This window comes from Vulpes vulpes, chromosome 7 (assembly GCF_048418805.1).
Source record: "Vulpes vulpes isolate BD-2025 chromosome 7, VulVul3, whole genome shotgun sequence".
Lineage (NCBI taxonomy): Eukaryota > Metazoa > Chordata > Mammalia > Carnivora > Canidae > Vulpes > Vulpes vulpes.
Genome location: NC_132786.1, coordinates 68,200,783 through 68,272,871, shown reverse-complemented (window position 1 = coordinate 68,272,871; position 72,089 = coordinate 68,200,783). Strand labels below are relative to the sequence as shown.

Here is a 72,089-nt window from a genome sequence, read left to right as displayed (position 1 = left end):
TTAAGGACATCAGCCTGGCCTGGCAGTGTGGAGCTGGATGACCAGTGGCACCACCAAACGCACATTTCTTCCGTTCTTTCTTCTTGGGGATGGAGGGGGGGATGCGAGTAATGTTCTCTGGGGTTCCTGGGTAGAGATGTGGGGTGCTAACCTGCATTCTCGGAGCTTCTGCAGAATGCCTTGCTCTCACAGTGATGGTGGGAAGTAACCAGAGGCTCTGTGGAGCCTATGAAAGGTGTGCCACTCACATCTCAGTGTGACTGGTAACCCCACATTCCTCCCAGGGTAAACATATAGTCATTCCCTCCATTCTCTGGAAAGACAAGTGCCCATTCTGCCTTGCAAAGCAGGGGAAAACCTTTGCCTTCCACCTTCTTCTATTTTCTCCTCCATCCTTTCAGATTCTCCTGGAGATTTTCTCTTTAAAATCCAGTTTTTGGGGTGCCTGGGTGGCTGAGTCGGTGAAGTGTCTGCCTTCGGCTCAGGCCATGATCCCAGGGTCTTGGGATTGGGTCCTACACTGGGCTGCCTGCTCCTTGGGGGAATTTGCTTCTCTGTCTCTCTCTGCCCTCCTCCCCTGCTCATGCTCTTTCTCTCTCCCAAATAAATGAATAATATCTTTTAAAAAATAAATAAAATCCAGTTTTGTTTAACACAAGTGGGAAAAATCACTTCCCTCAAGCTAACCTTCACAGTCCTTAGAGAGGCTGACAAATGCCTGGCATGGCTTGAAACCAACTCAGGATGCTCCAGGAGGAGGTTTCCTGGTGGCGGGAAAGTGGGACAGGGTGTACTGGGGGTAGTTTGGGAGTGGGAGAGAGAGCATGAGAGGGTGAAGAGGATTATGGAAAGTAGAGAAGCGGGGTTGTAATTGAGAGGGGTGCTTCTGGGGAAGGAGAGGTATAATGATCCTTGTTGGGGAGCCCCACTCTCCCTCAATTGTGTAACGCATTCTCTCTCTGCCTCTTTGAGACACTTTTTGGGAAGGTAAATACTAACTTTCAAAACCTTCCGTGGGAGAATTTGTATTTCTTTTGAATATAGCCCTGGGGCTGAGACATGCCTTCAATCAAACAGCCCAGCTAAAGTCAGGGGCTGGGAGTAGTTATTCCATGTTTGCTGGGCTCTGAACCCTGGTTACACTGGTTGAACATTTCACATTCATTTGCTCACCCAATCCTTACAGCAATCTAATGTTTAGCCCCATTTCACAGAATAAGAAACCAAGGCTTAGCAGGATCTAGAAAAAAAATTAAATGGCAGACATTTATTTCTCATTGTTCTGGAGGCTGGGAAGTCTAAGATCAAGGTGCTAACAGGTTCAGTAAAGTTGCACAGCTGTGGAGTGGTGTGACTGGGGTTGGTTAGAAGGGCAGAAGCATTTGGCTCTAGAATCCAGACTCTCACCCTCTTTCCTGCTCTCTCCTTTCTCTGTTGTAGGATGTGCTATGTTTTTGGAAGACAGTCATACTGTGCTGTGTCTTCAGAAGTCTCCCTAGCACTGGGCACAGCACATGGTGAGTGCTCAGTGATGTTTGTGGAGCAAGGAGATGGTTGGAGTCACAGCTACCCAGTTAATCCATACACCTGGGCTGAGCAAGAGGGGGAGAATCAATCCTCTTTGTCTTTTGAATGTAAAAGGCTTCACACCTGGTACACATCTGGGTTCATAGTTAACTTCTTAAGTGAAGAGTTCCACATTTTAAGCTATTTCTTGGGAGACTTTCAGTGGCTCAAATTCACTCAAAACTTGTAAGATAAACATTGGGCAAAGAAAATCATCAGGTTGGCAAATTCAAGACATGGCCAACTGTGGGAATAGATCCCTAATCGTTATTCAGGGACAAAAATGAAAGGATATCAGGTTTCTAGATTTAATATGTGCCCCAGAGCATGCTTCAGATATGTTTTTGATGGATTTACAAGAAGTTACCTCACTCCATCAATAAAACTGGGGCAACCGAAAACACAGGTGGAGAGGGTGGGTGCAGTTCATCCCAGTGTAACTTAACTCAGCCTTCTGAAATCAGAGGGCAGAGTCTGGGAGAGACAAATGGAAACTCAGCACTGAATGGAATTTTGAAGAGTCATCTGATCTGTGCCCCTAAATCATCTGAAGCAGGTTCATTTTATTTTGAAAGACCCCCAGGGAAAGACACTCAAAAACCTCTTTTTGGTGGAGCCATTACTGTGTTAACGGCTCTCACTCGCTGGAAATTTAATCCCCCCAATTCATCACCTGCCACAGCAAACACAAGCTGATTGAGTCTATCTATTTTTCTAAGGATTTACGTCCTTACCTGCTTTCCAAATGGGTGTGAGGCAACCTGCTGATGGAGTTGGTTCAGGGTTTAGGGAAAGGAGAATGTAAAAGAGCTGAGTGCTATGTGATATGAGCCCTAAAGAAAGACCAAGGCGGGCTTCAGCACATGAAAATCCAGGCTGGACTTGGCGTCATTGCAATGTGCCAAGCGGCAGTGAGTGGAGAGGCGGAGGGGCACAGTGAGAGAACCGCTTGCAAGTTGTTTTGAAACAGTCTAGAGAAAGAAAGAAGAAAGTGGCAAAAAAGCAAATGCTGACACTGTTGAAGATTTGAGGATAGGCTGGTAAGGCCTTTGTGTATAATCTGTGTCACGTAGGGTCCCTATGCCATATGTGAGCCTATGTGGGGAAGCTCAGTGAAATCCACCGCCATTCTAGAGTTGATGGAGATGTGACCTACAAAAAAGGCAAATTTCAGGGAGATCCTGTGTTTCTGGTGGTGGTGGAAGTTAGGGAGGACACTGGCCACGGGCAGAGGTGCTGGCTGAACCAGGATGGGCCCCTGCTATGGGGAGAGAATGAGGCAGCACAACAGAAGATAGTCTCACAGCCTTTGTGAAGCTCTCTAACACATCACCCTGTGATGTGGCCTTTAGCACAGCACCACATGAGGGGTTTTCATGCTGACAGGCTGAAAGAAAAAGCAAAAGTTGAAAGAAACTAAGTGAATGGAGGAAAGTGGGCTCAAATGCGTTAGAAGCAATCTAGACTGTATGAAAGCACAGTGAGGGAAACATGGACGCTGAAATATTCCTTGTCTTCATTAAAGGGAAGATTGTTCCAATCACGGTGTTACTATTAATGCTATTATTACTACTACTAACTCAATATAATTAAGCTGCGATCTGAGGCACTTTCCCAAGACCAACTACCAGAATGGATATCATTATATGTACGTGCAGCAAATTTTGTACAATTCCTTCAGAGACAGAAAACAAAAACCAGTAAAGAAAAAGGAACCTTGGAAAGGAAATAGGACTGAGGGCTCCTCCTAGTGGACCCTTGTGTGTCCTGCACCTTAGTGGGAAATTGGATTTGTTTGGATTTGAATGGATTGATGGATGGTTAGGTAAATGGGTGGGTGGACAGGTGGATAGATGGTTGGATGGATGGATGGATGGATGGATGGATGGATGGATGGATGGATAGGTCGATGGATGGTTAGGTAAATGGATAGATGGATAGGTCGATGGGCAGATGGATGGGTAGATGGATGGATGGATACATGAGTAGAAGGATGACTGGATGCTTAACAATTTAGAGTTTAGAATAAAAAGTTTCCTGAAATAGTTGTAAAACAGGAAGGGCCCGGAAGGAAAATAGGGATAGAGTCATCATCAGATAATGTATAATAGTTAATTAACACCTTCTGGGGCACTGACCAGAAGAGGGGTGGGACAACCCCCTCTCCTTCCTTGCTCTGTGACAGCCAGCTTGCCCAGTTTTCCTCATTCCTTTCCAGTTATTTCTTCTCAGACTTCCTAGTTGATTTTCCTCTCCCTGAGCTCCCAATGTTGGAGTCGTCCAGACTCAGCCTTAGACCCTGTTCTCACTTCATGCTCCACTCTCTCCTTGGGTGACCTCATCCATGCCCATGATTTAAAAACCCTCTTGATCTGAATGGCTCTCAAATGCAAATTTCTTGGCCAGATCTTCCTTCTGATTCATATATGTGATATACAGATACCCAATGACCCACCCTGCAACTCTACTTTGAAGTCTCAGAGGCAGCTGAAGTACAACACCAAAACAGAGCCGTTTCCCCTCCTACCCTATCTGCTCCTGCTCTATCCGGGGCTTCTGGTCTCAGTACTGGCACCTGCATTCACCCAGTTGCTCAGACCAGAAGTCTGGGGGAGCATTCTTAGTTCTACCCTTTATGTCACCTGCCTCCCCCCACCACACACACACACACACACACACACACACACACACACTATATATATATATATATATATACTCCCAACACCTGCCATTTCCATTTCCCAAATTTATCCCAGAACCTTCTCTTCTGTCTCCACTGTCATTACCTTGAACTAACAAGCCAGCATAGTTTCTCCTCTGGACCCTTCAAACGGGCTCCTAACTAGCCTCCCTGCTCCATTGTTGCTTTCTGGTTATCAGTTCATGCTGTTGTCAGAATGATCTTTTAAAACAAACAGAAAAGTGGTGCCTCTGCTGAAAATTTTTCATTGCTTCCCATAGTACTTCTTATAAAATCTAACATGGCTGTGAGCCCTAGTTCACTGTAGCTCCTGAGATCTCTGTAGCTTATCCCAATTTACACTTTACCTCCTTCACCTATGACTACACTGGCATTTAAGCTCAGCTCTTCCCTGCCCTGGGGCTTTGTTCATGTGGGTCTCTGGCCTGGAATATTCTTCTTCCCCTTCTCTTTGAATGGCTAATTCCTACTTCTCTTTCAGGGTTCGGCCTCAATGTTGGTCCCTCAGGATAGCACTTCTGGGCACCCCCAATTTATATAATCCTCCCTGTCATAGGCCATTCTGGCTGCTAAATCAATACCACAGACTGGGTGGCTGTTGTTTATAACAGAAGTTTATTTGTCACAGCTCTGGAGCCTGGGAGGTCTAGGTACAAGGTGCTGGCAGATTCTGTGTCTGGTGAGAGCTCATTTTCTTGTTCATAAATGGATGCCTTCTTGCTGTGGCCTCACCGGGTGGCAGGGGCAAGGGAGCTCTCTGGGGACTCTTTTACAAGAACACTCAATCCCATTCATGAGGACATCACCCTCATGACCCAAGCAGCTCCCAAAGGCCCCACCCCCAAATGCCATCACCTTGGGTATTTAAGTTACAACACAAGAATTCTGGAAAACACAAACATTCAGTGTCTAGAGCCCCCCAACCATTCTCTACCATAGCAGCCTACGACGTCTTCTCACATAGTGACTTAGAAATTTCCAGGCCTGGTTTTGACAGGGTCCTTTGTCTCTATTACATTACAGTTCCATAAAGACAAGAGGGTATGTTCCGTTTGCTCAGGGATTTTCTAGGAATCTGGAATGGAGAATCAGGACTGGTGTCTGCATTGCAGACAAGTCCTCCAGGTGCTGTGGGAAGGAACTTCCTACCAGCGAAGACAATGTGGAGGAAGCAAGAAGAAAAGTCTTCTCGAGGGGAGAGACACAGACACCATGATGGAGAGATAGAGAGACCTAGACACAGAGAAACCCAGAGAGAGAGGTGGAAAGGCCCCTGCCCACGCTGGGTTTGTTTTTGTTTTTCCTTAGGAGATAGATTTCTGAATCCTCACATCAATCCCCTCTGGGCTTCGGACTAGGCTGAGCGCATTCCCATAACCTGAAACCAGCATAAGCTGGTTGGATATGAAGCCAGAACAATTGGAAGAAGGTTCTCTTAGCCATTTAAGCAAAGAATATGAATCTCGGATCAATCGTTGTAAGTGACACATTTCAGGAACTGGGGTGCGAGCTCTCCACATACCTGTTCATTTGCCTGTCTCGTCTCTGGCTTTGGAAGGTGCTTCCCTGGTCTAAAATCTCTGGAACTGTCCTCACGCTGGAGTGTGTCCGTAGGCTAGAGCAGGGCCAAGGCTCTGACTGCCCCAGACACCTGTCACCTCAGAGTCAGATGGGAGCCCTGGGGTCCATTCTCTCTCTTTGTAGCATGGCAGATGTCCAGGATAATGATGGATTTTTCTTTTCTTTCTTTGAAGGCTGAGGCTGGGCTAATGCAATACATCCTTCCTGAAAATGATGCATTTCTAGGTCTCTGTGCTTAAGGGTATGTGATTTCTGAAGGGTAAACATGGCCTTAAAGGGGGAAAAATTGTTCTGCTTAACTATGCAGAGAATTCCCAGCAGCTCCTTTAATTTGGTTTTCTTGAATAGGGCACATTTGCATTCACTGACTTGGGGCTTTTTAGAATAGCAAATGCATCTCTCTCTTCCCTGTGTTTCATTAAATGACTAGGCGGTCTCCAAGCTGCACTAACATTAGCCAGTCCCCCTGAGATTTGGAGGCATGTCGATCTAGCTAGCTTGTTTCTTTTCCTCCATCCTCCACCCTCAGCTTTTCTCATTTTAAAATCCTTCTTGTCACGTGAGGACTGGACCTCTGAAATGAGTGCGCTCCCCATGATAACATACATACAGTGGGGTGGGGGTAGGAGAGGAGAGAGGGGAAGTGTGTGAAATCTTGATTAGGGTAGGAAAGATTGCCTTGGTCCACAACTGAAGTCAGTAAAGGGGGTGGGTTTTTGTTTTGTTTTGTTTTTACTGTTTTACAACTTAATTTTCATTATTAGCAAGTCATCGTGTGGCACTTCATATTTGGTGTTAGTGACACATGCTACCAGGTGGCTGCTTCCCTATCCATCAGTGAGGAAGAGAAATTCTGAGCAGAGGGTTTGTCACTCCAATGGTTGCATGGCTCCTGAAGTCCTGCCTGTGCCTGGGTGGGCAAGGGGAGGCTGAGACCAGAAGCTTCCAGAGTCTCACAGGTGACTGAACAGAAAAGAGAGAGAGGTTCCCCAAATTCCAGCAGAGAAGCCAACAGACTGAGGTTGATCTAATACATCCTCTGCGGTTGGACATTTTGGTTGTTCCAGTATCTTCCAACTACAAATGAGACCAATCAGAATCACTGGCCGGGGATGAATTCCAAGGAATAAAGGGATTTGATCTCTCCATCAAAGAACTCTGAAAATTTGACAAAACAACCCTACTATTAACCCCACTGAAATTACTAATATGCAAGATAATAACTTTTAGTCAACTTGGGTTTGTGTCCACATTGTCCTTTGGATCTGTTTAAGTATGTTCTTTAGGGTCAGATGATCTAAAGCAATGGCGGAGTGGGGGAGAGCTAGCTCTGAAGCTGAAGTCCCAGTTTTGAGACACAATTTTCCCACCCAGCTTGGGTAAGGGGTAACGTTTCTAAGCCGTTGTCTTCTGAAAATAGCATCTACTTTACCTGGTTGTTAGAAGGGATTTGATGAGATAATGGACACGAAAGTGTTTTGTAAACTGTGAACCATGAACGTATTATTATTTCTCCTATAGGCTCCTGGCAATAAGTTTCAGCAATGGCTAATCAAAATAACAAATTAATTAATGAATTAATTTAAAAAATTGGGGAGTGTGCACAGGAAATGATAATTTATGTGCTTTGGGCTATAGTTGTTCTGGATTCACCCTGAAACTTGTCCTAGGGTGTGCTAGGACTAGAACCTTCCAGGGCTACACATACTCTGGGAGTAACCTACATTTCTGGAACTGCCAAGTGGAACCCAAACGATTTCATTTCTTTCACCATTATGTATCTCCTTTGATCTCTTTCAAGATTCCTCTTAGATGGAGGGCTATTAGTTCAGGCGCACTGCATCAGTAATATTTCCTGTATATATCCAAACTGAACATCACAAGAAATTCTTGTACAGAGTCTGCCCCGTGGAGAAGTCTATAACATGCTGACTTAAAACCCTTCCATGATTTAATAAATCATTTATTAAATATGAACCTGTTTGGTGAAAGGCAAAGTTCTGGGTCCTATGGAAGGCTGAACGTGTGTAGTTACCCTCTTCCAATGAACACACATACCTTACATATGTGTGATATATGTAAATACTCACACAAAGTGAACTGAGGATTATTTATTTATTTATTTATTTATTTTTATAATAAATTTATTTTTTATTGGTATTCTATTTGCCAACATACAGAACATATTTATAAAAAGAATCTTGTACTTTTGCCAAAAACATGCCCAGTGTGGTTTGGAAAGTGGCACAGTGATGTTGCTAAATGCTACAGTGCCACATTATCACAGAAACACAAAAGCGGTGCAGGATCCAGAAAGATCCCTTTGGTGGACATCGTTTCTTGACCTGCCTTAGAGGAGTTTGGCCTGAGCATTTCTTTTCTTAACTGTGAGAAACTTAAGACAAGGTAAACGGCTGCTGGTGAATCCTTAGATTCAACCACACTCTTAGGACAAGTTGTCAGGAGGGTACTGTGGCCAACTTGCTGGGAAGAGGACCGAAGTGATGATTTGGCTCATGCCTTTTGTGGGGGTCCCCAAGCAGTTATTGACAAATTCTGCCTCATAGAAGGATGTTAATTTTTGTCAGTTTTTCTTGTCATTGGCTGCATGATATCTACTCTTGAAAGTGAGGTTACTACATCGATCTACTTTTCTCTTACATTAAAATGAGAGGACACTGATAGAATTGGTGAAGTTGATATAAACTTCCCCAAATGGCAGATGTGGTGGGGCAGGTTGAGGTCTTCCGATCCTAGCATGACAAAGCCTGTCCTGTGATGACACTTGCACACCATTTTCCACGGGCTGTTTTAGACTACGCAACCAATGGCTACCAATTAATTAAGCATCATACATGGCAGGGCATAGACACAATTGTTAAGCATGGATCCAATGGTAATTTAAAAACGCCTCCCATTGTCAGGTACATAGGGATACTTTCAGAGATTCATTAAAATATTGTTTTGATGGCTGAGAATTTTTTTTAAAAAGTTACTTTGTTCACAGAGTAAGGCTTCCTTGAGCTCACAGAGTTTTGAATACCTTTACTTGCCAAAGTGTTACACTTAAAAATAGACCTGGAAAGTCTTTTTGGCAGAAAGAATGCTGCTAATTTGATATACACCCGTACATTTTGGAAAGTGGGACATGTTTTTAATCCATTCAGGTGCTAGGGATACTTCAAAGTTCATCACATTTGGGGTAGGGAAGTTCTCTGTAGGTCCATATCCTCATTAGCCTTTCTACGTTCGTCAGAGGCCATCATTCCCACACTTCGCTGGGCAGACTCTTAAGGCACATGGCTTGACTCTTAGCCATAACATAAAATACCTGCTCTCCAATGGTTGTCAGGGAGTGTAAATTGACTCGCTAGCTCTCAAAAGCTTAGCTGAGAGAAATTCTATTTATGGAAGTTTTCCATTAGGGCGTAGGGCGTGCAGTGGAGATATCGTATTAAATACTCCAATTTACCCCTGAATTGAGGCAGATAAAAAGGGCCTCACACTTTGGCCACATTACTTCGGGATAAGCTCAGTGTTATGACTTTTCTGACCTGTGCTTAGTGTTGGGCCATTGGTCTATGAGACATTGAGGAATGTTAGAACAAACCACCCCAGGGGACTTTGTTTTGTCCTAGAGATGTGTGTAGTGGAGACCTCGCTGTACCCACACAGAGGTCTGGCCTTTGTCTGGCCTGCGAGGTAGCTGCTAAGCTACCCTGGAGTTTCTCTAGTGACAGGAATGTCTTGTTACTGGTGGTGGCCTCTTGGGTCACACTGATAGTTTACACTAACCAGGTGATTAGGGTGAGGCTAGCCGTGTCGGAGAGACCAGCCATGTGATGAGAGGATTGGAGCTCTGGGCAACCACGTGGCAAGAGATTCAATCAGTCATGCCTACAGAGTAGAAACTATGGACACCGAAGTCCCGGTAAGCTGCTGGCAACACTCTGTATTGTCATACGTTGATGACAACAGGATAACGTGTCCCTGAAGACACAAGAGCTTCACACTTGGGACTTGCCTAGACTTTGCGCTGTGTGTCCTTCTCTGTTTGGTTCTGGTTTGTTTCTCTGTGCTATGAAAAAAACCTGTAAGCATAAATACAACACTTCCCTGAGATCTGTGAGTCATTCTAGTGAAGGATCCAAACTGAGGATGGTTTTGGGAAAACCCCAGGCTTGCAGTTGGGGCCAGAAATCTTGGGCAGACTCACTTGGCCTTTAACCTTAACTTGAGTTTAGCTAATTCTGGGGGAAGGTGTTTTAGAGGACTTTGTTCTCCAGATTGCATCATGGGGAGTGGGTATCAGAAAGGTGCATCTGGACATACTTTTATTGATGAGACACCTCGGGTCAGCTGCTGGGTGTGGGATTGAGGAAGCCCATTCATTGCCAGTGGATTGAGCTGATTGCTTCCGCAGCTTTCTGTGAGAGGTCCTGGCTCATATTTTCTAGGGGAGTCGGTGAAAACATGGAATAGCCTTTTGAGGTCCTCAGAAGGACAGACAACAACCAAGTCAGGTCTAGTCCTGGGGGACGTAGCATTGGGAGGTCCATTCTCCCATCTGCCTGAGATAGGAAGAACAAGAAGATCTCCACTGGGGTTCCTCCACCCTCAAGTAAGACAGTGGTGGACCGGCTTCTGCAGGACAGCAGTACTGTCTCAAGCAGAGGTGGGATGGGATTCTGGAAGATCTGGGAAGTGTGCTCTGCTAGCAGTGGTACTGGTGGGGCCACTGCCCTGGCCCCAGGGGGCAGTGGGGTGGCAGTCACAGAAGGTTTATGTTGAAGAGCAGAGCTTGGTGGCTTTGATCGTCCAGCCAGGATGGCACTCTGGCTATGGGGGGCACCATACAGGTCCAGGGAGGCATCGCAGCTTGGGAGCAGCGGTTAGTGGTTCTAAAGGAGCCTTGTGTTCAATCACCAAGAGTCTAGAGAACAGACATCTCTCTCCATGCAGTCTTCCTGGGTTGGGGGCAGGGAGGGGAGGGTCTCTGCACAAAAGGACTTGTGGAGGTGAAGCCTTCAGACCGAGAGACCACTGAGGAGTTACAGCTCCTGTCTCCTTCTCAGTGTGAGGGACTTCAGCCAAGGGCTCCCAGTGTTCCCAACAAATCCCCAAGGTTAGATGAGCATGTGTCACCTGCTTAAGGGGCCAGAGTGGATTGCAGAGGAGTTCTGGAGCCCATACAACATCTGTCTTTTATATCGAACACAAGGCAGATCAAGTCCGATTCCATTTACCAACATCCTCTCTTACAACTCTATTCATAATGGTCCCTGGAAATGTTGACATCTGACTGGGGTAGTTTGGGGGAGCTTTAGTCCTTAAAAAATAAATGGAAAAAAAAAAGACAATTTGGGTAGCGAGCACCATGATAGGGAGATGCTAAGTGCATCGCACAGCATGCCTTCCTTAGGGGATAGTGGGGAATTGAGCCGCAACCCCATCCGTCCTCCACACACTCAGCATACAATTATGAGCTGATTGCTTCCACAGCTTCCTGTGAGAGGTCCTGGCTCATATTTTCTAGGGGAGTCAGTGAAAACATGGAATAGCCTTTTGAGGTCCTCAGAAGGACAGACAACAACCAAGTCAGGTCTAGTCCTGGGGGACGCCAGGGATGCCTGGCAGATTCAGTCCACAGAGCATGAGACTCTTGACCTTGGGGTTGTGAGTTTAAGGCGCACATTGGGTGTGGAGCTTACTTTAAGAAAAAAGTTTGGGGGCACCTGGGTGGCTCAATCAGTTAAGTATCTGACTCTTGATTTGGCTCAGGTCATGGAACTGAGGCCCATGCTGGGCTCCATGCTGGGTGTGCAGCTTGCTTAATATTCTCTCTCTCCCTCTCCCTCTCCCTCTGCCCTTGCCTATCTCTCTCCTTCCAATAAATAAATAAATAAATAAATAAATAAATAAATAAATAGTGAATTCAGGGGAGGGGCGGGACGGGGCACAATGTGGGGGTGTTAGGGAGTGAAATGGCTTCCATGAACACTGTGGCGTGGTGGGCCGCAAGGCTAGGGTTTCCTGGAAAGGGCGATGGGTCCGAAATGTGCATGAGCTTGACTCAAGTTAGGATTTTGCATTTTAATGTAGAAGAGGAATTAGAAGATTACAGCTCAAACTAGTACACAGCTGGGGTCTAGTGGTTCACAAACTTCTCTCGCAAAAGGTGCAGTACTGAATCCAGTTTGCACAACTGAATATTGTAGATAAGCAAAGTTGCTTGAGATGCATGGCAAGGTCTTTTCTGTCTCCCAGGATATATCAAGCAGCTGCAGCGCCTGGAGATCTTTACCACCTGTGTGACCTATATGGAGTCTCTCCTGTCCCCACCAATAACCACCAGGTGGTGATGGAGCATCTAAGATGGGCAGCAGCCAGGGACTGGAAGGGCTGTCACCAGCTTGGTGGAGAACCTGGGTCCCCTCCATGAACTCTAGCAGGGCCAGTCAGAAGACGTGGGCTTGCCAGGGTTCCCAGCTGTTCCAAGCATCTGGCAGGTGGACATGACTGTAATCCACGGGCTACGGTCCTCGGGCTTTCAGATGTCAAACGCCAGAGAAGTTTCCCAGCAGAAATCTTAGAGGCAAACACAGGGCTGTCATTTTTCTATCTCAATAAGTAGGGCTTAAATTGAAAAAGTGTTAGACCCACCAACCACAATCAGCATTGTTCTGTAAAGAAAGGACATTTCAGTGCCAACCCCCCCTCAAACTCCCCCCCCCAAAAAAACAGGCAGGAAGGAAATGATCACAGAATACAGGATGATCTTCTAAAATGAAAATTTTTGCTTTTTAAAAACTCCCCAGATCGATCTTATTTTGTATCACTTGTCTCTGACCTATTAAAAAAAAAAAGGAGAAAATGAGGTGGGGGTGATATTTGGAACGAAAAGCCGCAGTTCAGGTCCCGACTCGCCCATCGGCTCCGTGGCTTGGGGGGAGCCACATCCAGTCTCTCGGCCTTGGTTTCATCCACACTGTCCTGAGACTCCAATAAGCCTGGACGCTGAAAGGGCTTGGTGAGCTGGGAGGAGACAGGCAGAGGCCAGCCGCAGGCAGACTTGGGGCCTGTGGGCCCGACGTGACCACAGCAGCACAGGGCTCAGTTGGACGGTTGATTCTCTCTGCTTGCTAATAATATTGACGTGACGGAAGAAAGATGGTTTGGCTAAAGCTGCTCAAACAGTATGCGTCCTTCTCCGAGGTCCTTACAGGGGTTAAATACTGTCTCCCACCGGGGCTGTTGGCCAAAGGAGTTGCGAGAGCGGGATGCTCCCTTGCTGGTCGACGTTGGGAGTCACACAGGGATTTTTCTGTTGGGGACAGCAGTGATGGCACATGCTGGGAGCAGGTTGGGGCCTGTCTGTTCTGTTTGTGTTTGTGTTCTCCTTTCCAGTGCCTTCGCCTTGGCTCCCTGAGCACACGGGACTGTAAACGCCCTGTGCTACCCTGTGCTGGGCACTGCGCCTCCAGAGCGCTCCCGCACAAGTACCTGCAGGGGTTTCCCACAGCTCCAGACTCGCCTGAGTCCTCTCCCTCCAGCTTCTGGTTTCTTGAAATCGGTTACCTCAAAAGTGACATAAGAAGTTGTTTTGGGGGGCACTGGGGTAGCACAGTGGGTTGGGCCTCCCACTCCCGGTTTTGGCTCAGGTCATGATCCTAGGATCCTGGGATCGAGCCCTGCACTGGGCTCCCTGCCTGATGGTGGGGGAGGCATCTGCTTCTCCCTCTCCTTCTGCCCCTCCCCCTGCTCATGCTCTCTTTTTGTCTAAAACAACTAAATCTTAAAAAAAAAAAGTTCACACTGCCATCAAATTCTAGCTAAATTCCAGCCCAGCCCCTTCAGAGGCACCAGTAGCTTTTGCCGCCTTTTCCCAGCACAGCAGCTGGATGGGGTTGCTGCCCACATCACATCCGACTTTAGGAGAAGGCGCAGCGTGAGCTGTGGGTCGTCTCAGAGGGAATCTGGGGGCCCTGACATTTGGGGGGCTAGCTTTGGGAGTTTACTCCGAAGATTGGAGGTCGCTGGGAGTACGTGGGTGGCTCAGGGGTTGAGCGTCTGTGGGCTCAGGGCGTGATCCCGAGGTTTCGGGATCGAGTCCCACGCTGGGTCTCTGCGAGGAGCCTGCTCCTCCCTCTGCCTATGTCTCTGCCTCTCCCTCTCTCTCTGTCTATGAATGAGAGAGGAGGAGCCGGGGGAGGGGGAGGCGGATCCCGCCGAGCAGAGCCCCCCCCCCCCGCCCCGGGCCCCTCCCAGGGCCGCAGCCCCCCGCCCGCGAGCCGCCCAGGCGCCCCTGCCTTCCCTTCCTCCGCAGGCTCGGCCCCAAGCGCTGTGGGCGCCCAAGGGAAGCGGGGCCTGGGGGTCCTCGGGGCACAGCCTGGGCCTGAGCCGTGGCAGGGGCGCGCCGGGCCCGGAGCCCAGCGGGGGAGCAGCCCCGCCCCGCCCCGCCGCGCCCCCCCGCGCCCGCCCCGCCCCCCCGCGCCCCGCCCCGCCGCGCCCCCCCGCGCCCCGCCGCGCCCCGCCGCGCCCCGCCCCCCGCGCCCCGCCCCGCCCCGCCCCCCCCGCGCCCCGCCCCGCCCCGCCCCCCCGCGCCTCGCCCCGCCGCGCCCCCCCGCGCCCCGCCGCGCCCCGCCCCGCCCCGCCCCCCCCGCGCCCCGCCCGCCCCGCCCCGCCGCGCCCCCCCGCGCCCCGCCGCGCCCCGCCCCGCCCCGCGGACTCCCCCAGTCAAGCCCGTGACACGCGTCGACCCCTCTGCGAGCCCCACGGAGCCCAGGCTCGGAGCGGGGAGAGGGCCGGGCGGGGCCGGGCGGGCGCGGAAGGAGCTTCTTCAGGACGCTCTGCCCTCAGGGCACGACTCTTTTTCTTTTTTTAGGTCCGCGTTAATTTTTTTTTTTTTTTTACTTTTTAAAATTTAAATGCAATTCGGCAACACATAGTAGTCAGGCCGGGCTCAAAGCCCTAACCACCCCTCCCCCCCGACTCTCGTGAGCGGTGAGATCGTGGTTATGTGGCCTCTCCGAAGTTCAGTCTCCTCATCTGTAAAATGGGGACGGCAAGACTAGGGTCACGGCCGGGCGAGGTGAGTGGTGGACCCCAGGGGGGTCCCCGGGAAATGTTAGCGCCCCTCGCCCCGGGATCGCGGAGCGCAGCGTGCGGCCGCCACCTGCTGGCAGATTTCGGGGTTGCAAATAAAAGGCTTCCGGAGAAGACCTTTTTATGAGGTGGCTTGCTGGACCCGAAACACCAGGATGCGCAAAGATGGGTGGAAAACTCGGAGATATCCAAGAGATGGGTGGCAATGGGAAGGCATCTGGTTCTGGGAGACCAACATGAACAAAACCAGAGACGGGCATTAGTACACTGAATTTTGGGGGGAGACATATAGTAAAGAGATTCAAGAGATGCGTTTTCTCCTATTGCCCCAGACTTTGCACATGTAGGCAATGGACGGGGACATGCTTGGCTCCAGGGTGTGGGCTTACCCCTACCATCCAGGCTTTAGATACTCATGGAGTTTGTGACCCTACACTCGGTCCCTTGGTGAAGCACTTTTCTGTGGTTGTGAGGACAATCCTGTAGCAGCGCTAGCACCACTGGTCAAGGTCTCCGCCAGGAGAGTGGCGTGCTGGCCAGTGGATTCTGCAGGGGCTGGATATGTGGATGTCTCCAGTCCTGAGAGCTGAGGGCCCACATTCGCCCAGCTACCACCCTCACTGGCTAATGACACCTCTCGATGGGGATGCCAAAGGATTATTGGGGAAAAGGTTGGGGTGTGCACAGGGTATACCACCTGCAACTGCAAAAAGAGAATCACCAGGTTAATTCAGCTGATGGAAGTGATTACTGTAAGCAACAGGGTATTCCTGGGGTCTGTCTGCGGCATCCTTTCTGTGAAAACCAGCCAGTGCCGTATCCCAGTTACCACTATCCTACAGCACTACTCAGTGCTTTACAAAGGCTTCCATTGCCTGGGGGGCTTGGGCATGGCTGGGTGTGGACAGCTTGTCCAGAGTCATCCCTGTTCTTCTACTGATTCCCTGTAACAGCTGTCAGCCGAGACCAGGGTGCTCTCTCTGAGACCCAAAGCACTTTGCACCCTGTAATGCTGTTTGTAATTGGAGTCGAACCTACAACCTTGGACTCACCCTTCCTGTGTTCTAAAGACTGAGATCACTGACTTAAAGGAAAATGTTAAACACACCACCCATGTGGGCATGCACGCGCACACGCAAAGGGTGACATGCCACTGCGGAATGGACTAAGGGAAGTAAAGGAGCTTTGTCTTGAGCAGAACTGACCCCTCACAGGCGCAGCAGAGAATCCGGGACAGCCAAAAGGACTTGGCACTGCCCTCATTCCTTCTACAAGTTCCAGCCCCTGTCTCTTATCTTCTTTCCCACAGAAAGACAGTCCTGCTGAATCCGCAGCTAAGGCCAAAAGGCCTTCCAGGGAGCTCCCTCGTGCAGCACGTTTCAGACTTTTAAGCAATGCCCTCCTGGTAACTAAAGGGGCGGCCGCATTGCTGCCAGCTGTCCCCGGTCCCAGGAAATCCAATCTGAGCCCTGGGCAATCAAGCCATGTGCAGCAAATCCTTGGCTAATATGTCATGTCCTGGCACCAGTCCTGGCAAACACACGCTTGGGCCCTTGTCGGTCAGTCGGAGGGTCTTGGCAAGTTGGGGACCCTGTTGACCTTGGCTGTTGTGTGAGCTAAAAGAGCTGTGAACCCCAAGTTTTGAGGGGGTTTCTTGTAATAAAATATGCATGATATAAAAGTTACTCTTAGGGCAGCCCCGGTGGCTCAGCGGTTTAGCGCCGCCTGCAGCCCGGGGTGTGATCCTGGAGACCCTGGATCCAATCCCACGTCAGGCTCCCTGCGTGAAGCCTGCTTCTCCCTCTGCCTGTGTCTCGGCCTCTCTCTCTCTCTCTCCTCTCTGTGTATACTCATGAATAAATAAATAAAATCTTTAAAAAAAATAAATAAAGGTTACTCTTAAAAAAAAGTTACTCTTTTAGCCATTTTCTTTTTAAGATTTTATTTATTTATTCATGAGAGACACACAGAGGGTGGCAGAGACACAGGCAGAGGGAGAAGCAGGCTCCCTGCGATCCCAGGATCCTGGGATCGCGCCCTGAAACGAAGGCAGACGCTCAACCACTGAGTCACCCAGGCGCCTCTCTTTTAACCATTTTCAAGTGTGCAACTCAGCGATGTTAAGTACATTCACAATATTGGGTGAGCAATGCCACTGTCCATTTCCGGAATGGTTTCACCTTTCCAGACAGAAACTCTGTACCCATTAAACCGTAACTCCCTGTTCTATTTCTCAGCTCCTGGCAACCACCATTCTACTGTCTCTGTTTATGAAGTTGCCTGTTCCGGGTAGCCCATACGAAGGGGATCACAAGTGTCTGTCCTTTTGTGTCTGGCTTAGTTCACTTACTGTTTTCAGATTTCATCTCCTATAGCATATCGCAGAACGTTTTGACTCCCTAAAGCTGTATAATATTCCGTTGTATGCATGGATCACATTTTTTGTTTATCTGTCCCTCTGTTGATGGACATTTGGGTTGTAACCACCTTTGGATCACTGTGAGTAATGATTTCATAAACAAGTATTTGTTTGAATCCTGGCTTTTAGCTCTTTGGGGTGTGTGCGTAATGATTCCTGGGTCATATCCTGTGATTTCGCTTTTGGAGGAAACACCATATAGTTTTCCATAGCGGCTGTGCCATTTACATTCCCATCAGCATCCTGTTACTTTTTCTTTCTTTCTTTCTTTCTTTCTTTCTTTCTTTCTTTCTTTCTTTTTTCTTTCTTTCTTTCTTCTTTTTTCTTTCTTTCTTTCTTCTTTCTTTTTAAATAATAGCCATCCTACCATCCTAATGGCTGTGAAGTTTGTGGGCTTTAAGTCTTTTCTTTTTGCATCTCTCTTAGTGTCTCAGATTTGAGGAGAAATGTAAGCAATGCAGAGGGTTTGAACCTGGTGACATCCCAAGAAACATCCTGAGGGGAAAACTCCTCTTCCAAGGCAGAATTTCTACACTGAGGGACTATTGGCATTTTTTTTTTTTTTGGCATTTTGACTGGATCTTTGTTTTTTCTTTCTTTCTTTCTTTCTTTCTTTCTTTCTTTCTTCCTTTCTTCTTTCTTTCTTCTTTCTTTCTCTTCTTTCTTTCTTTCTTCTTTCTTTCTCTTCTTTCTTTCTCTCTTTCTTTTCTTTCTGTCTTTCTTTCTCCTTCCTTCCTTCCTTCCTTCCTTCCTTCCTTCCTTCCTTCTCTCGTTTTGCACACCGTGGAGTGTTTAAGCAGCATCCCTGGCCTCTCCTTGCTAGCTGTCAATAGCACCTCCTCCCGAGTAGTGACAATGAAGTGTCCCTGGGCATTACCAAATGTGCCTTTAGGGGTAGGGGTGGGGGTGGGGGTGGGGGGTGGGTGCAGAACAGCCCCAGTTGAGAACCACTGTCTAAATCATAACTAGCTGAAGTCAGCCTGGTACCTCTGGAGGAGAGGTGGAGGCTGCCCCAATTACTGTGGCCTAAGTGTTATGGGTTCCAGTTATAAGTTCCAACTTGCTCATTGTCTCATTGAGAGTTGTGGGTTTTTTCCACCTATACGTTGAGTTAAAACTGAGCTTTTTTGTTTCCTGCTCTGAGGTTTGGGGGCTGGGGAGATGGAGAGCGGAGAGTGGAGGTCGGTGAAATAAAGTGATGCAATTAGAAAAAAAATAAATAAATAAAAATAAAACTGAGCTTTTTAATTTGCTATGACGCTACAGAAAATACGGTGGTTTTGCTACACCACTAGGGGGCCCTGTTGATCAAGGAAGACTCAAGATGGTCACCTGACTCTGTGTGTGGCTGGTGAGGGAAACCGAGGGCTGGGGGGAGGCTTTTAATGAGCAGATGATGTTCAGGAGACTCAGGTTCATGTTGCTAAAAGCATCTGGTATGCCGACTCACCCCCTCTTCACCCCTGCTGGCTAGTTGCCTTGCCTCTCCACATACTCCTTCCTGGTACAGATTCTTTCTTTGATGACGCTTCCCTCCAAGACTGATCTTGAAGGTCCTATCAAATTTAGCAGATTGGAATGAAAGCACTCTTCAAAATAATCCAACTAACCAAGCCTACCCATGCCCCTAGTTATCGAGCCACAATGACATCTAGTTTCTGAATTGTGGCAGCACATGGGCGCCTTATGTCTGTCTGCACACTTATAGCCATGTGCTGCGTGTGCGCTGTTAGCACTTAGAATCCATTCCCACCTCCTTCAATATTGCAAAGGAGGAGAGGCCAAAAACTGCCTTCCCATTGTTTCTTAGAGCTAGGGTTCGAGGTGTAATTCAGGCTGAGCCAAGTGAAATGAATATGTGTGAATAATGGAGAAGCAAGCTGAGGTCATCTGCCTGCTTGGTAGCTGTTGTAAGAAGGTCACTTAGAGGTCAGTGTGTGTGGTGGTTTCACTCCACTCTCAGGAACTGGTTACTGCTTGAGAAGCGTGAGGCAGTTGCATGGTGTCATTAGCAGTAACAACTCTCTGACCTGTGAGTACAGCTAGAGTAATTTGATCTTGAAACCAATCACCTGAAGCTGGCCCCCTTATTACTACTCACCCAATTGTGAGAGTTCCTGATTCCCAGTATTGAATCCCTTTTGGCTAGAGTGGCTGTGTCCTGCATTGAACCCTGCCTGACACATGTATGTTCAGTCACATGCCCATTTTCCTGACTGCCTTCCCATGTTGCTTATTTACATTTAGGTAATACTTATTGATCATTGGCTGAGTGGTAGGATGTGCCAGGTGCTGTTGGAGGTTGCTATCCAAAGGAATCTTCTATTGATCTTAAGAAAACAGACCCTGGAACTCAGGGAACAACACCATAGAACAGTACAAACAAGTAGTTGCTATGTTCTGCGTTGTTGAACAACCCAGGGCTCTTGGCAATCAGAAGGAATGGGACCGATGGAGTTACTTCGTTCAAGTAGTTTTGAATTAAACCTGAAGCACAGGTCAACCCTGGGCAGGTGAAGAGAAGAGGGACAGTAGGATGAGAAAAGACAGGGAGGGAGTGACATCTCGAAGGGTCAAGAGCTGGTTTGATGTCCTCACTTTGCCACCTCTTCTAGTTGGGTCAATGATTTGATCCCTGAGAGCCACACTGACCTTGTTTGAAAAACAAGAAAACCCTATAGGATTGTTGTGAGGACCAAATGACATTACAAAATAGAATAGCTGTATGTCTGGATATCATAAATACTACACAGATGTGGGGTAGATGTTCTCTGTTTGCCCCTGTGGACCCAGTGCCTCACATCCCCACCCCGCTGTGATGCTGGGGAGCGGGCCTGAATGCACAGCATCCAGGGGTCTCTTGCCCTCTCCGTGAATCTCACTGTGTTCAGTCAATAGGAGACTTTCATGGGGGACTAGAAGGCAAGAAGAGAAGTCAGAGCTATTTCACCAGCTCCCTTCCTTTCAGCCACACTGTGATCCTCTCTACTGAAGGCTCCAGCTTCTGGCAGACAGCTGCCTGCCTCCCGAAGCAAGAGCGTGATCCAGTTGCAGTGGCACTTCCAGGTCTCCCGCATTCTCCTTTGTTGACTCCCCTACATCCACCCCCATCATTGAATATCCTCTCTTTGATGAGCTTTCTTCAAACACCCTTTGGAATGTGGCTTTTGTTTCCCCCCATGATTCTGACAGATACAAAATGTAAGCTGCTGTATTCAAGTATTCCCCTTGACTAAGAACCTGTGATAACTCCTTGTTGTTTAATAAAGTCAAGTCCAAACTCATTTTAATAGCATATGAAAAATACAATTCAGAAAGTGAATCCACATTGCATGGTTTACAGATCACCCAGCCACTTCTCCAGGGCACAATGGAGACTTGAAGCCTGAGGCTGGGCATGGGGCCAGTTTGAGTGGCACGAGATGGTCCTCCACTGATTTCATTTCAGTCTCCTACTTCCAAGCCAGATAAACAATTCCGGAGCACCCCTTCTGCCCTTCCCCCATGCCTTGTTTCCCTCTCCATTTCTGTGTGCCTCCCTTTTCTTTTCCCTTTTAAAATCCAAAGGTGAACACAGGAGGGGAAGCACAATCTTTTTTTTTTTTATTAATTTTTTTTACTGGAGCTCAATTTGCCAACATATAGCATAACACCCAGTGCTCATCCCGCCAAGTGCCCCTGTAAGTGCCCGTCACCCAGTCCCCCCACACCTGGCCCACCTCCGTTTCCACCACCCCTTGTTCGTTTCCCAGAGTTAGGAGTCTCTCATGTTCTGTCTCCCTTTCTGATATTTCCCACTCATTTTCTCTCCTTTCCCCTTAATTCTCTTTCACTATTTTTTATATTCCCCAAATGAATGAGACAATATAATGTTTGTCCTTCTCCGATTGACTCATTTCACTCAGCATAATACACTCCAGTTCCATCCACATAGAAGCAAATGGTGGGTATTTGTCGTTTCTAATGGCTGAGGAATATTCCATTGTATACATAGACCACAGCTTCTTTATCCATCATCTTTCGATGGACACCGAGGCTCCTTCCACATTTTGGCTATTGTGGGCATTGCTGCTAGAAACATCGGGGTGCAGGTGTCCCTGTGTTTCACTGGAAGCATAATCATATGTGGTAGGTGTACATAGTGAACCATTGGAAAATTTCTGAGCCTGTAAAGCCCCACGGTTCATTGGGTAGTTAACCTACCAGATGAGGCAAGCAGTAGATGACTCATTTGGATAACAGGAGGTCCAGATGGAGAGAGGGGTTGGGGAGGTAAGTCACGGAGGGGCCTTACCGTCTAATCCTGACTCAGTGCGTGCCCAGCTTTTGTTCTCAATCTCTCTTTCCTCCAAGGTGAAGGGTCAGAGATTAAGACTCCGACTTCAGGGACCGATGTAAGACCTTTTGGAAATATAGACATGCCATACAATGCTGAGCTAAAATAATTTTTAAAAGTATTAATAGTGTTGTCACAGAGACTTAGTCTCTGAATAAGGAATTACAGCTGAGTGTGGTGGTAAAGTGTAGATTGGGCACGAGTACACCAGTCTTATTGCATCCTATAAGCTTTACTGAGCACCTACTTCTTAGGGATCCTCTAGGACCCTGGTGGAGGGTAAATTTTATTACATTAGGGCTATCCTTTGGCTGTGGCTTATGGCAGGGGTTATTTCTTGCTAAGTGCCTTTGCAAAATGGCTTACTTCAAGGACAGGCTTAACGTTTGTCCATCCCTGAAGTCTTTCCTTTATCTCCAACAGTGTGATAATAACCTTTTATTTGGCATTGACACAAATGGAAGAATGTGTAAACCATTCCAGGTTGTCTTTTCTCCCGCACACATCTGCCTCGAGATGGAAATCATGTTGTATACTTAAGTGATTCCCAACAATGCCATGCACAGGGCTGTGTAGGAGTCAAATTAGGAAAATCTGAGTTAGAAGGTGATCTCAGGAGGGGCCTACCCCAGACACCTCTATCTCCAGGTGAGGAAACAAACATATAGAGAAATAGACACAATCAAGTTACTTACAAAACAGACCAGAATTCAGTTCGTTTGATGTCCAATTCTCTACTCTTCCATGCACTACATAGCTTTCTGACAGCTTGGACTGGCCAGCCCAGAAGCATTTGTACTGACACATAAGCTCAAGGGAGAGAGGAAGAGCACAGCAGATCACGGAGGGATGAGTCAACCACAAGCTCATCTCCTCTAAAGATTCTAGAAAGTGCTGGAATCTAGTAGCTCATTCTGGTAGCTGATCCCTAAGTGTTGGATACATATAAGAAGACATTTCCTTTTTGTGTCTGGAAAGCAGGTATGGCAGGCGTGAGAGGCTACCTCCTTGGACATGGTTTTGTTTTGTTTTGTTTTGTTTTGCTTTTTTTCTCCTCAGACCATGATGGGATGATGAGCTCCATATTGTGGGCTTTTGAAAGTGGTAATTATTCATCCGTTCCTGCCCTGCCAATTCATGAGAATGGGAATTTTCTACTAGAACTTAGCATGTAGATCTACCATCTAAACTCACCATGTGATGACAGATGGATGCGCTTCCCTCCTCTCTGTGCCTTTTCACTAACCAGAGCCTTACACATTTGGTTTGACTTTCTTGCCATTTCTGCTGAGGTGCATCATTTTCTAATCAGAAAAAAAAATCCTTCAAGAAATTGGCACCTCCACAAGGCCCATCACTGCCCAGCTCCTGAGTACTTTCTCAGATTCATTCAATCAGAGCAGCAAAGCAGTACTTTACACACAGACTGTGTCCTGTTCACTCAACAAATATCTCTTCCCTGCCTACCATAGGTCAGATCTGAAAAAAGCCCTGAGGATAGAATAGCCAGCACAACACAGTCCCTGTTCTCAAGGAGCTTAGTATTTGGTGGTGAAGATAGTCAGTTACGTTACAGCATGATGAACAATAGGGTGGACCCCACCCAGTGCAATGGGGGCATTACCAGGGGCACATAGCCCAGTCTTGGGATGGGGCACAGTGCATGGCTGGGCTTCCTTATTAAGGAAGATATCAAAGCATAAATTGGAGAGATTACAAGAGCTAAGGAGGTAAAGTTGGGGGTTGGTGGTGAAGTGGCCCAGGCAAGAAAGCTCCATATACAAACTCTTGGAGACCTTCCTGTATATTCAGGAAATGGGAAGTTGTATAATGTTGCTAGAACATGGAGTTCAAGGATAAAATAACAAGACATGAGACAGAGAGGGCAAGGCAAAATTAGCTCACACATAGCCTTGTGAACTACATAAAAGTTCATTGTGTTAGCCTAACACAATGGGGGAACCAGGAAAGGGGAGCTGGTGGGGATGTGATAGAATGTGATGGGGTCCCAGGTGATAGATCACATAAAGGTAATAACCATAATAATGATGATGATAATTACTGGTATTGGTGGTAGCTGTCATAAATGGAAGGGCAGTTTCCCCCACTGAAGAGGTAAATTGAGATAAATATCCAGCTTAGTAAGAGTCCAGGTTTATAATATTAAGTGGTTCTGTGATCATCTTTACCAATAATTGTTATAGGAATGTTTCTAAGGACATAAACTTAAGGCAAACAGAAATTCAGGCACAAAGATATTTATCAACACATTATTTATATAAATGAAAACTTTGAAATCCTCAAAATTTATGAGGATTAAATCAGTTACCTCTAAAGTTAAATAGTAAGCAGCTATCAGTATAAAGCTACCAGAGATTTTTTTAATGACATGGAAACAGGTTTATAAGTGAAAAAGTCAAGATCCTACCTACAACAGGAGTATGTGCATGAATTACATGAAAGTTTTTTCTTTTATAATTTAAATGTTTTGTAATTTTATGCAACCTATATCATCAAAAATATTATTTGAAATAAAATATTTTGATGACAGTGACCTTCTATGCTCTTTTCTGAGGCTCATTCATGCGCTGATTTGGAGGGGCAGATATTTAGCAGACATGTACCTATAAGGTTGTATACAGTAACTGCCGAGTCTTTTCCAATTTGGTCAATGCCCTGGCATATACTTGGTTCAATATTTCAACTATCACTCCTGGAAAAGAACTTGCATCACCAGAAGATTAATTTCTGAATAAGTGTCTTCCTCTGAATATGTATGTAGTTTCAGTGGAAAAGTCAGGTTTTAATGGCTCCAATTGCTACTGGATGGATGACCTTAGGCAGATTGCTTTAATCTGAGACTCATTTACAAAATGGAAATACGAAATACCTCCCCAGAACCTATGCAGCTTGTGAGATGTGGTTGGCCTCATCTTGGTCCACACAAACTATATTTGAGGTGCCATATTGTTTGCTGGCTAGCCTTGTAGTTGTGGGATCTCCAGGTAGACCTTGGCCTAACACTGAATTCCTAAAGTATCGGTTACACCTGCATACATAGTCTTTTTGACTACCAAAAAGCTGGTGAATCTTTTCCAGGAATTGCTGGTTTCACTGCTGTTTTCTAACAATGTTTGAACCATTATTGCCATGGAATATTCTTTAGCTGACTTGATTCAATTGCAGAAACTTTCCCCTGACACTACCAGCATGCTAGCAGCCACAGACTTCTCAGGTTATTTCTGACTGGGCAATAACTTACACAACACTTACAACAGCCATGAAAAATGGAACTTTCTGGGATTTTCCATCAAAGTGACCAAACTGCTTCTTGGTTTTCTTACTGCCAGAGCAAACTCTTCTGGTAAGGATTCGATACTACAGGAGGAGACGTGTGTGTACAGTCTTGTGATGACTAAGTCCATTAAAACTGAGAAGCCCCATGTCTACTAATGATCTAACTCAAATTTCCCAAGATCTCATATTACAAACACAACCAGTTGTTCAGTTAGACAGAGCTCTTTATTTGCATGCAACATGCAGTTGCCTATAGAACAAATAGCACTCATTTGTAGAAAAGACAGATAATGAACAATTTTTTTAAAAAGATTTATTTATTTGAGAGAGAGAGAGAGAGAGAGAGAGAGAAAGCACGAGTCGGAGGGGCTGAGGGAGAAGGAGAGAGAATCTCAAGACTCTGCACTGAGCAATACTTGATTCTACAACCCTGAGATCATAAGCTGAGCCAAAACCAAAAGTTGGACACTCAACCAACTGCTCCACCCAGGTGTTCCTAGTGAACATTTTTTTAAATGCATTTTATGTTGCTGTTATTGTTTCCCCCTGGAGTGTACATTTTAACACTACTCTATCATCTTGAGGAGGACATGGGTTGCGGTTAGTTTCCATGGTAGATCCAGGATAGCTGCCTGGGGTTGCCTTCAAGAGGTGAGGTTTTCAGGCCACAGGCCAAAGCAAAGTTAATAAACAGAAGGGAGCACTGAGGAATGTTGTCCTGTGTGGGCAATGCTGATTGATATTGATCACAAGTGTTTCTGAATTCTGAGGAAGTGAGATCTCTTCTATTTTTCTAGTTCTGGAAACCAAGTCTGGGGAGTTGAATTGTACACGAGTCATAGCTATGCACAGGAGATTTTCAAGCTGGCTTTTAGGGCATCAATGATTCTTTTGTCTGCATCATTTAACATTGACCAGACACTGCTCAGACTTGCCCAAGACCCTGCATACATAGGGATGTTGGCCTTCTGCAACAGACAGCCCCAGTCTGAAAATAGGAAGAGAATGATCTGTGAGCACTGGGTATGTCCATCCATATGGACAAACAGAGCTGCTGAACAAAGGGCAGATGTCTGGTAATTTGTGAACTGGGCAGTGACCTGTAGTGTGGAAAGGGTGGCATTTGAGGTGGGTACCATGGGATGGGAGAGCTGGCTAACAGCCCGATGCAAGAACAAAGACAGAAAATCAAAACTCCGGATAGAACTGTATTAGGGCATGGTGCAATTGCTGAGATCCAATTCTGTTGGTATCTCTCTTCAAGAAGTCAGACAATATTTAATACATTTCAGGAAAGTGTCAACATTCTCAATAATGAGAAAAATTTATTTTTCCATTTTTAGATGCCTGGCAATGATTAGATCCTAAGAGAAGTACAAGGCAAGATGCCTACCTTGGGAAGCTGGGCTTTTGTGGGCAGAAAAAGGAATTTAAAATGCAAGGTGGCTTCTGCTAAGTGCCAAGTAAATGATTTAGGCACTAATTGCCTTGCAATTGAAAGACAGGAAAATAATTAGGGCTCCCTGAACCACCCCCTCCTACTACCGTATGACCAGCTTCTTAGGGAAGAAAGGGGTATTTGTTGAAAGCATGAAAGAACTGTCAAAAAAAAAATCCAAGTAATCAATTACATAAATTTTGAAGCATAAGTCACAATTTTATTGGTTCTGCAAGAGTGTACAATTTACAATTTTTCGTTAAGACAGAAAATAAGAACCTACTACTACCTTCTCTAACAGAATCATGCACACCCATTGTGTGATTCCCCTCGTTTTTATCACGCTTATTTGTGCAGGTGTCTCTGTCACCAGCATTTGTCATTTGAGGTTACAGAGAGGCCATGGGTCATCAGGTTAACCCAAGGGTGCATTTCTTTCTTGAACCCTCTAATAGGATCATTGATATACACTTGGCTTTAATGAGGCAATTAAACAGAGAAATGGTCATGAGGAAAAGCAGACATGAACTTACAATGTTGGCAAATCACTTTGCTAGATACATCAAGGACCGGCGTCATGGGTCTTAAAGTCGTAGGCAGGCAGAAAGGCCAGGAAAGGTTCTTCTAGGAAGGCCAAGACTGGGACGAAAGATGTTGAAATGGGTCCAGACGGACATCAGGGGGCAGTGAGGGGAGGCAGGGGGCGAGCAAGAGCGTGTCTGACACAGATGTTTCTCTGCAGGGACTTGTGAGGATGTGACGTAGGGCAGTGGGTGGTATGGTGGGAATGAATGGGTTGCCATTGTTTGAGAAGACATGCTGTTGTGGTTTAAGTTCCTTCCAAAACACCTATTGAATGAGGAACTGTGTACAGGTAGTTGATTCAGGAAGCAATCTCAGGATGCGTGGTGACCAAATGGGCCAGTGGGATGGGTGGAGGGAAAGCCAATGCGGGTGTGTCAGTGAGGGTTGGCACCATGGGTGACTGGTGCTCCGGCCCACGGGGACCTCAGTCACCTGAGAAACACTCAGGTGTTTTTTTTTCTTGGAATTAACCATTTACCACAAAATGAACAATTTCAGTTTTCCAACATACACTTTTTCATCATGCTGAACTAAAAATGAGCGGCAGACTTTTACTCAAACGTCACAAATACCCTCATAGCTAGCCTGAGATTGAGCATGAGAAAGTTCAATCCGAAGTTAGACCTCACTGCCCAAACAGGTAAGCATCCGAAAACAAAGCTGGGAATAAACCTGTGTTTATCAAAGAGCATAAAGCATTCCAGCGAAGCTGACAATGGATAGTGGCGCAGCCAAGAGTAAGACTTCAGGCATTAGGGAGCCGAGGTTTTGATTCATCCAATCCTGTCTTACTGACCTGAAGTTTGCTCCTGGGCTTTAACTCCAGGACACTACTGGCCTCCCCACAGAGTAGTGTGCTCCCAGCATGAGGCAGAGGAAAATGTGATGCTTGATGGGCTTAGCCATCCCCCGGCATGGGAACTTCCCATTGAGCTGCACAGGTGACTTCAGGTGAGCAGAGGAGAGATGTGTGGGCACCATCAGCTTCTGCCTTGGGTTCTTCTTGCCTTCAGGGAAAAATGCTAAGAAAGAAACGCTAAGAAAACATTGGCCCCAGTATCCCCAGCTCCCCACTTTGCCCCTCTTCCTGTGCTCCATGCGTTTCCCTACCCATTCCACATCCCCGAAGTCCCTACTCTTCATCTCCCTGCTCCAGGTAATTGGGTGGGGGGTGGGCAGGAGCTCAAATTAGCGTTTGCCTTTCAGCAGGTGTCCAAGGAAGGAGTTTTTAATTACGAAACTTCATCTGATTGAGAAATATGTTTTGGAAGAGACAGAGCACCTTGAAAGAAGTTACTTTCTAGGTGTCTGCCAAACATCCACTCATTCACAGCCCTTGGGCAGCCTGCTCTTTTGTTCTCAAATGCAGGTGGCGCAGCGGTTTAGCGCCTGCCTTTGGCCCAGGGCGTGATCCTGGAGACCCAGGATTGAATCCCACGTCGGGCTCCTGGTGCATGGAGCCTGCTTCTCCCTCTGCCTATGTCTCTGCCTCTCTCTCTCTGTGTGTGTGACTATCATCAATAAATAAAAAATTTTTTTAAAATGCAGGTCCTTCTCTTGCTTTCTGTGGATCCTGAAAACCAGGGGACAGTAATTTGTTGATATTTGGGATTGCCACAACTGTGAAGTGACTGTGACTTTCTCTGGGCACCAATCTGTGCATCGTTGAGAGTAAGAAAAGAATTAAATATGTTTTCAAAATGTGAGTCAGAAGAATTCTGTTCAATGGGAGATCTTATCTGCTCTTCCAAGAACAGCCGAGGAGCTGATATGATCACAGAAACTATCAGCCAAGGATGTAGCAAGTCATTATGAAATTCTCTATTCTTGACACATGTGGTCGTCTCCACGGCGGCTGATTGTCAGGTCACAGAGCAGATGAGAATATGAACACACAGAAGAATAGCACCACTGAAGGAGCCCAACTGTGATTCCGTTTTCATGCAAAGAGTCAAAGTCAAAGTTAAAAAAAAAGGAACAAAATCCCTTAACATGAAGGTAGAATTATCTAGGAATTGATTGCTCTCCTCAGATAGCATTTCTCTTTACACAGACTATTTTTAAGTTGATTTCTTTCTTTCTTTCTTTCTTTCTTTCTTTCTTTCTTTCTTTCTTTCTCTTTCTTTCGTTTCTTCTTCTTCTTCTTCTTCTTCTTCTTCTTCTTCTTCTTCTTCTTCTTCTTTGCTTTTTCTTCTTTTTGGTATGGGGAGGTGGGGGTGGGGTAGGTGACAAGGCCTTTACGGGCTGCAGTAATAAGAATCATAAATCTGCAGGGAGTTCAAGGTTTCCAGGAGGAAAGGATCATGTTTTGAAGGCCTGCAGGAAAGATGATGCTAGAGTTTTTCCCAGCGTCGCAGCTTGCGTGTTTTAGCCCCTCCTCTGTGACAGTCCCTTCTTCTATCAATTGTGTGTCTCTGTACCAAATTTTTTAAGTCTATATTTTATGTTCTGTTCTCACTGGCACATTGAAAACAGCTGGCCTCTCTGCATTTATGATAGTGGACTCTCGGTGTGGAACTACCAAGGAGAGGGGAATGGGGAGAAATTGGCTGAGGTGCAAATTTGCTACAGTTGCTTAAGAGAAAATTGCTTTTCTTAAATTTCTGCAAGCGGGAAAGTGGGTGAGGTGACCCAGCTTTTGCCATCTAGGCCCAGTGCCTTCCAGCATGGTGGGACAATGAGCAAGGAGGAAGTGGATGGAGAGAGCTGCCCCTATGGCCAGGGCTGCCCACTCTGGGCCTAGTAGTCAGAAATAAATATACTCTTTCATAATTAACTCCACCGGACATTGGTTTTCTTATAGGGGCAGCCTCCAATTGTACCCTAACACAGGTTACAGCCACTGGTACTCAGTCAAGCCAAATGGGAAAGATTTATATTTAACACTTCCTGGAGCAGACTCAAGTTTGAAGAAACTCCCCCACATTGGTGGTCGAGCAGAGCCCCATGCTAACTTCAGATGCCTTTATCAATTCCAACTATCTACCAGCTGGCTGCCCATTTTGGAGTGGGGCCAGGTAGGCTGAGCCCGGGCTACACATTCCAGGTCCTCAGGCTGAGGACCATCCTGCTCTCGTTCCCTGAGGAAGTCATCAGGATGGGGAGTTCTCCCGGGGGACTTCTCCCGGGGCTCACCTGAACTCCACACTTAGGCATTAAAAACCCGTGAATCATTCCACAAACTGGTGTGTGTTGAGAGGCAATTGTGGTTGGGCCCCACTTGTTCAGGAGGTTCCACGGGTGCAAGGACTGGAGCAGAGCCCTGAGAGTGAGAGAAGAAGGTGTTAAAGGTGAGGGGCCATGGCACCGCTCTCCATTGATTCTTCACTTTTGTTCCCTATAAGTATTTGCACCATGTGCAGACTCCACTGAGCTTTATCTCATCTGATTCTCACTGCTAGTTTTGTGTCTTGGAGAAAGAGAAGCAACTGGATCCCGAGTCCCTGGGGACACCACCACTCTTGGAGGTTCTTTACCCATGGTTCTGCTTGCTTTCATTATTTATCTTCATTTATCCTTTGCTAAATTGCTTGAAGCATGCTTGTTTCACCCTCTTAGACATCCCTGCTGGGAGTAGAATGTAGTAGAATTTGTGTAAAGACCATGTTGGCAAGATCTATCAAGATGCGAAGTACACTCGCCCTTGGGCTAGCAAAACCCCGGAGAATCTGGTCTCCTGATCATCTCCACACACGTGGGATATATGCGTGAAATTATTTATTGCAGTATTATTGGTAATAACAAAAGGTTGGAAACAGCATCACTGTTTACAATAGGGTATTGGTTAAGTAAACCATGGTAGATGCATACAGCAGAACCCCATGCAGTGTTAGAGACAGACAGACAGAAAATAAGCAAGCATCTAGTAACTCCGTATATTTTAATATGGAAGAGCCCTAGGATGCATTGTTAGGTGATAAAAGCAAGATTCAGAGCACTCTAGAAAGTATACTATCTTTTGCATATGGAAAGGAATAAACCTAATATATAGAGAAAATAATGCAAATAATTATAGAGAGGACTCAGGGCTGAGGTTTGGACAGGAGATAGTGAGCCCATTCAAGGTATGGCTTTTTATTCATTTTAATATTTGACCCCATCTACTGCCTACCCCAAAATAAGAAAATGAAAATGAAACTAAAAAACAAGACAAGTTCTCTTCCTGGAATTCTTTGGTCAAGTGAAAATCAGAAAACACAGCTTGGAGGCGAAAGCTGACTCAGTTTACCAGATGACCAATGATAGAACCGAAATTCTAGTGACAAAGGGCCTGGGGAAAACTCAAGAGTTGCTGATATGACAATAGTGCTCTGCTGCTATTAGGAACGTTGAAACAAGTTACCAAATAAATGCTTCAGTCAAATCCATTAATTATGGAAAGAGGATGGAGAGAGCATTGAAGGTTTATTAGCATTATAATCATAGGATTATTGTTATGTTATCAGGCATTTTATATACTAGGTCTCACTTGATCCTCTCAACAATGCTGTGGGGTATTATTATGATCATCATAATTTCCATTTGATAAATGAGGAGACTAATCTCAGAGAGGCTCAATAACTTGCCCTAGGCCCCAAAGCAAGTTGGAGAGCTGCTGGGGTTTACAGAAGGCCTGTTTCAATCGTGAAAGAGAAACAATTAGCAGACACAAACCCAATTAATCTACTCAGTTATTTGTTAAAAAATATTTAGTGAGCATCTATTAGGTGGCAGGCATCACTTTAGATTCCTGTGACATACCCAGCAGATTAACTTCCCTTAAATATGGAATAGATGCCTATTGGAGTTTATGTCTTAGAGTTTTCTATCTATTTCCTGTTCTGCAGACCCTAGCTGCTTGCAGTGGGAGAAGGGATCATAATCAGTCTAATTTTCTGCCCACTTTGCACTTTATTGATAGTTGGCTAAGCCCCCAAGAATCCAGAGAGGAAGTGGAGCCCAGGTTACTGACTGTAGATGCAGATATGCTAACCTCTGCCATATACACTTAATGAATGTCCTATTCTTTGATCAATCAATCCTGGGGGAGGAGGAGCTAGTGAGAAGAGCATAAAGAGATCAGAGGAGGAAATGTGGTGAGAGGATGGGCAGAGAAATCCCCCCTACCTCTCCCGTACTGCCCATCCACACACTTCTATCTGAGCAGCATTTCCCTTGGACTCTACAGGGAGTGTAAAAAGTGAAAGCTTCCAAATCTCAGAGAACTGATATCATTCTATATTCTTACTAATGATAGAAAGGAAAGATTGCCAGGGAAATGCAAAGATTTGGGTAAAATATGATGCTGGCAAGTACCAAGTAGAAATGACATTTTTGAGGGCGGTGTCGCAAGAATTTGGTTAGAGAAGCTCTCCTGCTACTATGAAGCCCATTGGACTGGAAGCTGAATCTTCCTGAACAGCTCTTTTGCTCCAAATACTGAGCAATTTGGGAAAGGGTGGGGTAGGGAAACCTACCGCATTACATTATGTCCATTCACAAAGCAACTGACAATGTTTCACAGTTTGTCAGTAGGAGAATCTGGCGCAGTGCCTGGCTAGACCAGGATATTCTCCACTCTACAGCTTTTATAGTACAGAATACTCCCCATTCTCCATTGTACGGCTTTTTAAAGTTTGGATATCTGATGTTCTTGGATATTTATCCCCAATACTTCCCCTACTCATATTTGATCCAGTTCCATCTTATCTTTATTGTTCCCTGATTTTGTTTTCCTACAAGGTACCGAGCTCAAGGAATTAGGAGCCACAGGGAAGATAATGGTCCAGGCGGACAATAGTTTGGGCTAGGAGACTTGATAATGGAAAAACAGTTTTTACAAGTCCACCAAGAACCCCCTTGTTGGAGTGGTTCTGATTGACAACTTACGTCTATTTTATTTAATAACCCTTTAAGGTCTTGTATCTCTCACCAGACTCCAACCAGCAGGACTGGATAATGAGAACTTCACACCATGTTGGTAAGTGTGGCAGAGACTCTGGTGCCCACTCATATCTGGGGGCATGCGAGTGGGCTATGTGCCCTTGTAATCCTTGCAGTTAGGCTGACCGTGTGATGAGTGCTGGCCCACGGGCTGCAAGTAGGGTGTCCAATGGGGGCTGACTGATTACTCTCTAGGTTGAGAACCTCCAGCCCTCTCTTCTGCTGTGGTGAACATGGAATCCTGTGTTGAGCAGGTCATAAGAGTAGAGTAGAGTACCTGGTACTACTGAGCCATCACATGGAGAACAGCTGCCTGGAGAGTTTTCCAGATCCAAAATGAATAGTAATGCTAAGTATATCATTAAGCCCCTAAGATATTGGTGGTGTTACTACAGCATCATCTAGCTTATCTTAATTAGTACACTGTGTGCTTTTAGCTGGCTATAGATTTTGTCAGCACTCAAAATGAACTGGAATCACACAGCATGTTAGAAGTTAAATGTCCAGGGGCACCTGGGTGGCTCAGGGATTGAGCGTCTGCCTCTGGCTGAAGGTCATGATCCTGGGATCAAGTCCTATATCAGGTTCCCCACAGGGAGACTGCTTCTCCCTCTGCCTATGTCTCTGCCTCTCTCTGTGTGTGTCTCATGAATAAATAAATAAAATCTTTTTAAAAAAAAGTTAAATGTCCAGCCACCATTCCACAGCATTCTTAAGGAATAACCAAAATATGTATTGCCATCATTAATAACTTCTCACGTGAGGTAAGAAGGAAGAGTTATAATCCCTATTTGGGTTAGTGGCATCTCTGTTGATGGAAATAGAAAATGCCAATTTTGCAATTCTGAAGAATAAAGAATTTCAGTTTGTGGTGCTGCAACTTAAAAGTTTTGTTTTGTTTAGCAATAGACTCATGAAATAAAACTTAAAAAGAAGTCTCCATTGCATCATAACTTTTGAGTTATTACTTCCCCCTCCATTTTCTCTTTTTACTATAGTGCATTACAAAGGTGTTTTTTTTTTTGTTGTTGTTGTTGTTTGTTTGTTTGTTTGTTTTTTTATTGAGAAGATACAACTATGGATCAGTTAGGATGTTTCCGGCTACAAATACCAAAAGCTAGTTGCAACAATAAGGACCTGAATTATCTCACATTATCAAAAGTCTGGAGATTTTGCAGAGTTCAGGGTGAGCTCATTCAGCAACCTAGTTATATTGTTGTGGATTCAGATTATTTTCTAAAGCTGATAGTGGGGCAATGTAGCAGTTCCAGACATCACATCCACACGGGACAACGTTCAAAGGGAGAAGATAAATGATCTCATCCTGCTTCTCGCTTAAAGAGAGAAAAGCATTTCTGACAAGCCACTGCTCATCTGCCCAAAGCATTCACATGCTCCATCCTGAAACCATCACTGGTGAAAAGGACAGAATTGTCAGGATTGATTTAGAACCATTAGAGCAGGTGTAAGGTGATGAGCGTTTGGGTGGAATGAATGCTGGGGAGTCTATCACAGACATTAGTTCTATTTCTACTTTATAGTCAAAGAAACAGACATGCTGGGGCATTTTATCCCCTTTGGTTCGGCTGAGTGGCTTCCTTTTGTCTTAATCGTTCTATCACTACCACGTGTTACTGTGTTATAGACGCTAAAGAGGCTCATGCTTTTATTCATAGATTTTGCAATAACTTCTCATCTGCCTCCTCCAGCTCATCTCCGTTTTCTCCAGTCCATTCTGTATATGCCTCCACTTGAGGAAGTTTCTTAAAACCTTCTTCTCTTCTTGTCACATCCTTATGCGATTTTCTTGTTATTGGTCTTTGGTTCAGATATTTCTGGGTGTTTTCCAGAGGTGTTTTTGTTATGTCAAAACATAACACTAGCCATCTACCACTCTGAGGCAGCCCAAACTCTCTCTCTCTCTCTCTCTCTCTCTCTCTCTCTATATATATATATATATATATATATATATATATATATATATACCTTTTTAGATTTATTTGGGACACACAGAGAGAGACAGAGCATGTATGAGGTGGAGGGGGAGAAGGAGAGGGAGAGGCAGATCAAGCCCCAGAATCAGGCAGGACTTCTGATTCCGGGGCTTGATCTCAGACCCTGAGATCATGAACTGGGTCAAACCCACTGAGACCCCTGGGAGCCCCAGCCCAAACTCCTTAAATCGCTGCCTCTCTTACCCAACACATCAACTCCTGCTTCCATGCTTTTGTGTGATGTTTCCCAATGTGAATGTCCTACTCCATCTTCTCTGCCTATCCAAATCCCTTGAAACGTTTGTCTGAAACTCACCTTCTTCATGAGGACTTTCTTGGCTAACTCTAGCCTATGTTGGTCTCTCCACGTTGAGCTCTTATTTTGTGTATAGCCAACGCCATAACTGATCCTTAGTATGTGTTAAGTTGCTTCCCCCAAATAGATGAGGGAGGTTTTGGGAGCAGAGACTATTGTTAGGTTTCATTTCTGTCCAACACCACCTTTACATGTTTGGCACACTTTGCTGATCTTTCAGTCAAGCAGCAAGCAATGATGGAGACCCACGCCTCATGGTGACACATGACATTAGCACAGACGTCATCAAACCTGTTGGTCCTACTGAAAAAAATCTGTACTAATTTTGCATATTTTGACACTCCTATAAGATGGAGAAGTCCCCTCTGAGTAAGATCAGTTTAGGAACAGGAATGGGAGTTAAGTTTTGTATCTGGAAGGTTTGGGCTCACTTCTGATAACTTAAGATATGTGTACCTGTTTGGAAGTTTCCAGAATCAATGCAGAGGGTTGATAGGCATTTGGTTTAGCCTCTTAAACAAGATCTCCAGTCATGCATGTGTGCTTTTGTAGATACCATCCTTTGTGTATGAAAAAAGACTTGAACCTCAATTATTTTTGGTTTTTAAGTGGGAAGATGTTCATAGAGACATTGCCTCTTTCTCCTGATGATCAGTGATATGCATTTGCTGGCCACTCAGTCTGAACAATGTATACGGACAAGCGTCACTGAACAGAAAGAAGGAAAGCATCCCTTGGAGGAATCAGATTACTCTTCTACCCTGTGCCTGTGCACCAGACCTGTAAAGCCCTCTGGACACCGGGCTGCTTATGGTGTATGTGACTGTGTGGGTGGGAATTAACACATAATTCTGTGTTCCAGCTTTATTGCTAAAGTCCATAATGAGTCAGTATAATTAAGCACCATTTGCCTGGTTAGTTAGTTCAGGTGTCTAAATCTGTCACAATAAAGTATGTGATGTTAAACATGTTTGGATTAGAACCTTCTGGAGCCAATGCCAATGCAGACAGCTATATTAATCACATGGGAGGTTATCTTATTTGAGATTTTCTATGCACCTCTGAGTTACAGTGTTTCATCCATCAAGGGCTTGCTGAAGACATCTGTATACTTTGATTTATTGCACTGTTCCTGGTAGAGAATTAAATAGCATTATACTCAAATATATTGGCTTAATTGACAGGTAGAGATTTAATCCTGTTAATTATCTAGCTTGCTTGAAAGCTTCTATTAACCCCTTGCTGAATCGACAGGATTCAGAAGAGGCATCTCAGCACCTAGTTTGGGCTCAGGTGAATCCATCATTGTCCTTCCTCTTCACAAAGTTTATTCCTGCCTGCCCTAGTTTGTGAGTGAACATGCACACCCACCAGACAAGTGTGTCATCATGGGTCATCTCCTTTCCAGCTCTCAACTGCCCATTCCTTTAGGCAAATGACATCAGGAGGTTTGTAGTCAGGGTCTCTCCTGGCTTTGGATTTTGTAGGTGAGCATTTAAGGAGATAACATGTTTGAAAGTCCTTCATTTGTTTACTCAACATTCTTTTACTGAGCACTTACTATGTTCAGGAACTTTGCTGGGATGGGAAACACAAAAATATATGTAAAGACAGCTGAAACCCCTTATAAGTGATAAAAGTTCCTCTGTAAATGTATGACACCTATTAATAATTCTTTAGGTCTGTGCCATTATAATTATGTGTGCTAATAAGGTTCTCTATGCCAGAAAACATAACTGCAGCTCAACTTTATCCTCCTAGAACCAGTACTTCTAACAAAGGACACTAAGGTGGAAATTTTCGAACATGGTGGCAGACCACTCTGCTTTATTATAGCTCACAGTTTGGTGGAGAAATACACAGCAGTAAGAGGACAATGAGGAAAGACCCCATGGGGCACTATCAAAGCCCTAATAACACTGAAAAATTCAAATGAGTGAAAATTAGTATGAGGACTGAAAATACGATGCAGAAACTCTTAGGTCACATTCTGGTATATTAATCTTGGTTTCTTAATCTGTAAAATGTGAATATTAATAATAGGTCACTTCTATGGGTATTATGAGAGGCAAATGAGTTTCTACAGAGCTTATTATAGGGGCCGGCACATAATAACCACTTGGTACAGGTTAGCTATTGGTACCATGACAATTGTTATTTTTTGGTCATATATGCTATTACCCCAAATAGTAAAAGTTTAAAGAAACCCCTAAACTCCCAATTAGTTAAGATAAAATAAAACATTCTTTATTGTTGAATCAAACAGAATATTAAAACTATGATTATGAAACAAGGGGAAAACAATTCTATCAGTCACCTACGATGTCAAATGGAAAGTAGCCAAAGCTCTACTACTTGGTAAATTCCTAGATGCAAACAATGTTTTTTTTTTTTAAAGATTTTTATTTATTTATTCATGAGAGACACACAGAGAGAGGCAGAGACACTAGCAGAGGGAGAAGCAGGCTCCCTGCAGAAAGCCCAATGCGGGACTCGATCCGAGAACCCTGGTATCACGCCCTGAGCTGAGGGCAGACGCTCAACCACTGAGCCCCCCAGGTGCCTCGCAAACAATGAAAAAAAGAATAGTGAGAATAAAACAAATCTTAATAGAAGGAATAAAATGGCAGCAGTAAGAGCAGGAATTGTTTCTTAAAAAGCAGAAAATTATTACAACTTGGGAGGTAAAGCAGCAAAACATACTCACCACTTATAAATTTAAGTTTTTTTAATAATACATTTATTTTTTATTGGTGTTCAATTTGTCAACATACAGAATAACACCCAGTGCTCATCCCGTCAAGTGCCCCCCTCAGTGCCCGTCACCCATTCACCCCCACCCCCCGCCCTCCTCCCCTTCCACCACCCCTAGTTAGTTCCCAGAGTTAGGAGTCTTTCATGTTCTGTCTCCCTTTCTGATATTTCCCACTTATTTTTTCTCCTTTCCCCTTTATTCTGTTTCACTAATTTTTATATTCCCCAAATGAATGAGACCATATAATGTTTGTCCTTCTCCGAGTGACTTACTTCACTCAGCATAATACCCTCCAGTTCCATCCACGCGAAGCAAATGGTGGGTATTTGTCGTTTCTAATGGCTGAGTAATATTCCATTGTATACATAGACCACATCTTCTTGATCCATTCATCTTCCGATGGACACTGAGGTCCCTTCCACAGTTTGGCTATTGTGGACATTGCTGCTAGAAACATCGGGGTGCAGGTGTCCCGGCGTTTCATTGCATCTGTATCTTTGGGGTAAATCCCCAGCAGTGCAATTGCTGGGTCGTAGGGCAGGTCTATTTTTAACTCTTTGAGGAACATCCACACAGTTGTCCAGAGTGGCTGCACCAGTTCACATTCCCACCAACAGTGTAAGAGGGTTCCCCTTTCTCCACATCCTCTCCAACATTTGTGGTTTCCTGCCTTGTTAATTTTCCCCATTCTCACTGGTGTGAGGTGGTATCTCATTGTGGTTTTGATTTGTATTTCCCTGATGGCAGGTGATGCAGAGCGTTTTCTCATGTGCATGTTGGCCATGTCTGTGTCTTCCTCTGTGAGATTTCTCTTCATATCTTTTGCCCATTTCATGATTGGATTGTTTGTTTCTTTGCTGCTGAGTTTAATAAGTTCTTTATAGATCTTGGAAACTAGCCCTTTATCTGATATGTCATTTGCAAATATCTTCCCCCATTCTGTAGGTTGTCTTTTAGTTTTGTTGACTGTATCCTTTGCTGTGCAAAAGCTTCTTATCTTGATGAAGTCCCAATAGTTCATTTTGCTTTTGTTTCTTTTGCCTTCGTGGATGTATCTTGCAAGAAGTTACTGTGGCCAAGTTCAAAGGGTGTTGCCTGTGTTCTCCTCTAGGATTTTGATGGAATCTTGTCTCACATTTATTTATTTATTTATTTTTTTAAATTTTTATTTATTTATGATAGGAACACAGTGAGAGAGAGAGGCAGAGACACAGGCAGAGGGAGAAGCAGGCTCCATGCACCGGGAGCCCGACGTGGGATTCGATCCCGGATCTCCAGGATCGCGCCCTGGGCCAAAGGCAGGCGCCAAACCGCTGCGCCACCCAGGGATCCCTTGTCTCACATTTAGATCTTTCATCCATTTTGAGTTTATCTTTGTGTATGGTGCAAGAGAGTGGTCTAGTTTCATTCTTCTGAATGTCCTGAATGTTTCATTCTTCTAGATGTCCAATTTTCCCAGCACCATTTATTGAAGAAACTGTCTTTTATCCCGTGGATAGTCTTTCCTGCTTTGCTGAATATTAGTTGACCATAAAGTTGAGGGTCCACTTCTGGATTCTCTATTCTGTTCCACTGATCTATGTGTCTGTTTTTGTGCCAGTACCACACTGTCTGGATGACCACAGCTTTGTAGTACAACCTGAAATCTGGCGTTGTGATGCCAAGGCGCAACGGAATACACAAGGATCCTCACCTCCCGATCTCCTGATTCTTCCAAATACACAGGTATTACATGAAAGATGGGGAGCCTGGAAATATAGGGGGAGTAGTATAGCAATCAGATGTTAGTGTCCGTACTGGTTTCAAACACTCAGTACTAGAACTATACCATGGGTTAAGGAAACATGTTCTAGACTCAAAAAGACTCTGACAGGAGTCCCAGCTCTACCACTGGCCAGACAGGTTTCTCAAACATTCTGACTCCCAAATTCCTCATCTCTAGTTCAGGGATTACAGAAATCTCAACAAATAGCCAGTTTACTTTGTATAAAAGAGTGTGGCCCTTATAAGTCTAAGGTTTTCATCACAGGCAATAGGAAGTGAAAAACTGTGTAGGTAAAAGGAACTCTAAGAGACGAAGTATTGGGGATAGGCATTTTGCATGCATGTGTGTGAGAGACAGAGAAATAAGAACAAAAAATATTGGGGGCATCTGGGTGGCTCAGTCATTTAAGCATCTGACTCTGGATTTTGGCTCAGGTCATGATCTCAGCGTCATGAGATGGAGCCCAGCTTTGGGCTCTGTACTGGGCGTGGAGCCTGCTTATGATTATCTCCCTTTCTCTCTGCCCCTCCCCACACCCCTGTGCACATTCTCTCTTTAAAAAAAAGATTAAAAATATTAAAAATTAAAGATGCACAGTATGAGGGCAAACTATAGATATTGGTAGCTGGTTAAAAATACCAATGAACCCACGGAACAGAAAAGCCATAGAAGTTTGGAAGAAGAGATGGCAGGTGGAGCAGATGGTCCAGAGAAATGCTTGAAATTCAGTTTGGGAGAAAGAAAGGATGTTGATGCCTAAACAGCCATCCTTTCAGAAGCCTATCAGAACTGCATTCCTGTGGGCCAGGGAGGAAGCAGCAGTTCTGGGGAGGAGGAAGATGGCATGAGGTCAGAGGGTGCTACTGCCCCTGGGTGACCTCTATCTAGAAACAGTGCTGCCCAGGGGAATGCTGTCATGGCTCTAAGCACCGAGAGAGAGTCAGGTAGAGACAAAAGGGTCTCCATAGAACTCTGATACCTATGACCCCAAGTATAAGAATTATAACCATAGGCACAATTTTCTTGTACTCTTTATGTTTCTTGCCATGCAGATCATTGGATGAAACAAATTAGTATTGACACCAAGTAAAGCTGACAATAGCACTGAACTCACAACTCCCTTCCAGTGTATTTCTTGTCTTCCCCAATTTGTGGCTCATCTATTTACAACTTAAAGAGCTGCGAAGGATATTGATGACAACACAAGGAGTGTGGAACAGATGGACCAAGGGGCTCCAGCTCAACTCTGGAGAATGATTGTTGGAGTTAGCAGGCTGTAAAGCCACTGGCCCCATCTGGATTTATGGGAACAGGATGTGTAGCCTAACAGAGCTAGCTTCAGCCTCACTTAACCATAGGCACCAAGATCTTAGCTCCATGTATCAACTGAGTCTCCTGGAAGATTTGGGAAAGATGAAGGGATAGGGACATTGTTATGGAAAGTCACAGATTCTAATCTTTAATTAGAGATGGAACTGTCTCTGCCCTTTCATGAATCAGCAAAAAGAACCACTGTCTCCAAACCTGTGAGCCTCAGAAAGGAAGGAGAGAGAGAGAAATGGGAGAACCGTGAAGAAAATAAGTGAAGGCTGGGTCAGCCAAGCTCATTTTCCTCAACACTTTGAAGTTATTCTTAAATAACCTTGAGCAAGACAAGTCACACTGCTACATGCCATGGAAGACAAATTCACAAAGCACATGTTTTGTTTCGTGGATTATTTCCCATTTGTTATAGAAATCTGACAGAGAGACCCCTGATAGGTCACCATTGCTGAGAACCTAGGGCAGTTTATCTTTCTAGTGCTTAAGACACCCTGGGGGTAAGGAAGGATCTCCTATGAATTCTGTGTATTAGTTATCTTGGCTACACAGTGGCATCTACAGTTTGCCTTTTCCTGTTAATCGGGTGATACCAAATGGGGCCAACTCCAAGAGCAACACCTAGGCCTAGGTTTTCCACCTCGGTCACCACCTCAGCCCTCCATAAGCTGGTGTTCAGTGTGAAGACCTAGATATCTCAGCAAGGGAGTTGTCCTGTAGCACTTCTGAAGCTCCTGGAGCTATGTTCCACCAGGGCAGAGCAGAGGGGACCAAGATGGTGGTGTCTTGTGTTCTTAGAGTTCCTTGGAGATGATGATGAAAACTCTGAGATTTGGTTGTTTTTTGTTTAAGATTTTATTTATTCATGAGAGACATGGAGAGAGGCAGAGACATAGGCAGGGAGAGAAGCAGGCTCCCCGTGGGGAGCCTGATGTGGGACTCAATCCCAGAACCCTGGGATCACAACTTGAGCCAAAGGCATATGCTCAACCACTGAGCCACCAGGTGCCCTGAAAAAGCTGAGATTTGATTTGCCCTTTTATTACCGAACGCAGCCATGAGCACCTGAGGTCCATGCCAGGAGATGGTCTATGTGACAGATGCCTACTGAACCCAGCTACAGTCTGAGGCACAGTGAAATGGGGAAGATGTCATCCATTTAAGAGCTAGTACAGGAATTTATCCTAGAAAGAGACTTGCCTTTTTGAGAAAAATGCCTTGAGAAGCTCACTTGTGTAGTCAGTTCCCTTTGAAGCATGGCTTTTCCCCGGTGCCAAGATTTCAGAGAAAGAGCCAAAGTTATTCTGCATGAGAAAACTGTTTTTATTTTGTCTTAGAGAAAGGAAAGAGGAAAATACAACAGAGGAAGGATAAGGTAGGGTGCCGGAGACCATGTGCTGCACAGTGGAATTCATCTTTACCAATATTATTAAAAACTATAAAATATTTGGTTTGGTTGGATTTCTTATGGAAACCTGTGAACAGGGCTAACAGGGTAAATGCCCACCCTGGGCAAAACAGAGGTCACAGACACAGATAAAAGGAGGCGAGACGGACCACTTGCCATCTGTACAGCAGCACCATATTTCTGGTATTTGAAATCAAACCTGTGCAGCCTGCCTGGTCTGTGATTATGCAAATAGAGCCCAAAGCAGCTGTGCCCCCATCAGGGCTGCAGGTGAGCTCAGACAGGTGTGTAGCCCAGGGCAGCTGCAGCTCAGAAACTACTACAAACTGACCCCAGCAACCACCTCCTCTATCTTTGAAGCACATTTCTTTCCCTCTTTAAGAAGGGGCCTCCGCAGGAGGAGATCCTCTGAAGGATCTCACCTCCTTGACAGCTGCCAATACCCAAATCTCTGCAGTTTCTAGGAGGACTCCCACCTCTGCGCCACTTTTCTTGTCCACTCCATTCCGTGCCACTCTATTCATCCCATGCACAATTCCCTGAGCACCGACTCTGTGCTTGATGCCTCATAAGGCCCTGGCCACCCGGCTAACACAACATCTAGGGGACGAGGACACACCCTTTCTTTGCACCCCTGGGGGGCTGGGCTCCAGGGGACTGATCCCTTATTCCTCCTTGGCTTCTGAGCACACTGCTGGAAGGCAGAGCTTTTCCTCATCTTTGAGATCCATCCTTCAGAAAGACTAGCCTCAATTCTAGCAGTCCTCCTACATTTTCATATTTTCTTATATGCTGTTGCTGCCTGCATGTTGACTATTGCTACTGAAACAAATCCCTACTAACTTAGTGGCTTAGAGCAATATAAATGTGTTCACTTGCAGTTCCGGAGGTCAGGAGCCGAAAATGAGCCAGCAGGGCTGTGTTCCTTCTGGAGGCTCTAGGGGAGAACCCATTTGTTCACCTTTTCCAGCTTCTAGAGGCTGCCAATATTTTTTGGCTTGTTTCTGCAACACACCAACCTCTGCTTCTGTCACCACATGACCCTCTTTCTGAGTCTGACCTGCCTGCCTCCCTCTTACAAGGACACTTGTGACTCCATTGGATCCACCTGGCTGCGTCAGGCGACTCTCCCCACCTCAAGAGGCCAAATATAATCACACATGTGAAATCTCTTCTGTACTCACAGGTTCTGGGGGTGAGAATGTGGGCATCTTTAGGGGGTTATTATTCAGCTTGCTAGAGTCACCAAGATATAAGAAACTACCCCTGTCACCCTACCCGTTTGGGAGCTGTGTTTAGCTTCCCGATGTCTGTAGCGGTAGGTGGCTGGAAGCCCCATCTCCATAAGACACTGGGGGTCATCTTGAGGTCATCTTGACATGAGGTGTGGCTGAAAACTAAAAATAATAAAACCTGCTCTTCTTAAGATGCATTCATTCATTCGTTTAGCAAACATTTAAAAAATACTGTTGGGCTGTTGAACGAGGGATAAAAATATAAAGGCATGTTCAATGTCATATGTCAGCAGGGAACCTGCCAATTAAAACAAGATTCCACACATATCTGTAAAATCCCAAGCAGTGACAATACCAAATACTAGTGAGGATGTGGAGCAACAGGAATTCTCACTCACTGCTGGTGGGAATGCACAACGATACGGCAACTTCAAGGATAGTTTGGCATTTTCTCACAAAGCCAGTGCTTCTTGGCATTTACCCAAGTGAGCTGAAAGCTTATGTCCCCATAAAAATCTGCACTTGAATGTTTATAGTGGCTTTGTTAATAATTGCCCCAAATTGGAAGCAACCATAATGTCCTTCCACAGGCACATGGGTAAACAAACTGTGATGCCTTCGTACAGTGGAATATTATTCAGTGATTAAAAAAAAAGAAATGAGCAATTAAGCTACAAAAGATACGGGGAGAGGAAGCAAAACATGTATTGCCAAACAAAAAAGGCCAGTCTGAAAAGGCTAGCTACTGTAGGATTCCAGCTACAACACATTCTGAAAAAGGCAAAGCTATGGAGTCAGGAAAAAAGATCTGTGGTTGCCAGGGGTTTGCACGGAGGGAAGGGAGAAGAATGTGTGGAGCACAAGGTGTTTAGAGCAGTGAAATTATTCCCTACGATACTGTGCTGGTAGACACAGGTCATTACACATTTGTCGAAACCCAAAGAACTGCACAACACAAAGAGTGAACTCTAATGTCAACCAAAGACTTTAGTTAATAATAACATATCAATATTGGCGCATTAATTGTAACTGAGGTAGCATATTAATGCAAGATGTTACTAATAGGGAAACTGAGTGGGTGGGGCATCTGGAAACTCTCTGCACTTTGTGCTCAGTTTTTCTATACTCCTAAAACTGCTCTAGGAGAAAATCAATTTAACAATGCACAGTACATTAGATGAGGATGAAAAAAAAATAAACACACAGGTATAGAAGTAAGAGTGCAAGCTATTTTACTTTTTAGGTGGTTAGGGATGACCTCATGGATGAGGTAATGTTTGAAAAGTCTTAGAAGAAGTGACAGAAGAAGAAGTCATGTAGACTTCTAGTGGGGAAAAAATAAACTTTTCAGGTCAAGAGAAGCAGGTGCAAAGGCCCTGCAGCGGACATATGCTTAGTGTGCCTGGAGTAAATGAGCTTGAAGAGATAGTAGGGATGGGAGGTGGGGGAAAGGACATGTCATATGGCAGCTTACTGGTCACCATGAAGAGATGAAATTTTACCCTGAGTGAGATGAGGAGCCTCCGGGAGACTGCAAGTAGAGGAGTGACACTGCCCAATTTATTTTTAAGAAAGTTCTTCTCACTCTTGTGAGAAGAATAGACTATCGTGGGAGGAAGAATGGAACCAGAAGACCTAATTTAAGTTCTGCAGAGTTGGTGGGAAGAAGTGTTATAGCTAGACCTAGAAACAGGATTATGTCCTTGTTTGAGCCTCTGGCTCATTTAAAAAAAAAAAAAAAGGGAAAAAAGGATTGGCCCCCAGTACAGAGAAAAGAAACATGGGGACAGAATTTAGTTTTCATATGAGTTGTTGGAAGCCTAGTATTTTGGTGAAACTGCTCTGACTGTCCCTGAAAGTTCCCAGGCTAGGGTCTCCCCTTGGAAAGTGTCATAATATCTCCATACAGAATGAAACTTAACTATCGGTTTCCAAGAAAGTGGGAATTCTGTGCTCCTATAATGACTCGGACAGATAGTGTGGTGTCTGGAAGACCTGATCCATCCCAAGTTCTACCCAAAATTCCTTTACATTTATTAACTATTTTGGTCGTCACAATTGTCCCATTATTAGGCCTATTGACTGCAGACTAGAGAGGTCAAATAGTGTCCCAAAGTCATCCAGTAGTAAATAGCAAGCAGGTCTACCTTACCCTGAAGGTTCCTTCCCTAGGTACGTGAAGACCAGCCCATCAGAAGGTCCTGAACATTCCAAAGGACACGCTTCCACACAACCTTGCTGCTTATTTCTGGAAGAGAATCATGAGAGACCTACACTTCCCTGTAAAACCCATTTCCTGTTTGACACAGAGGCTGTTTGACACAGAGGCTGTTTGACACCCTCTGTCCAACTGGGTTTGGAGTCAGTGAGAGAAGGAAGGGAAATTTTTAAGAGGAGGGTAGTGAAATGTGTCCAAAAAGGCAAATTTGGGCAGATGTCTTGACTGCTCACCTGCCATTTCTAAGTGGTTCCCACGGTAGGGAGGCCGGTGGCTAACAAAGACAAAGGAAAGCCACATTCCTCTTAGAAGGATTGTGAGGATTGTGTGGGCCTTCTGGTTGCTGCCACATCTCTGGGGTGGGCAGTGAGGTGGGGTGGGGTCAGGCTGGCCTGGATGCCCAGATCTTGGCTACGGGCCCCAGTGGCCCTGACTCCCAGAGACTCTCAGCTTTGTCCCAGGCTATGTCTTCTCGCCATTGAGTAGCAGACCCTTCCCCGGCTGTGTAATTGGGTGGATTTGCTCCAGAAGGTCCCCCGTTGCTGGGGGCCAGGCCCTAATGGAGGTTTGAGTGGGGGAGGGTGTTAAAGAGGTGCCAGATGAATGATGACTCTGGGGTGGGCAATGTCCACATCCACAGGCCATTCACCAGCTGCGTTTTAAAACTCCAAGAGGAGAAACGCTCGCTGGCTGCCTACATCCTGAATGCTCGTGACACAGAGGGTGCTTGGCAGGGAGATGGTGTTTACTTTATCCCTGCCCCCTGAATCCTGAAGGCCATTTTAATTAGCTTTCAAACAGCTTCTGTGCTTTTTGGTCTTTGAGTTTGCTCTTATGGCCACACACAGCCGCCCATACATAATCCTATTTTAATGGAATCAGGGGACGCATCAGAATGGCTCTATCGTATCAGTGTCTCATTAAAATGGACATCTCTTGCTATGGCAGGGGAGAAGGGCTGCTTTGTAGTTTATCAGTGTTTTTAATTATTTAGAGAAAATTTCCACACACACTTGCGTTGGTGAATAGAGGTCAAGCTGTCTTCTTTCTTTCTTTCTTTTAATGAACAAGAAAGGTTGTTTTCCTGCTTCCAGAGTAAGCTGCCAAAGAAGGAAAGGCTGTGACCGGCTTGAATATAATAACAGATTCCTGGTAAAATTGGCTGTGTTTAAAAAACATACTGTTTCTAATATTTGGAGCGCAGTTGTAAGTATTTATGGGGGCAAGAGGGGGTGGGGAGCCACACTAGGGGACTCATGGAGGAAATGAAAGGATGTCCAATTAGCTCTGGGTGGAAATTAACTGTGTAGCCTGCAGGAAGGACCAAGCTGGTGAATCAACCACATCTGAAAGAGAAGGGACAAGAGTGATTTAAATAACTGAAGCATTTTGCATGCGTGGGTGAGGGGGGTTCATGCAGGTCATTGGGGGGGGGTTGGATGGGGGAACCACTGGCCTGGGCTGAGCTGGCTTCAGAGAGGCTGCGGGTTGGTGGATGCCCAAGGGAGCAAGGCTCAGAGGACAGGAAGGAGGATGTGGGGGTTGGTGAAGGAAGAAGATGAAGTGGGGGAGACGCTGGTCCTCCCTCTGCTAAGATGCCATCAAAGTGGGACTGGAGGGACCCGAGGGAGTCCAGTCCCCAGGTGGGGAAGCCTTTGTAGGGCAAGAGGATGGAGGATGTGGAAGAGGCATTCCTTAGCTGAGTCTCCTAGAGAGCCGGAGAGCTTGGAACATGACAGTTTGAGGACTTGGGAATGAAAGGTGGTACTGGCGAGCAATTGAAGTTTTCCTGATGGAATTCTTGGTGAGACGTTTAATCCACATACCTAGCACGGAGTCCCTGGTAAGGTCCTTACCCTAGCATCTGTATCGCTTGGAGTCCCAGAAGGAAATAGGTGGAGAACTCACACTGGGTAACTCAGGAGAGCTTCATAAAGACTCTGCAAAGGTGTGGGCAGTGTGAGAAAACCACAAGGGACAGTGTTTGGGGCAGGAAACCATGTGGGGAGAGCATCATCACCCCATCATCTGAAGGGGGCTGGAGGCACCAGGACTGAACCTGGGCAGTGGGGAGAGGACCACCTTGGTGGAGACGTATGACAGTCATGGGGATAAATACCCAGGCCCCTTTCCCTTCATCCTCCAATCGCCGATTGCTGAGTTCCATTGGTTTATCTCACTTTGAAGCCAGACATGACTGTGTAGCTGACAAGTCCAAAACTCACAGGCAAGTAGTAGGCTGAAAATTTGAGAAAATCGATGTTGCAGTCTTGGGTCCAAAGGAGGAAACTCAGGCAGAGTTTCCATGCTGCAATCTGGAGACAGAATGCCTTTCTTTTCTGGAAACATCAATTTTTGTTCTGAAGACCTTCAACTGATTGGATGCAGCTCCCCAGATTATGAAGGGTAATCTGCTTTACTCAAAGTCAATTGACAGTGAATGTCAATCACATCTAAAAAAATACCTTTACAGCAACACATAGACTGGTGTTTGGTCAAAATATCTGGACGCTGTGGTCTTGTCTGGTTGACACTTAAAATTAACCATCACACTCCTTGTGGCATAGCAAGATGAAAGCAGACTTAGGCTGAGGTTCAATCTGGAAATTTACAGTTGGAAAAATTACTCTCACACGTGTTGACTTCTCTAATCCTCAAAACCATATAGTTAAACAGGCATTATCATCCATAATTTTTGTTGTTGTTTACTTACTGTTTTACCCAAACTATTTGTTATTATATTTTAATTTTTAAAATTTAAATACAATTAATTAACATATAGTGTACTATTAATTTCAGAGGTAGAGGTCAGTGATTCATGAGTTGCACGTGACACCCAGTTCTCATCATATCACGTGTCCTCTTTAATGCCCATCACTCAATTACCTCCTGCCCCCACCCACCTTTCCCTCCAGTGACCCTCAGTTTGTTCCCTACAGTTAAGAGTCTCTTATGGTTTGTCTCCCTCTCTGATTTAATCTTGTTTTATTTTCCCTCCCTTCCCCTATGATCCTCTGTTTTGTTTCTTAAATTCCACACGAGTAAAAAAAAAAAAAAATTCCACATGAGTGAGATCATATGATAAATCTCTTTCTGACTTATTTTGCTTAGCATAATACCCTCTAGTTCCATCCATGTCATTGCAAATGGCAAGATTTCTTTTTTTTTTTGGTGGCTGAGTATATATATATATATATATATATATATATATATATACCACATCTTCTTTATCCGTTCATCTGTCGATGGACACTGAGGCTCCTTCCCCAGCTTGGCCATTGTGGACATTGCTGCTATAAACATTGGGGTGCAGGTATCTCGGTTTTTTCACTGCACCTGTATCTTCGGGGTAAATCCCCAGCAGTGCAATTGCTGGGTCATAGGGTAGCTTTATTTTTAACTCTTTGAGGAACCTCCACACAGTTTTCCAGAGTGGCTGCACTAGTTCACATTCCCACCAACAGTGTAAGAGGGTTCCCCTTTCTCCACATCCTTGCCAACATTTGTTGTTTCCTGTCTTGTTAATTTTCACCATTCTCACTGGTGTGAGGTGGTAGCTCATTGTGGTTTTGATTTGTATTTCCGTGATGGCAAGTGATGTGGAGCATTTTCTCATGTGCTTGTTGGCCATGTCTATGTCTTCTTTGGAGAAATGTCTGTAAATGTCTTCTGCCCATTTCTTGACTGAATTATTTGTTCTTTGGGGATTCGTTTAATAAATTCCTCATAGATCTTGGATACTAGCCCTTTATCTGATAAGACATTTGTAAAGATCTTCTCCCATTCTGTAGGTTGTCTTTTGGTTTTGTCGACTGTTTCCTTTGCTGTGTAGAAGCTTTTTTATTTTAATGAAGCCCCAGTGGTTCATTTATGCTTTTGTTTCCTTTATCCATAATTTACAGAAGTTGCAGTTGAAACTCGGAGAAGCTACTGCTCAAGGACAGCTGGAAAATTGTAGAGGCAAGACTCACATTCAGGTTCCCTGATTTCAATCATAGACAGTTTCTAAGGGAGTAATACATAAAGTCCCATTATCAAATCACATATGAGGAACTTACTTAAAAATAATTAAGTGGGAGAATGGATGAAACATGATTGGTTCTGTATTGATCATTATTGGGGCTAGGTGATTGGTAAATGGAGGCTCATTGTATTTTCCTCTACACTTTTGGGCATGTTTGAGGATTTTCACAATGAAATCTCACACCTTTCTGAGCACTTTGCTACATTAAAAAAGTAAAGCTCTCCACTCAAGCTTTATGATTTGTAGCTGCATGAATTCAAGCCCTTTGAATCTAATTATGCTTTTCCCTATTTTGCTTTTGAAGGGCCTTCTTTGCCAAGTTGTGAAGGAGGCTATGGCAGGTGTCTTTGCTCTCAGGTTACACTGTTCATCTCCCAATGACATTGACCCTTTCATCATGTGGGCTGACATGTAGGTCATGCCATGGGATAACAGTCACAAGCACAGGCTCTGCAGCCAGATTGTCTGGGTTTGATCCCTGACTCTGCCAGTTACCAGCTGGACACCCTTGGTGAACCCCTTAACCTCTCTATCCCAGCGTCACCATCCCCAAAACAGGACAGTGATGGTACCTTCTTCCTAGATTTAGTATGAGGACTAAATGAGCTTACATTACTAAAGTACTAAAAATCATCTCTGCACACAGTCGGTGTCATGTAAGTCTATGTCTGTTTTCATGAAAGAATAAACTTATAGCTTCATGTGTTTTTCTGGTGGCTTTGTCTTCCAGTGCTGGAAGAGAACGCAATAGGTAAATCGCTGACTCATTTAATAATTTTATTTATTTATTTATTTATTTATTTATTTATTTATTTAAGATAGGTAGAGAGAGGGAGGCAGAGGCAGGGGGAGAGGCAGGCTCCCCGAGGAGCCTGGGAAGAGCCTGATGTGGGACTTGATCCTAGGGCCTTGGACCCTAGGACCCTGGGATCATGACCTGACCCAAAGGCAGACACTTAATCAACTGAGCCTGATTCACTTAATAATTGTTGAGGCCTTGTTTTCTATCTATTACAATGATGATCCTAAAGATAAGAGTCTTTGGCACTGGAGCACAGTTTAGTTGGGAAAGGCAGACTATTAACTAAATCAATGGTTCTTAACATTCACTAAGACATAAGCCTTTAGAGAATTGTATGAGGATTATGAATCATCTCCACAAAAATACTCATACTCATAAGTTATTGAGTATAATTTAACCCTATGTACCAGGTTATGAACTCCTAAAATAAATAATTATAAATAGTATGATCAATACTATATAGAGATACATTTCCTATTTAACTGTCCAGTCCAATTTCTCAACACTGACCTGCCCTACTCTCCAGTTCTACTATATTGACCTTCTTTCATTCTTTAATGAAATGGTTTCCAAAGTCTTGGTTGTATACCCCAATTAGAACACAACAACAGATAAATAAGCAAAAAGCTTCTAGGTTCACACACCCACACCCACACACACACACACACACACTCCAAGATATGCGTATTTATTTATAAATTATATACATATTTTATTACCATTTACTAATAGAACTATAAATAAGGTAATATTTGACACTAACAACAGAGGATACAAATACATATTTCAAAAAACCGTGGTGATAATTTTGTATTCTTTTTCAGCCTTCTTGTCAGATCTGATTAAATAATTGTTTTTCTCTCATAATGTAGTTGACAAAGAACTTATATGAGGCAGTGTCAGTTCAGAAGCAAATTCTTAAAAACATTTTTTTAAAGATTTTATTTATTTGTTTATGAGAGACACAGAGACAGAGACATAGGCAGAGGGAGAAGCAGGCTCCCTGTGGAGAGCCTGATGCAGGAGTTGATCCTAGGACCCTGGGATCATACCCTGAGCCAAAGGCGGACACTCAAACACTGAGCCACCCAGGTGCCCCTTAAAATTTTTTTTAATTGACGTATAGGGGCACCTGGCTGGCCCAGTCAGTTAAGCATCAGTCTCCTGGTTTCAGCTCAGATGGTGATCTCTGGGTTGCTGGACAAAGCCCTTGCCTGCATCAGGCTTCACGGTGAGTGAGGAGTCTGCTTGAGATTCTCTCTCCCTTTCCCTCTTCCCCTCCTACTTGTCCTCTCTCTCTCTCTCTAATAAACAAATAAATCTTTAAAAAATTTCAATTGAGGAATAATCGACACATAACATTATATTGGTTCCAGGTGCACAACATAACAATCGGATATATGTACACATTGCAAAATGATCATCATAATCAGTCTAGTTACCATTTGTCATCATACAAAGGTAGCTTTTAGGATTTACTCTCTTGGTAACTTCCAACTATACTCAAGAATATTATTAACTAGTCACCATGCCTTACAATTACATTCCCATTATTTATTTTGTAACTGGCAGTTTGTACCTCTTGACCTTTATCGGTTTTACCCACTATCCAACATACCTGCCCTCTGGCAACCACCGTTCTGTGCTTTGTATCTGTGATTTTGTTTATTTTGTTGATTTGCTTATTTTGTTTTTTAGATTCCACTTATAAGTAAAATCATATGGTATTTGTCTTTGACTTATTTCACTTAGCAGAATTACTCCAAGATTTATCCCTGTTGTCACAAATAGCAAGATTACACTCTTTTAGTGGCTCAGTAGTATTCCATTATATCTAGATACCACATCTTTTTTATCCATTCATCCACTGATGGACACTTAGGTTGTTTCCACGTTTTGGCTATTGTAAATAATGCTGTGATGGACACAGGGGTACATATATTTTTGTAAATTAGTGGTTTTGCTTTCATTAGATAAATAGCCAGAAGAGGAATTGCTGTATCATATGATATTCTATTTTTAATATTTATAGTAACCTTCATACTATTTTCCAAGTGGTTGTAGCAATTTATGTTCCCACTAACGATATATAAGGGTTGCTTTTTTTCCATATCTTTGTTGTTATTTATTAGGGCTTTTTTTTCTGACAATAGCCATTCTAACTAGAGTAAGGTGATTATTTCATAGTGGTTTTAATCTGCATTCCTTTTTAAAATTGTTTTTAAAGATTTTATTTATTTATTCATGAGAGACACAGAGAGAGGCAGAGACACAGGCATAGGGAGAAGCAGGCTCCCTGTGGGGAGCCCAATGCAGGACTCGATTCCAGGACTCTGGGATCACGACCTGAGCCAAAGGCAGACACTCAACCATTGAGCCACCCAGGTGTCCCTTAATTTGCATTTCTCTGACGATGAATGATTTTGAGACTCACGTCTTTTCATGTGCCTGTTGGCCATCTGTGTGTCTTCTTTGGAAAAATGTCTATTCAGATCCTCTGTCCATTTTTTAATTGGATTGTTTGTTTTTTGCTATTGTGCTTTATGAGTTGCTGTATATTTTGGGCATTGAATATATCATCAACATATCATTATTTTCTCCCATCCAGTAGGTTGTCTTTTCATTTTGTTGATGGTTTCCTTTGTGGTGCAGAAGCTTTTTAGTTTGATGTAGTCCCACTTGTTTATTTTTGCTTTTGAAGTAAGATCCAAAAATTCATTGCCAAGACCAAAGTCAAATAGCTTACCACTCATGTTTTCTTCTAGGAGATCTATGCCTTGAGGTCTTACATTCAAGTCTTTTTTTTTTTTTTTTTTTTTTTTTTACATTCAAGTCTTTAATCTAATTTTTGTGTATGGTGTAACAGAGTGGTCAGAAAAAAATTCTTGTTCACATCTACTTACATACCTTCCATCTGTGGCTTCTTTGCAGAAACCTCTGTGAATACACTATATTGTTAGGTTTGGACTAAGCAATATAATGCATGAGTTCATGTAACAGACACAGATGAGCTGCACATTAGGGCCCGGTTGTTCTGCTTCCAGAATACACCATATTCTTCCCATGGCATGTGACCTTCTGACACTAAGGGATATGCTGGTTTCAGCCTGTTTATTAGACAATAATAGAGCTTGATTTTCTCCTATTCTGTTAAAAATTCAGCAAAAGTATGTGACTATTCCTTATTCCTGCTTCATCATGGATTATTTTATGGACCCCTTTGGAAATAAGCACCCTGCTTTGGAAACCTGTGCTTGCAATCACAGGCCATCTAGCCATAGTCTCCCCAAGGCTGTGTTTGCTGCCTGGTACACTTTTGCTGCCCACTTACTCAGGGCCTAATTTCTATACTCCCTTCAAGGTTCAAGGAGCTTCTAACCTTCCTTTTTTTTTTTTTTTTTTTTTTTTACATTTTATTTATTTATTCATGAGAGACACACAGAGAGAGAGAGAGTCAGAGACATAGGCAGAGGGAGAAGCAGGCACCCCTCAAGGAATCCAATGCAAGACTAAATCTCAGGACCCCGGGGTCATGCCCTGAGCCAAAGGCAGATGCTCAATCACTGAGCCACCCAGGTCGCCCCTGTCTAACCAACCTTCCTTAAATCAGGTTGGGTACTTCTACTGTTTATTTTCCTAGCACTTATTCCTACAACTAATACTTGATGAGTTTGTTATTCCAGGTTTAGCCAGGTAAGCAAAATGGACATGGCCTTGCACTTGATGAAGTGTACAGTCTAGAGGAGTGAGTAGTCACTAATCAGCTAATGATCCAAATAAATATGAAATTACAATTGTGTTAAATGCTTTGATAGAGAAGTACAAGCTGGGATAAAAGCATAAAGGAGGGGGATTTGATTTAGCCCTGGGGAATTAGTTGAGTTTAAACCTGAAGGAGATTTAGACAAGGGGAGAGAGACTTCTAGAGAGGAGAGTGGGAAAAATAGCATATGCAAAGGCCCTGTGGCAGGAAGGGGGCATTTATTTTAACACTTACTGTAATTTTATAGTTCCTTGTAAAACTGCACCCCTCCTTGGATGCTGAACTCTGGAGGAAAAGAGAGTGTGTCTGTCCTGTTCACTATTGTATCACCCTTGCCTAACATAACACCCGCCACATAGTAACTGCATAGAAATATTTGTGGAATGAATGAGTGAACACATAAGAAAAACAATAAATCCAGACTGAGGACTCAGAAAAATTTTCTTAGAGGAGACAGCACTTGATGAGACATAAAAGACAAGCAGGATTTCACTACAGGAAGAATCTGGAAGAAGTGAGTTAAAGAGGGGGGAAGTAATAGGAGTGTTATTACTTGTCTGGCATCTGCAGGGGCCCTCGTCCAGCAGCAGCCCCAGCTCGGGGCAGGCAGGACAAAGGGCGGCACAAAGGATGAGGCTGGAGGGAGAAGCAGGAGGGGACACGAGGAGCCCTCCACCTGGCCCTGGGCCTTTGAAGGATTTGACCCTTAGGAGGTGTTGTGATACAGGTGCAGCAGGAGGGCCTGAGCTAAGGCTGGTGCAGTGGGGATGAAAAGAAGTCGCAATTCCAGGTGGGTGGGGGTGGAGCTGTGACCAAGAACAGGGCAGGGGGGAGCAGTGTGATGGGACTGCAGAGGAGGCCAGGCCCAACTGGAGATGCTTGTGCCATATAACCAGGAGTCAGTAGTGGTTAGGATTCCTGGGTCTGAAGTCACCTGTGTTCTCTGACTTAGGGTCAGGGAATCCTAGTCAGAGTGCTCTATAGGATACAGCAATAGGCTAAGACACTGTCCCCATCCTGGGGGGTTCCAGTCATTAGGGAAAGCACTACACACATGGTAGGAAGTGTTAGGTAAGAGAGGGAGGCCACTTCTTGAGGGGCAAAGGGTGATGGGAATCTGCTCAGAAACCGCTGCACCGGGGGAAAAGTCACATGTCATCCATATCCTGTGGTGGTGGCAGCAGGGAAATGTGGGTGTCTTTGTTGGCATTAACCTCAAAAAGCTAGTTCTTTAAAACCCAGATTGCACAGTGACTTTTAAAAATAGCCGTTAGTGTGGAGCCTTTTGGAAAGTCTAAATAAATTACATTCATTGGTTTCCCCTTGTCCACTCATTAATCTTCTCAAAGGCTGCAGCACATTAATCAGGCCTGCCTTCTCCTGGAATTGCCTTTCCCGGGGAAGTTCTGCGTATCTGAGTGCACCCCATCAATTCCACACTCCTGCCTGTGTGATGCTGGAAGGAGTGAGCTCTGTTCCTGGTTCCCAGAAGCCCCTGCAGAGTCTTCCCCTTGCTGGAGTCACACCAGTATTTTCTGCCCCCAGGCGTCACAGCTCGCGGTGCTGATACATGACACATGGACGGACAGTTGCACAATGTCACCATCTCTCCTTCCTCAGCCCCTCAAAAAGTCCTGAGTGAGCTCCATCCCGACCCAGAGGTTTATCTTGTTGAACAACTAAGTAATTCGTGGTCATTTGGTTAGCTACCTCCAAACTACCTGCTTCCATAAATAATCTAGAAATGGCTCAGCCAAAGCATCTGAGTCCTTGTGCTTCCATGTCTTTATCCCATTGCCCAGCCATTGGCCATCACCTTAGGAAGTGTGCCCTTGACTCTCAAGAGCTTGAGTAAAGTCAAGGAGCCTTCTGTTAGAAGCTTCAGGGGGATAAAAAACGAAGCAGCAGCAGCAGCTTTGGAGCTCCTAGCAGGGCACCTTTTGAATAATTTGTGTCCTGTTGATTCCATCTTGCCCAGAATCTGCCACACTTCATGGGCTTCCCAGATTCAGTTGATTGGCCTTCTCCATGTCCCACACCCGCAGCCTCCCCTACCGTGTTTGGCCATCTGGTGTGTCAGGGTGTCTTGTGCACGAGCTTGTCTGTAAGCATGCAGTTTCAACCACATCCAGTCCAGGACTGGGTCAAGGACCAGTTTTCGGCTATATGACTAGACAAGGCTAAACCCACAAGGAGTAGTCTGGGAGAGTAGTTGCTTTGCAAAGAAGCTTCAGAGCTCTGGGTGGAGATGAGAGTGTGTTTCCACAGCCTGTTCATAGCTCCTTAGCTGGTCTTGAGTCTAGGAAGGATCTTCTTTGTTTTAAAGGGTCATCTGGAGCCATTCAGATCCACAGGCTCTGAGGTGGTCAGCAAAATGAAAAACTGAAGCCCATAGGTTAGTCCTCCTTGTTTGGGTAAAAACCTCATCTACAGTATTTGAGATAGCTTCATCTTGGAAATGGATTAAGAACCAGCCAGGGTGTTTACACCCAGCCCCGGAGAGGACAAGCTGGCCATGGCTGTAAGTCAGAAGTATGTAGGGGTGCCTCCTTCTCATTCTCTATCTCCTCTTTGCCATATGAAACTTGGCTCTGTGTCTGACAATCATGGCCAGGCTCCCTCTGCCCATTAGCCAGTCCGTTTTTAAAACAATCTGAAAATAGCACTCCTAGATCTCCAAGGAAACCCTGACACTTAATACTAGAGAGAAACTTTGTGGAATGTTTGACTTATTCAGCATAAGGGGAGAGCTCTGAATCTGAAGAGTGTATGAATGACTCCCTGAGTTTACCATCAGGCAAGATGTGTTGGAATTGCTGGACTAGATGATGTTTGAAGTCCCTTCCAGTCCTGAATGCCATGTTCCCATAGGTGGTCTGACAAGTGAAGGGCATAGTGGAAAGGCCACCAACCTTGACCTGAGAACAGTTAGGGTTCTAGCAAACCCACATTTCAAGAAGAAGTATCTGTTCAGAACAAGAAGGGACCAGGGAGACTTTCATCAGGTAATATCCATTTTTAGGAATTTGGGTTCAAAATAGGACATCAGTCTGTGGAGGATGAAGAATAAGGAGCTATCCTGTTCTTGGATGTGCTGAAGCTCTTGGAACCAAGGCTAGGATTTAGTTAGACCTGGGGCTCAGGACAAAGCCTTGGCCAAGTGGAAAAAGGCAGGGGAAATTATTGGAACCAAGAGACAGAGATCATATAGGGACTAATAGCCAAGGTGGTTTAGTTCTTAAATTTCTCTTACTTGGATACAGGATGAAAAGGGTTAAACCTCAAATTCTGGTTTGGTGGCCTCAGTTGGAAAAAAAAGTGAGTGCATTTCAGTGGGTCATTGATGTTAATTTTATAGAATGAACTTTAAAAATTCAGAGAGTGGGGATCCCTGGGTGGCGCAGCGGTTTGGCGCCTGCCTTTGGCCCAGGGCGCGATCCTGGAGACCCGGGATCGAATCCCACATCAGGCTCCCGGTGCATGGAGCCTGCTTCTCCCTCCGCCTGTGTCTCTGCCTCTCTCTCTCTCTCTCTGTGACTATCATAAATAAATAAAAAATTAAAAAAAAAATAAATTAAAAAAAAATAAAAATAAAAATTCAGAGAGTGATTGAATCTCTGGGAACATCTGCATAGACAGCAAAGCCAGTAGAGGGTGTGCAGGACCGGCTTTTCCATCTGTATCTGTAATCGTCATCCCAGAGCCCTCAAGTGCGACTCTTCGCACAGGTAGCACAATGAAGCAAGTGCTTAGTGAGCCACACCTGGAATGCTTATCAGAAATTGATGCAAAGGCCAAAGATGCGCCATCAATTAGGAATGAGGGACTTCAGGTCACAGTTAAGCAATTTAGCAACTGAAGATAGTCTCACCAAGGGGTGTTTCTTTACCCCTTGCTTTGTGGAACACTGAGTGTTTCTACTGGCAACGTAAAACCACCAGGGTGAGGCCCCCCTCAGATTGCTGAAGCAAGACAGGCACACTGCCCTATGAAATTCTCTGTCGTTCTGTTCCTGCTTCCAGCTTTACCACCCTACTCCTAACTTGGCCATGCACCTCCTGCCCCAGCCCACGCTTGCTCCTTCACTGCTTTGTATGGGGAGCCTCAGGGATGGTTGAAGAAGACTTGGCATCTGCTGAATGAGCCACGTGTGAGCAACATTTCTGATCACGTTGTTGTTCTCATCACAAAAATATCAGCTTTGGCATTTCTGCTTGGGTGCTGTCTTCTTTGTCTTGTCTACATATGTGGTTGGAGCACTGCTTCTCACAATGTGCTTTGGAGGAAGTGTGTGCGTGTGCATGTGTGTGTGTGTCCAGGTTCCTATATGCACACTCTAGCTTAGTGTGCAGTGCATCCACATAACAGCCACATTATCCTTCTCTTTGCTTCTCCCCGACACACTCATGCATAAGTCATGAAACAAAAATGTCATGCTGTAGAGACTGCATGAGTTGGGGTGGTACTGTCTTGGAGGAGCTGCTGGGAACTACACCCGCGGTGCTTCATCCACACCTGGACCTGACTTAGGTGATGTAGTTCTGAATCATATGTTGATGCTGGAATGGGATGAGACCTGCAGAGGTGTGGGCAGAGAGTATCTTTTGCATGTGGGATGGATGGATGTTTACCACTGGGGCCTGAGGATGGATGGGGGTAGGCAGCCTCTAAGAAGGCCCCTAATAATCTCTGCCTCCTGCCATTTATTTATATACTTGTGTAGCTCCCTCCTGTGTTATACCAAATTTGTGCCATGTTACCAAGAGGATACATCATAGTATACATCATATACATCATAGATACATAATTTCTCACCCATAGAATCTGTGAGATAATAAATGTTTGTCCAGAGCTTCCAAGTTTGGAGGTAATTTCTTTATGTGTCAATAGATGATGAATTCGCTCAACATGGGCTTCCTCTTGGTCACCACTCCCTTCCCATTCCAGGCAGTATGACACTGAAGGCGGGGAGATGCTTTTATTAGGGAAGTAACAAATTTCTGCCTCTCTCCACTGAACAAGAACTAAGTACATGGCTCTCCGTGGCTGCAGAGAAGCCTGGGAAATGTGCTATTTTGTTGTTTTGTTTTGTTTTGTTTTGTTTTTAAGCTGAGAACATTACTGCCTGGAATTAAAACCAGGGTTCCATTAGTAAGGAAGAGAGAGAACGGATGTCAGAAAGGCAACCCTGTCATGTTAAAATAGATTTATTTCTGATTGTTCCACATACTACACTAGTGGCTCCCAGTCTTTTATCATGGGACCTAGAAAATAATGCTTGTATGGCAACCCACAGGAGGTAGAGGATGCTGCTGATGGCCCAGGCAACTTACTTGGATTGACACTGGACCGACCTCGCTTCTCCAAGGGCTGAGCGGATCAATATCCCTGCAGACGAGTAACCCAGCCACCGCTTAGAAGGTGTCGTGGGTAAAGTTTCTTGGACATTGGCATGCAGGAGGTTTATCAAGTAGTGTTTTAAAGAACAACAGCTGTGAAGGATGAGGGGCATAGAATTGGGCAACGAGAAGTTGAGCGGCCTCAAATCAGAGACTTCAAGAATCCCATGGGGGAACTCTGGAGCTGGGATGGCCCTTCAGGGTTGTTCACTGTGAGACAAGGGAGCCAGGGCAAGGGAACCATCCCTCCCCATTACTGACCAGTCACTGAAGATGAGAGGGACAAAAGGCTTTGGACAAGGGGCTCTCTTAGGCTTAGGGTGATGCCCTCACTTGGGACTCAACTGAGAGCCATCAACTGCCATGACTCCTATCAGCTGGGGGAATGGGTCTATAAATCCCAAAGGGTGGGATTTTCTGGGCAGAGCTCCCAGAATTTATTTCCAGAGGCTCTGTATTCAGCAACCTGGCATGGCCCTGCTCTTCTGCAGAATGACCCTTGGTGGCAGGTAAGAGCAGGAAATGCATGAGATATAAAGGTCTTACCCAGAATGGCATCTGCAGTCTTCTGCAAATTGGCATCTCAGTCAGTGGGGGAGTCCCAGAGGCCTGGAGGAGAATCCTGGCAGGCTGCAGCAGCTCTAGAAGGGTGACATATGTATTTCACATTGCTGTTTATTTGAATTCAGCCAGACTGTTCTGCAGCATTTAATTGTCATGGACCTCATGTAGCAGGAGGCAGCTGAGAGCCTGAAATGAGCTCCCAATTTCTCTTTGGAAATTTTTCTCCATTATGAGACTAGAAAGATTAAAGGGATAATGATACCTTACACCCATATCATGCTTTCCCACTAGCAAAGAGCTTTCAGATGCACATTATCTTATTTGAGCCTCATGATAGGCCTGTGAGGTGGCTGCAAGAGGAATTATTATCTTAGAGGAGAAAGAAGTGACTACTTAGGGAAGTTGCACCTCCGCCTTATATTCCAAAAATGGGTTGCATTTCTTGATTTTTACAAAAATTGACCAAAATCCAAGAAGGCTAAAACATGAAGACAAGTGAGAAAGAGAATTTCCCTTCTCTCACACATATCTGCTTTGTAGCCTCTTCTTCCCATCTCCGGAGCTATCGTACAAGAGCTGGGAAGCAGAAACTGAGCAACCAACACACACACACACACACACACACACACACACACACACACACAAATATGGCAACTTTCAACTTTCGTGATTGTATGGCTTATTCATTATGCCCCTACTGTATACCATGTGAGTGGTTTAAAAAGAAGTGAATAGGATGAGCACTGGGTGTTTTTCTGTATGTTGGTAAATTGAACACCAATAAAAATTAATTAAAAAAAATAATAAAAAATAAAAAGAAGTGAATAAAAATAATAGTTCTTGTGGAGCAAGCCATCCATTAAGGGACATAAAGTAGTCAGAAGACTACCACATTAGGGAAAAGAAGAGGATCCCAATCTGTCAGGAGTTTAGAGCAGGCACAGATGCTGGAATGCTTTGACAAATGAGGCAGCTCGAGAGCCGATCCCTCCCTTAGATCCTTGGAATCCTTAATGGATGAAACAGCAGTGATGACCCCAGGAGCTAGCAACTCATGGACTCATGGTCCTGAGCTTACTGAGTGCTGAGTCCTGAGCTAAAATGAGGGCAATCACACTCACCGTAGTGCTGATAAGATCATATGTAGCCATTGTACACATGACCACCAGCTAGCCAACCAAAAGCCCATGCCTGCCTGCTAGCTCTTCCACTGGGCTTTTTTTTGCTTTTGTTTTTGTTTTTAGATTTTGTTTATTTATTCACGAAAGATACACAGAGAGAGGCAGAGACATAGGCAGAGGGAGAAGCTCCCTCTAAGCAGGCTCCTTCTCAGGACTCCGAGGTGACGACCTGAGCTGAAGGCAGGTGCTCAACCACCTAGACACCCAGCATCTCCACCTGGCTCTTCTTTAAATCACATCTTGTTTTCAACGTTTTTTTTTTCCCCAACACTTCTTGTAGCATTCGAAAGGGCTGTCACCAGAATTTCAAAGAAATGTTTGGCCGCAGTGTTCCTTGAAAAATAGGCTGTACACAGGCTGGGATCTCCTGGCATCTTCAGGGGGTTTTAGAAGACACTTTGAGCAGCAGATGGTCTTGTATCTGCACCAAGTCAGATGGTCAGATGTCCTTTTTGCACACAGGTGATATATATGCCTGTGCCCAAGAGAAAAAGCAAGGCTTTGAATGGGGCGTTTTTTTTTTTTTCACAGTCGCTTGTTTGTCTTGCTTTTTTGTTCTAGCTTTATTCTTCTCCTGGAGGGAACATTCCTAATAGGATTAATAAATGAAAAATGTAAATAATGCAAATACTGAAATATAGATTTTTCTGGGATGCAATTTATTATTGGCTTTGTAGAAGCTAAGTCGTGTGATACCACCTATTAAATGGCCACTTTACAGGCTGCCAGGAGGAGAGCATTTCACAAAAAAAAAAAAAAAAAAAAGAGCCAGAGCTGTCAGTGGTTGGTCTGGTCTGCCATGCATGGCTCCCAGGGGGAGCTGACCCTAGATAGGGTAGGAGGGGAAGGTGCTGATTGGGAGAGCAAAAATACCCTCCAACCATAAACTGGTGTGACGTGGGCACAAGTCCTGGATCAGTAGGCTGTAGACTTTTATGCTTACACTTGAAACAGTCATTTGAAAGCTGGGGGAGTAGGGAGGGGCAGGCTTGGATTTGAAAAGAATGGGAGTGGGGAATGGAAGAGACAAAGTGGATGATGACCGGTGGTCAAAGTGACAGATCCTTACACAACAACCTAGGCTAATGGGGTATGTGTGCAGCCTTGATCGTTTGGGGGAATTACCTGCAAGATGGGGCAAAACATGTGCATTCTGGAACTTGGGCTTCCCAGTGAGAAGAATCTGCCTTTGCAGCATCTTGGTGGTTCCAACTGGGTAAGGCATCTGGTCTCTAGAGTTGCTGGATCATGGATGAATGATTCCATTTCAGAATCAAAAGCTTTAGAAAATACTTCTTTGCTAGATTCATTCAGTGTCACCTTTGACATCACTCAAGGGAGAGGGAAGTGGAATCTGTGGTGACCTTGTTTTTATCATCAACCTTTTTCCCAAAAGGGGAACATGGAGACCCAAACAGGAAACTTAAAGTGCAAAAGGATGGGGTCAGGAGTTACATCCCTGCCCCAGGGAGGGCAGTAGAGTGTGACTCTACCTTCATTGCTACAGAAGGAAAAATCCAGAAAGGACCTGAGAGGGACTGCCAACCTCCATATGACTTCTCCCTGGTCCTCCCTTCTCTCCCTCCCTCCCTTCCCTCCAAGGCTCTTTGTCCTCATTATCAATGACTTACATTTCAAACAAGACTGTCTAGGACAGAGGCATATTTCTGGGAGCTGGTCTTGACCCGAACCAAAGCAGGAAGTGTGAAGGTGCAGGCTGTGAGCAAGAGAGGGGAAACCATCCTGCCTTGCCAGGGTGGTGGGCAGGAGAAGGAGGGGGTTGTGGAGATGGGAAGGTGTGAGATCCTAAGGCTTTCCTGGTGCCTCTGAGAGGTGGATTTACTAAAGAGGTCCTTGAAGAGAGCAACGAGACCATGAATATGGATCTCCGCCTGCAGCCAGAGAGCCCAAGAATGGCTGGAAAATTTCCCTGCAAAAAGGTTCCAATTTCCTCAGAACCACTATTTCATAAGAAGAATAAGCTTGTGTTCTTCATTCATTCATTTATTCATTCATTCAACAAGTAGTTACTGAGTCCTCAGTGTACTGGGTGCCGCGGATCCTCATGGATGCTGCACTGGGCAGAAGATTATATATAAAGTCCCTGCCCTCCGAGAGCTCATGTTCTAGTGGAAGAAACAGGCAGTCAAGACAGAGTTGAGAAATTGTAAAATAAGAATAAGTGGTTAAATGTGTCAGGTAGCAAAACAGAGCAGAGTGAGGTGGTGGCATGTGAAGGGAAGGCTAGGTCCTGGCAGGTGGCAAGGGGAGGCTCCTCTGAGGTGATGTTTGAGTTGAGACCTAAATAAAGTGAGGGAGCTAGCCCCAGGGATTTCCGGGGAGAAATCCATCCCCAGGCTGTGGGAACACATCTGCAAGAGTCTTGAGACAGGACTGTAGTGTACAAATAGCCAGCATAGGGTGTGGCTCCTGCAGAGGGAAAGAGATGAGGTAGGAAGAAGTCTTCTTCCTCTCCAGAAGACCTGGAGGCAAGCAGGCACCTGCCCTGGGTCCACAGAGGATCCCAGATTTCATTCTAAATGTGAGGGAGAGCATGATGGATTTCAAACTGTCAAAGCATCACCTTGGCTGGTGTGTGGAGAATGGATTATACAGGAGGGAAAGCACAGAGGGTGGAGCCGGGATTTTGACCCAGCTGTTCACCATAAGTTGGGTGCTCAGTGATGTTCTCTGAGAGTTTCCACATCTTAGGATATTAGCAGCCCAAGCAAGGAGCCAAGGTCATCCTATGGGAGGGCTTAGCGATGGTGCATGGCTGGGGGCTCAGGGGCACCCAAGCGCACAAATCACACAAGGCTAGGACAATGCGGGCTCAGAGCTTTGGTATCTTGAGCAAAGATTATAGGTTAATTCCTTACTCTCATTTTCCCCAGCACTCTCCTTGGCATGCTGTAGTAGAAAAAAGAAAGCTTTGGAGTCAAGGAGATCTGCGTTCAAATCTGGACTGTGCTACTTAGTGTGCTACCTGGGCAAGTTAGCTAACCCCTCCAAACCTCAGCTTCCTCGTGAGCAAACTCCGACTGGAAGGGTGGATACAAGGGAGTAAGACGAATCATGCATGGTTCTCTGGCACAAGTGTTCAGTAAGGGTGGCCATTGTGCCAACTCTGATCCTGCCAGGCCTTCACTGCATAGCAACAACCCTGCTGCCTTTTCCTGGTGGCATCAAAATAGTAGAGCATGGAAAGACTTTAGAAATCTCCCCCTAAATTGATTCAAGTACTGCCATGTATAGGGGAAACCAGGAATCTGGAAAATCAAAACAACTTATTGTCAATTTTTTGTCAATTTTTCCATACTCTCCCTTCCTTTTCCAAAAGATAGAGGGACCAGAGGAGAAACGGAAAATAAGTATCAGGTGGGTAGTTATATGATGTCAGAGAAGCACTCCCCACCCCCCCCCCCCTGCCTGGCTAGCTTCAGTTCTTTCATCTGTAAGGGAAGATTGGGCATTTTTTAGCTGGAGCAGTCTACGCCCCAGGGAGACACAGGTTACTTCAACCTTCCACCTTCCTCTCCACACCAATCAGGGCTAGAGCGGCAATGCCTCCAGAAATTTTTCATCTTCTGGGGCACCTGGGTAGCTCAGATGGTTAAATGTCTGCCTTCAGCTTGGGTCATGATCCCGGGGTCCTATGATCGAGCCCCACATTTGGCTCCCTGCTCAGTGAGGAGCCTACTTGTCCCTCTCCCTCTGCCTTGCCGTTCCCCCTGCTTGTGCTTGCTCTCTCTGTCAAGTAAATAAAAATTTTAAAAATAGGAAAAAGAAATCTCTTATCTTCTGCCCCATGGACTTATAGCATCATTGAGAAGCCATGACATCACCCATTTGCCATGATGCCTGTTCCCGGGCTGCCCTCCTACAGAAACCAGGGCTGAGTCAATCCGGGTAAGTGTGCTGTTGGGGAAGGTGTGCATGGCTCCTGGGGACAGATCCCAACCACTCTAAACTAAGCACTCGGTCACGTTTGGTCACTCCATGTTTCTTTACGTCTATCCTGGCTCTCGTTACCACATGACTTTGGTTTGCTTGCTTGCTTATTTTTTGTCTCCCATTGCTAGAACATAAGCTCCATGAGAACAGAAACCTCATCATGCCCAGCCCCCTGGCCTCCACTTCCTAGAAGGGCTGCTGGGCACAGAGTGGGTGACATTCAACAGCCATTTGCCAGTCAAGTACATGAGTGAACAAAAGTGTCAGTGACGCCCAGCACACACAGACAGGGCCCACAGGATACCCACACATCCAGGTCTGGCCATCAACCAATATGTGAAGCAAACATCCAGCTTGTGAGTGGCCATGGAGAGGCTGCACAGCACAATTCCTTGCCAGTTGCAATTAAGCTTTGGCACACAGTTTAGTATTGAGCAAATCAGATCCAACAGTCTCTTAGCTGCATGTCACCTCAAAAGGTTATCAGGTGGGGTTTCCTCCCTTTTACCTTGTTTAGGGAGATTTGGAGTCCCATGAGTAGAGTTGATCTCAGGAAGGTCATGATGGAGTCTCAGAGGCTCGGATTACTTGGCCAGTTGGGTGTATGGGAGGCTTATGGAATGCCAGTGAGACAAAAGAGCCCAAAGGCATTTAAAATAAGAAAATAAGCTGCCCACCCAAATAGATGCTTTCTCCATCTCCTGCCTGGGTTCAGCAGTCTCTGCATCTTACTTCTGTTGGTTTTGCTCAGGTATGGCTCTTTCCTATCATCATATCTGCTTTTAATTGTCCCCCTAATGACATTATGTCATTCCTAAATTTAGCTCTTTCGAAGTTCTACTTGTACCTTAACTAACCCGGGACCCCACCTTGCCTGTACCCACATTATCCATATAGAGAGGACATCAACTATTTATGTGGCTCTAGGCGGACACCCCCCCAACCCGCACCCCACCCCCTGCCATGGCTTTTGGAGCCGTAGCAGAGTCCACACATGTGAGAGGGACAGGAGATGTCCTTAGAAAACTGAAGGAGATGTGGGCTTCTGGGCCCAGGAGGCCTTCATCGCAAATTACTGAAATGCCATCTATTGTTGCTTCATCGATTTTAGATGCTGGTGGGACTGTTTGCCTATTCATTAGAAAGGACTTCATTTCCCCTCCTCCCATTTATTCCTTAATCTCTCCACCTTTGGCAAAAGAACTGAGTCAGTCTGTGTCCACTCTACAGCTGGGGGCTCAATATTTTCCTTCCTGAGTGTAGACAAAGGCCTGAGTGCCTGTCAGTTTGTCCAAAGTAGAATCTCTTACAAATCTGCTTGGTTATCAATGTTTGGCCAGTGAATGAGCAGACCATGCTGCGTACAGAAAGCAAGTGGGATCGAGACCCCTCTGTCTCATTTCCTTAGGTAGGCCTGCCACCTGCCCTCTGGAGACAGACACAAACCACAAGATCAGCCTGAGGATTAAATGAGGGGACCACACGGAGCTTGGCACCCAGGAGGTGACAGCAAACACGAGGTCTCTGCCTTGCACGGGATGGGGCCAAGCGGGGAGGCGGAAACGACTCCCCAAGACTCTGGGTCACGGGTCAGCCCCTCCCAACTTGATCCTCCCCAATCCCAGGCCTTGTCGGGGCTTTGGGTCCACCGTCCCTACCTCAATCCGCAATGCACCCGCCAAACCCAAGGCGAGCGTGGACACGATGCGGTGCGTCTCCTCTCCAGGCTCTCCGTGCGTCACTGTCTATGTGAATCAGAGTCGTGACAAAGGATGAAAAACGTCAAGACCACAATAATCCCCTGTAAACCGTCCGCAAAACTCTCCCGGACGAGGAACTGGCCGGAAAAGGTAAGTGGAGCAATGGCGCCACCACGCGGTAAAACTGCGAATGACAGTTTTGCTCGCAGGTGGTCCCGGAACTTCACGGGCACCTGCAACCCGAGGACCCAAGGCCTGGCGCAGTGGGGCGCGGGGCTGAGGGAGCGGCTCGCGGACGCTGCTTTGCTTCTAACAACTGCGAGGAATGGGGCCGCGGAAACGAATCCTTTCTAGGGGGAAAACCGGTAAATAACTGTATTATTTACAGCTCATCAGCAACACAGGCAAGTATTTTGCAAAATGCTGTTCTTCCACTAGCCCTGCGTCAGGATCGCCTGGAGAGCCTGGTACAGGTGCAGGTTCCTGGACCCGCCCCACACCTCCCAAGGCCAGACCTCTGCTGATGCACAGGCACCGAGCATCTGCATTTTAACTTGACGGGATGAGCGCTGGGTGTTATGCTATATGTTGGCAAATCGAACTCCAATAAAAAAAATATACAAAACAAAACCAACAAGCATCCTGGGCAGCCTGGGGAATGTTAAAATTTCGGACCAGAAAGTGAACAGAAGCTGTGAAAAATGAGGAGCTGTGAAGGTTTCCTGAACTCATTTTGTATAAAAAAGACAAAGTCGGGGAACCTGGGTGGCTCTGCGGTTGAGCATCTGCCTTTGGCTCAGGCCCTGATCTTGGGGTACTGGGGTCCTGGAATCGAGTCCCACATGGGGCCCCCTCGTGGAATCTGCTTCTCCCTCTGCCTGTGTCTCTGCTTCTCTCTCTCTCTCTCTCTGTGTCATAAGTGAATGAATGAATGATGGTTAAGGCAATGCACAGAAGAGATGATCAGACCTAAAACAGAAAGTTGAAGGGAAAGGAACCCCCGAATGGTAGGTGGGCACCTGCCCGAGCACGCGCACACACAGAGACGTGCACACCGAGAGACGTGCGCACATGGTCCGGCACCCCCCCCCCTTGGGTCGAGTGGGTAGTGAACAGGTTTTTGGTTGGTTTGTTTGTTTGCTGGGTGGAGGATTTTTATGATCCTTTTGTTGTGTTGTTGTTCAATCAGGTATGAGTTAAGCTCCTTAAGCTGCAGTACTTCTCACATGTTTTAGTCCTAAGTAATCCAGTTCCATTTGGGGACCTTTAGCTCTTACCTGGAACCGGGGATGCTGTGTTCCCCACCCTCTGTAAGTTTTAAATTAGACACCTAGGCTCACAGGGGCTGTATTTACTTCCAGATAAAGAAAACGGTGGTTTCTCTGGCACTTGTTTTCTCCTGGAGGCCAGGACGGTGCCTGACGGAAAATGATTGTAAATATTTGATGAATGGAATGGATAGGAGGTGATGGAAGGAAGGGGGGAAGGAAGGTGGGTAGGGGGTAGAGAGGGCTGGAGGAAGGAAGGAAGGAGGAGGGAGGGGGAGGAGGAGCTGGGCAGATGTGTCTGTCCTCTTCTTTCTTCTCCCTTCCAGTCCATCCCTGTAACCTGCCCCAGTGGCAACTCTGATTTGAGTCCCACTGGGTCCTTTTCCACAATGGCTGATGGGGAGGGAACAGCTATACTCTGGAAGCTCCGTAGTTATATGCAAACAATCTGCTAATCTGAGGACCTTTTGGTGACTGATAAATGTAAAAACCAAACCAAAGCTTTGTTCGTATCATTTGCCCATTTCTGTGGTGTAAATACCTCCACTGTGGCCTATGTCGAGCCACCGTGTTGGCATCACTGAACACAGAAGAGATACACAGTCTCGGAGTATTTTACCATATAGATGTAATTGTAACCCCAAGAGTACAGATCATAGTAAAATGTAATAAAATAATTAGGAGGTGATGAATTTTGAGTATTTTTTACCTTTGTGTCTAATATGATTTATTTAATTATAAGTTATCCTTTTTTAAAAGAAATGGTGTTTTTGCAAAATTACTGAAACCGTGGCAGTCGGGTCTCATGGGCTGGTAGCAGCAAGTTCCAACATATCATCATTTTGCCCCAGGAAGTATCCTATCACTACTGAACAGGGGTTTTCTCTCTGGATCTTTCCTCTTGAGGTTAGCCCTCCACTGGGCATGGAGCAGCTGTTTCCAAGTCCTCCCTGATCCACTGCCCAGTGCTGGGGCTATGTGGCCTGCATGTGGACTTCCAGATCAACCATGCCCAGCACCCAGTGAAGTCCCCAGCCCACAGGAGGGAGGTTCAATGAACATTTACTGGTGAATGGATTATCTGGCACAGAAGGTACTGTGCCAGGGTCAGAAGAGATCAGTTGGATTCTGGTCTTGGGTCTTGGGTCTGCCATTGCCAGGTTGTTCAACTCTGTGGTTTCCGGGTCTCAGTTTCCTCATCTATTGGAGGAAGGAGTTAAGCTACGTGATTCTGAGGACTCTACCAGTATCCCCAGGACTCTATTCTCCAAGATGATTGGCCCTGGGACCCCCCAGCCTGAGGCCTTGGCCTGCTCATCTCATGCTCAGGGCTTGACTTCATCATGAGGTCAGGGTTCTCTAACCCCTTAGGCTAGATCCTGGTGCCACTGATGTTAGGGACTGATAATGGAAAACTTTGCTTAAGAATCCGCTTGTTCCGGGATGAGCACTGGGTGTTATTCTGTATGTTGGTAAACTGAACACCAATAAAAAATAAATTTATTAAAAAAAAAAAAAAAGAATCCACTTGTTCCATTAGTGGCAGGATTCCAGCTCCTGGGACAGGATTTCCCCCAGAAATTCCAGAGAAGGGTGTGGCTACATCGCCAGCTGGAGCAGGTCTTCACCAGCTGAGCCACCAGAGGTGACTTACTACCTTGTGGGGGAGACTTCCAGTCCTAGCTCCTTTCCTCTCTGTCCTGGGGAAGATGTCAATGGGATAAGAAGTCTCACGTAATAGAAACTATAATAAAAGCCAGTGAACTGTATGCTTTAAAATGGAGAATTTTATGTTGGATGATTTATCTCAATATTATATATAAATTTTTAAAGCTTTTATTGCTTTATTCATGAGAGACACACAGAGAGAGGCAGAGACACAGGCAGAGGGAGAAGCAGGCTCTCTGTGGGGAGCCTGATGTGGGACTCGATCTCAGGGACCCCAGGATCACGCCCTGAGCTGAAGGCAGATGCTCAACCGCTGAGCCACCCAGGTGCCCCCAAATTATCTGTTTTAAAAAGCATTAGAAACAACAAATACCCACCATTTGCTTTGACGTGGATGGAACTGGAGGGTATTACGCTGAGTGAAATAAGTCAATCGGAGAAAGACAAACATTATATGGTCTCATTCATTTGGGGAATATAAAATATAGTGAAAGGGAATAAAGGGGAAAGGAGAAAAAATGAGTGAGAAATATCAGAAAGGGAGACAGACCATGAGAGACTCCTAACTCTGGGAAATGAACTAGGGGTGGTGGAAGGGGAGGTGGGCGGTGGGTGGGGGTGACTGGGTGATGGGCACTGAGGGGGGCACTTGATGGGATGAGCATTGAGGTGTTATGCTATATGTTGGCAAATTGAATTCCAATTAAAAAATATGTAAAAAAAAATAAAAATAAAAAAATAAAATAAAATAAGAAGCATTCAGATACTTGCTGAGGCAAAAGCAGAAGCAGAAGAGGAGGAGGAGGAGAAGAAGGAAGAAGTCACAGAGTAGCTCTTAGGGGTAAAGAGAAGTGAAAGAATATTCTAGGATTTTCTGGACTAATTCCAGGCAGAGGGTTTTCCTTTTGGAAGAGGAATTAAAACTGAGTGCAAGTAAGGGGGATGCCCTTACTTGATTTAATATGTTGGATAATTAGTGCTCATCTGAACCCAAGTGCTGAGTTCTGGAAGAAGCACAAGTCAGAGTGTGAGAGCCTCACCCTGTGGGGGTGAGAGGATGGTGGGAGAGCAGAGCAGGGTATTGCCTGGGCTCCCCGCAGCCCCAGTCCTCCTGGGATTTCCCTTCCGACCACCCTCAGTCCTTGGTTGTTTACAGCTTTCAGACAAGCGTCAACTGGCGCCTCTGGGTTCCCCTCAGCCACAGCCTCTGTGGAAAAACCCTCTTTCCTTTTTATTCAGCTGAGACTGGGTTGGCATTTTCCAAAAGGAATCTTTCCTCAGAAACTCAAACCAAAAAAGCACAGAGGTATTAAAAAAAAACAAACCCACAACCACCCATTTTCCCGGAGGGTAGATTTCCACTGTGGTCAAAATACAGGCCAAAGCTGGGGCGAGAGAGCTGGTGGGATCTCTTCTCTTATCTCAAGTCTGAACAGGGACCCCGCTCACAAAGACCCCTCTTTGAGACCATTAGTGTCTTTCCTTCCCAGTCTCCTCTGCGCCCCCCCCCCTTCCCTGAAGCCATGTCTGAGGCTGGGCCTTGGAGAAGGAGCCTTGAGTGGCCGCATCTCCGAGGGCTTAGGCAGGACTTTTTATGATGCTCCTTTCCAGATTAATCCCGGAGTTACAGAGCGACAGATCTGTTAGAAACCGTGTTGACCTCCTGGTCCAACTCATCCTCCTGGTAGAAGTATTTTGCCCAGGATGACCCGGGGCGGGGGTGGTGGTGGTGGAAGGTGCTTATAGGGGGCACAGAGCTGGGCCCTCGGCATGGGGCACCCCAGAAGCCAGCGCAGGCCCTTTTG

The 72,089-nt window shown here is 45.3% G+C and overlaps 1 long non-coding RNA gene across 1 annotated transcript; it reads right to left on the bottom strand.

Moving 5' to 3' along the window:
- Positions 1-38,131: 38,131 nt before the first annotated feature.
- LOC112928953 (uncharacterized) lies at positions 38,132-67,492 on the bottom strand. Its single transcript, XR_012002625.1, has 4 exons — positions 67,307-67,492; positions 61,635-62,283; positions 60,496-60,590; positions 38,132-39,763 (listed from the first exon to the last, which is right to left on the bottom strand). It is a non-coding gene; the product is annotated as an uncharacterized lncRNA (long non-coding RNA).
- Between the last annotated feature and the right edge of the window lie 4,597 nt (positions 67,493-72,089).